The sequence below is a fragment of the Opisthorchis viverrini genome, assembly GCF_000715545.1.
Source record: "Opisthorchis viverrini unplaced genomic scaffold opera_v5_29, whole genome shotgun sequence".
NCBI classification, from domain to species: Eukaryota; Metazoa; Platyhelminthes; class Trematoda; order Opisthorchiida; family Opisthorchiidae; genus Opisthorchis; species Opisthorchis viverrini.
The window spans coordinates 877,552-949,640 of record NW_008751685.1 but is presented as its reverse complement, the minus strand read 5'-3'; the positions used below and the strand labels follow the sequence as shown (position 1 = coordinate 949,640).

The following is a 72,089-nucleotide window of genomic DNA, read 5'->3' as shown; positions in this document are numbered from 1 at the left end:
CTAATGGCGGTGGTATATCCTAGCCTTTCTTTCTTCCAAACGACAACCTTGAGTAAGTTCTTCACGCATATTCATCTTCCGAAACAAGCACCATCGGTGACCTCAACATACACAATTCTGAATAGCATACATTATTCTTTCACTTTGACCAGTCCGGTGGTGGAGCAGAGTCACTTTTAATCACTTTCACCGCCACTCGCACCCACTGCGATGACCATCCTGGATTTCTTCCATACCTCTCCATACTCCTTCAAATCAGCGCTTCTGAGCTCAGTTGAAATCCCGTCGAGGAAGTGAAGTCATCCTATTCCGGAAGCCAAGAAGCGCTGTACTGCTGCTTCATCTCCATTGGGGATCATCACTGGTGCGCTTCTCACCAGTCTCGATGGGCATTCGAATCCATGACCTACGTAGCAGCATTTGAAGAATAGACTATTCGGTCTCAAATGACTGTTCAGCAGTTTGATTGGTACTTTGATGTACTATACTTTGTTGATATGCTACTCACAAAGTTGCAGAAAACTGCGACAGTCCGTTACAAGCGTCGCACTTCTCGGGGCTTATCCCCGACAAGGTTCTCGAGGTTCCATTTACTTTATGTTCTACTTGAACACCAAACTGCACTCATTTGCAAAATTACGTAAATCTTAACGTGATACTCAAGCGAGTGTCTTTGTGAGTGTGTCTCGCCAGTTGCATACAATTTGGTGTTCGATTTATACGTAAGGTTGGTGAAAGCCCGGGGACTACGCCTACTTGGTGGGTTTCAAAGAGGGTGCCACCAGTAGTGTACTGTCTGAGGGCTTTCAGCAACTCCCTGAGTAGTGTTCTGTGTTGGGATAACGTACTTCAACAACCAAAATATCGTGCCAAATGATATGAGACAGAAGAATTTGAAGAATATCTTAAACCAGGGGTTCAGTTGAGTTTCCCCTTTAACGCCAACGTGATTTACGCATGACCATATTTCGTCAGTATAATGTGATACCACATTACATGGCCTGTATAGCTCTTATTAGAAACAAGACTGTCTCGCCATATTCTTGTTTACTTTTCGTTTTGCGGATCACAAACCAACCATATGTTTCTAGTTTCCACAGAGCCGTTTTGTTATTTCGTTTGTCGAAACCAAATTTATGATGAGACGATGTACTTATATCATTTTTGTTCTTTCACAATCCAGTTGGTTCCGTATCCTGCTACGGGGATCAGCACGAAACACTTGGCGTGGGCCGTGTTCTCCGCAAGTATTGGAGGCATGCTCATGCCAGTGTGTTTGCTCGGTGGCCCCATTCTCACGCGAGCGGCTCTCTATACCGGGGGGATCGTTGGAAGCCTGTCGGCGGTTGCTATATCTGCACCGTCCGATAAGTTTCTCAACTGGGGCGGACCTCTGGCTATTGGTTTGGGTGTGGTTGTCGTCTCTTCTCTGGGTAGGTGCCGTTGTTTCTGCCTACATGTTACCTCCTTGGTGACCTTTACCAGTCCTTGCTGTTGCGTCTAAATTATCATATTATTGGTTTTTATTCGTTGGATTCTTTTCCAGGATCAATGTTCCTGTCGCCAGCCAGTCGCTTGGGTTCGGGAATGGCTGCCATCAGTTTGTACGGTGGACTGCTTCTTTTCTCTGGCTTTTTGCTCTACGACACCCAGTTGGTCATTCGCCGTGCTGAGTTACATCCTGCTCCAGGGTACTATCCACCAGAACGTCTTTATGGTGGTTTGCCAGTCCAACAAGGACAGATAATTAAACCTTTCGATCCGATCAATAAGTGAGCAGTTTTTGGTTGTCCCACACAGTTTTGCATGCTGTCTTCGATTGTACGGGTTATACACTCCATATTGTGGAGTAATCTTCCCCAACCAAACGGTCCGTTCCGCAAGCTGACGAAGCGTATGAGAGACCACAACCCCCCTCGGTACATGGGAATTTGGCGAACGAAGTCATAGTCCATTCACCGTTTGTTTAACCCAGTATATGCCGTGAACTCATTTCCGTCAGTAAATACGTCTAACTATGTTCAAGATGTTTGCTGCAAGCTGTCCCTGTTTGAGAAAGAATGACCTTTGCTCATTCCTAACAGCCACACCTCAGGCACATATTCCAATGATATGTATTCGCTCGTTATGTTCGTGTACTTAGGCCGAATGGAACGTTCATCCTTTTGCGCGTGCGTCAGTGTGGCTCCGTATTAGGTTAAAGCGTGAACCCGCTGGCCGGGAGGCTAGTTGTTCGAACCTAACTCTAGCTCGATTGTCTGGACTTGGGCAGCTTGGTAGTATTTCGACTGCCGTGCTTCTTTAGAGTTGCACGGCAGCCATGCATCACGAGATGGCTGAAGTGGTTAGAGCGCGAATTTACTGACCGGAAGGTCCGTGGTTCGAACTCGACCTCTGCCTCTCGACTTCCCCTGCCTAGACTTGGGCAACCTGGCAGTATCCCAGTCCTCGTGCTTCGGGTAGCATGGCAGCTGGGGACCGAAAGGGTGTTACAGCTGAACGGTTTGTACATCGCAACTAAACAATTTTTCTAAAATGTCCATTTACACGACCATCCATTATCTGCAATGCCGATGAATAAATGAACAAAACTGTGGCAGCCAGGCACACCTCAAGTTATCTTATGATATAAACACTTACGCTCAACCACACAATTCCCTTTACACTTCTCGAACCACTCTTGGTTTTCTGAATGTAATGACCTTGAAGGAAGAGAGGAAGAAAACAGGTTATCTGGAAGCATGAAGTTTCGAACGGCTATGATTGCAGAATCACCTCGTCATTCTGGTCTTAAGACAGAAGGATCGGGGGCTGGCTGGTACGGTATGTTGTTACAAAGTCACCACCAGAAAGAACGAACGACCATCCACTACTGGTAGCTATACGGTTACGTATCAACAACAAAACTCGAGGCATCATGTTGACAAAGGCTTCTGTAGTACCCCTTTTTCTTGCCCGGGACGCTCAGGCGCATCTCACTCATGGTGCTCAAAATCATCCAATCTATCTTCCTTTCCATTTATCTTGTACATTTGGGAAATTAAAAGAGTCGATTTTTTTAAAAACGGTTCGGCTGTAACACCCTTTCGGTACCTAGCTGCCATGCCAAAGGAAGAAGGCACGAGGGCTGAGATACTGCCAGGTTGCCCAAGCCTAGGTAGAAGCAGTTGAGTTCAAACCTTGTGTCTTTCAGTCACCAATTTCGCTTCTTAACTACTGAGCTGTCTCGAGTAGTGTGTGCACATCTGACCACCAAGAAACCACCAACTACTTTCAGTTGAACCACGACTGTGTTCCTGAGCAGTTTTTGGCTACGTCGTTAAAATAGGCATTTCATGTTTTTACGTTCAAGTTCTGCCACTCGATTCGTCGAACCCAGCTTTATCAGTATTCACCAAATGAGCTAGCCGATAACCCCTGCACCTCTTTCTAAACCTACGGTATAGTTTGCCCTCAGCAAATACGATAGTACTACTCACCGGACTGAGCGGAATTTCGCGACCTAGCAGGATGCACCGAGTACCTACGTATCCACATGCGTTCTTTTAACCGTCACTAAGTCTTGCATGTGAGTTGCTCCGTTTTACGTAAGAAACCATGTGACAGTTTAGTTGGCATTAAAGGATAATGCAGCCTAATGCGTACAACAGGTAGTGTGATTTACAACTGTAGTTAAGACTATTCTTTGTTGGTTGTGTTGATCTGCTTAGTGAAAACATGCAGAAAAATAACTTGTAGCAAATCGCCCCACCTGTCAGGTCATTCCGCCACAAACAGGGACCATCGTTATACCGGAGGTAGCATTGGGCTGTAGAATTTACAATCAGTAGCTTCTGCCTTACCAGTGTCTTTTGTCTGGTCCGTAAATCCAAGTATCAGGGGGAGAGGGACGGGTTTTTTTGTAACACTGGTACAGTCACCCGAGGAGCAGTGCACCACGAATCCCACGTTTTTGACAGCTTCCAAGAGGATGACCATTTAAACCGGTTCTGAGCTCGTTTTCTCACAGAGATGTACTGTTGCACGACGTTAAAGCACTCTGTAATTCGTCCATCACATAGCAGTGCGATATCGCTTGTTCGAAGTATCGCAAACCGGGTGTTAGCCGGCTGGAAATGCCATCATGAAATATATCTCAAGATAGTATCCCCCTCTCCTCAGAGGGATACTTTTGAATGCATTGCTGTATACTACAAAGGGCCAAAAAATATAATGTAAGTGTGGACAAAATGTATTCAAAAACATTACATCCTCTCCTGTGTTAACAGATGAAATGTCGAGTAAGGGTTGACGTTCACATTAATGGTGTTCACGAAGTACTTTAATTTAGTTGTGAGCTCGAGCTGTTGCATCCTATGTTTATGCCGCTGTAGGTTGCTTCTGCCAGCGTCTGGGCAGCGTTAGTCAACATTATGGTAAGAGGTTATACTGCTGTGCATGGAGCTTGAACCACATAATCCGCTAAACTCTCAGTTCCTTGTGGAACCAACCCCTTGTCTACGTTACTGGAACCAAACCTTGGTTGTAATTGGGCCGTCGTACCGCGCCTCACCCATCTAACCTGTGGTTTTCAAGAGTTACACTGTCTTCTAGGACAGCCTAGAGTTTGCATAGGCCTTGTGCATCAATGTAAATGGTGTGCAAGAACCATTGCTCTTATTCCTAACATGGAATGGCTTGTCTTTTTGCGTTGGAGTCCCAAGCGCCCCGTCATCGCTTTCTAGTCTAAATGTTACATTGTCAGCGGTTGTGATGGCACTGGCTTTGGCAGGCTTGAATTGGCTCAACCGGGGGGAGTTGGTGGACATGTCATCAGATCACATCACGGTTTGACTGACTCCATTTGCAATTTGTAAATAAAATGTTAACGCTAGACCCAATCGTCTCCTAACGTTATCAGTAATCATGTGAGTCACATGCTCTGTACGTCTTATCTTGGCATATCTGACGAGAATGTTAGCAAGTACCTGACTCTTAACTTTGCCAGAACAAATCTAATCTTAGTTTTGGGGTATCGATTCCGTGACCACATGACCAAGTAAACTGTGGACGTGAATGTTATTTCGAGACTGAGGTCAAGTTGCCACAAAGATTCGTTTTTTTTAGGTTCTGCTGAGGGTTTAAGGAATGGAAGTTTGTGTTGGCGATCACGTGCACACGCCTCTTGTTTTTGTGGCACACGATAACGTAGAGCCATTCCTGTACGTTAGTTGCTGCAAATTTTTACGCATCTAAACAGATACGGTGAAATATTCGCGCATTTGGTCAGGTTTTTGTGGAAATTCAGAGACTGAAAACGTTCAGTGTATTATGAAATCCATGCGGTGCTTCGAGCGGTCCGATTACCATAATGTGTTCTCCTCGGTCACTCGGATTCTCTGTTTGATCGTGCGATAGAGAGGTTTTACTGAAGTGTTTTACCCTCCGTTCCACTGATGTGGTGTCAACAGGTTGTGACAACGTTGAACGTGAATAACAAAATAATTTTAGAACCATATCATCCGCTAGAGCTTGTGGTTAAACCCTTGGACTTCGGCCTTTCGTGTTTAACGGTTGGGTAAAGCTCTACAATTAAGCTGAGCGAGTAAAATCGCTTTTGACAACACGTTTGTGACATGAAAGTCTGCTACCAACTATCATACACCGACTTTCCTAAACTTGAAAGGGGTATTGTACCCCCTGTTTTTTTTAGTTTTTTTTTTTGGAATTTACTTGCTTTGTTTTAACATTTCTGTCTCATGAGGTTTTCGTACCACACCAGAACGCCCACTTCGTCACTTCCTATCCGAGATCGGTTATCGAACAAAAGTATTTTTGCTCAAAGGAACATCCATAAATTTTCTCCTTGATCCGTTTTAACAGTTCTGACAGTTCCGTGCCCTCTCTCCGTCAGATCTTGGTGCTGATTTGCGAAAGGCACAGCCGACTGCGGTCAAAGTTGACTGCAGTTGGCTCAGCGAAGACGAATCTAGTTAACAGCTACAAATTTCACATGCGGAACTATCCCAGGCACTGTACTTCTGTGAGCTGAATCGATGGTCTCAGAGCTAGTTCTAGCCACCTTTACAGGCGCTGAGCTCAATAATCTGATAGCACACTACACTAGCAAAGCCTCAGTTATCGCACCACAGGTTTGCAATCGCATACAGTTGATTGAAAAGACGTTGTTTTATCGTGTGAATGCATCATTCTGACGTGGATTGTGCATGACCCATTGACAGCCAAATACTTGGGTTTCACAAGTGCGTTGCTCCGCGCTGATGTCATCAGTTGATAAACAGTTGATATATAGTCCCCTATTTTTCGTGAGATTCATTTCCCTAACCCTCGGAGTTGTGCAACACGTGCTGGCAACGGCTTTAGAAGAGTAGATAGTCATGCACCCGAACGAAAGTGAAGGAACACAAATGTCATAGCTGCCACCTATAAACCCTACATACAACGATACCCGCTGTTGATTTTTTTTGTCGTAAGAACGCAATTTTGGTGGTGCTCTTATCTGTTTGTCTAGGTGTTCTCCGCTCCTTTTCGCGTTACAGGATCTCAATTTTCAACTGAGGGCATCTGTTCGCTGAATTTACCAGTAATTTTGATTCGATACACAGAAAACTCTAAAACGATCCTGTTACGTGCCCATAGTGAATCGCTTATAAGCCCACTTCCCCTATCCTATCGTTAATTGCCCCTAAGCTTCTACTAACCTGCGTGGTTCTCATGAGTTCAACTGTTACCACAATCGTTATCAAGCACAGCAGTGCACCAGTAGTGGAAACATGTGCTTAAATGCCACACAACCGTGGAGGAAGACCATAGTAAAAGGTGGAAAGAAAGGGAAGGTGTTGAGACTTATCACCTAAAGCTCTATGTCTCAAAAGAAAACCGTGCCCACCTCTTCCGAAAGCATTGATATAAGCTCATCTGAGAAAGATGCCCAACATTCCTTGCGGACCACACCCCCTTCCTGCAATGACATACAAGCGTTAGATAGTCAGCCCAGCTAAAGCATCACAACGACCTCATCATTGGTATCGGTTAAGCGCGATGTCCTGTGGTGATTCCAGTCCGTCGCAAGCACAATCACGTCGAGCCCATCTAGGAAAGCCGATAGCCTCTCAGAGCTTAGCATCACAGCAGCTGGTTTCGTTTCTTGTTGCCACGCCTTGTACCCTACGAGTCTTCTGCTGACCACCGCCTGAATTAGAGTTGGAAATGAGTGCAAATGCCGAAATCAGTCCAATTTGGGTTCAATTAGACTGCTTTCTTGGGTGTATAGTTGTCTAGCATACTGCACTGATGCCTCAACCGCCTTAACCTCAAGCTTGATTTACTGCTCGAGAGAATTCAACTCATTACCCAGTACTCGCTTACCTACCGTTTCATTAAGGGCGTGATACCGCCAGTTAATGCCTGTCGTAGTACGGAAACGTCGGTAACCTGCGGATGCTTGAGGTCTTCAGATCGTCTTCAGGCCATAAAGTAGAACTGCCCTCATGAGGTAAACGAACGTTTAATGACCCTGACAGATGTGGCTGAGAACTAACTAGTCACTAACTAACTAACAATCTACACCAACGCCGCTATAAACCGCTGCATCAGATTTAAAGTCACCTAAAGTCCATAGGCAGTAGCGTCTAGATATCGAAGATACCATAGGCTGGATTGGTGCATATGGATCTCGTATTCAAGCTTCGGGAAATATCTATCAGTGAGGTATCAAGAGTGCGCGCCAGAGAATCCCGTTGGCCGATTCGCTTCAGAGTTCGCACATTAGAATAAACGCACTTTAAATCAGGGGACAAAAGTCTAAGAAGAGGGGTGGTGGTGCGGGAGATGTAAGGGATGGCATACCATTTGTCACTTCTTTAGATGCAAGAATTTTGCCTGTGGCTGGAGGCAACAGCAAAACGGTCATTATATAAGACCGGCAGATAATAATTCAGAAAGATAAGAATCGGTAATAGCCCGTTTTCGTTTACCCTGCGTGCTGTGTGCATCAATTAAGGCAACCCGGCTGGTGACATCACGCGACGGCAAGGCAACCGGCTGGTGACACCACGCGACGGCAGATGTGGTATTCGTACAGTTCACGTTACCTCTCCGCGTTGAAGTTACAGCGTCATTTCTAGTGGGTAGCGCTCGCAGTCGACCTGGGTCACGTGGTACTCCAGTTCAACTGATGTTTGTGATCAATTCTGGTCATAGAAGTTATGCCTGCCTATAGAAACACCGGAGCAATCAAAGATGCATGGCAACGAACTGCGCTCTACCGGAATTCGCGTGAACAATATGCTGGCCAATATCTGTGTGTAGGGCACCAAGGAAACCAATGGTTTATAGCAAACTGTATACCGCAGTTGATGTGGCCCGTAAATAACCACGCAGCAAGTACTTCGTAGTCGTACAGTCTTTATTTAAGGTTTGGCGAGTGTTCTGAGGTCCCCGTCTCCAGAAACCTATGAAGGTGGGGAGGTTCTCTTGGTTTCACGTTGTGGAACCGAAGAAGAACGAAAAAACTGTTCAGTGACAATAAAAGGTACTACTTTGGCGATCTACATGGATGGGCTTGTTGTTGGCAAGGTTTGGAGATAGAAGGGAATTCAAAATGAGTCATCTTTTATAGTTTGGGTTTTCATTTCTGTCGTAGAGAAGCATTTGGCGACTAAGCTAGATGGATACAGTAGCAGCCAACTTAAAGGTCACCTGCCATGTTTTTGGGTAGCCTCAGATAACTCTCATATTTTCGTTCTCATTGTATTGCTTCTCTTCCATTCTGTGGCAGAGCTGTGTCGTGATTTGCACACCGCCCACTTTATAGCTAGCCTATGTCCAAGGACTACCACCCAGCTCCATAATTTTCGATCCACTCCCTTGCAGAGAGTTTGGCATGGCAGTTCGAGCGATATTTAAGTCCTTCCAGGTGTGCGGTCAAGTTTAACTCGGTGTTTCCGATCGTCCCACTAAAACTGCTGCACTTCAAGCCAGCTTCTGCTATGTCTGTGCATTTTATACTTGCATAGAGTCGTTAGTATGAGGCCCGCTTGCAATGTGTTCTGCATCAGAGGTAGGCTCTGTTTTTGGATTTCTGTCCTGCTAACCGTACTGTTGAGATGGTGAGATGGCTCAAGTGGTTAGAGCGCGAATTTACTGACCGGAAGGTCCGTGGTTCGAATCCGACCTCCGCCACTCGACTTCCCCTGTCTAGGCTTGGGCAACCTGACAGTATCCCAGCCCTCGTGCTTCCTTCGGGTGGCGTGGCAGCTAGGCACCGAAAGGGCGCTACAGCTGAACGATTATTATTATTATTAACCGTACTGTTATAGCGATAGAACTTGGTTCATCTATCTATCTGCAATCATACACGAATTCACCTGTATTTCCGGATGGGTTTGTCATCTTTCGTAGATTGTCGTATCGTCTCCTTGGCCCCTTCTCAATCAACTGATGTTCTCCTTCCCCCAAACTATTTCACTTGTGACAGATTTGAGTCGATTCTACGGGTTACTGTAATCTGCAATACAAACAAATTCGTTAGTCAATTCTGACAGATTGTTGTACAGTTTCTATCCAAGGGACACCCCAATGCATTGGTCCCTTCCAGGTTACCTGACTTGCGGACGCTGTGGATTAGCTGATTTCATCTATCAATTGTATTCGTATCGTGGTTGCCGACCGCTGTTCTCTCGCCCTAGTTCCAGGAGGAAAATAGATGTTTCTGGCCTAGAACTGAGCCGTTTTTATTGTACTACTCACCTCCTGAACAAAACCATTGTATTTGCTACAATCACTGTATTTTGACAGCACACTGAGCAAACTGGGCAGATTACGAATTATAGACACACTTGCTCAAATTATTGATCGAATAGAGCTTAGAGATAAAGCTCGTTGCGTCAGCTGACGACTGATGCAAGTGATTGTTTGGATTTACAGACACTCAAAAGAGCACAAGGGTCTCCACCAGGTCCACTTTTTTATTTAAAAAAATCGGATGACGTCGATAACGTCGCTTACAAAGAGGTCTATCTGTAATTTGCGATGAACACCCTGTGAAGGTTTCAGATGAAGAGCTGAGAAATTGGACCATATCAGCTCAGCTCAAATGTTCCACCGCCCTTCTCTTTTTGATCAATTGTCCATCATGGCAAGGGAACTCACAATGCTGTACTTTTCTCATTCTCTTTTCAGTTCCATCCGCATCCTCATGGATACGGTTAACATATTCGTCCGTATGGTGGCTATCCTTGCTGGAGGACAGCGGCGAAAATAGATGTCATGACAACCGATCGATTGGCAAAGTTTGCTCTCAAATTGGTGGTGCGCTAACTCTGCTACACAATATTTTAGCTGTTCCACTCCAAAGAGTGACAGGAATTTTGTTTTTTTCGGATGCCGCACTAAATAATTCGGGCTCTTTGCTGCTGGTTTATGTCTGTTGTAGTTTGAACTCTTGATTTGTGTTTTTGAACGACCAACTGACATCAATCGGTTTCATGTGTCTTTTCGTTCGACAGTTGGTTTTCATGGCACTGCAGTTCTGTGGGCGCCCGCAGTTCTGTGACATTATCGTTTAGCTTTCCAAGGAGATCCTAAGAAGTACTCGCACAGCTCATGGGTAAATTGCAACTTATCAAAGTTGCGTCTCGCAGCCTGCATCGGAGGAGCGGCGTCTCGAAGACTTTCGTGCTGGACTCATGGACTCTTGTCACGCTTACACAAGCATCTGCGTCTGTTGTGGACCACAGTCTTTTCAATGCCTTTATAATACCGTGAACCCAAGTTTGGATAGCTGTTTGATAGCCTGATGCGCTTAGCCAACCAGAAAAGTCAATGAGCGTGCGGGCTAGCTGATCTATTGATCACTGACGCGTACAAGCGTGTCGTGTGCAGCAGAAAATGGGCTGTTTATGAAGCTCATGCGGCAAGTTCTGGACGGGCTAAAAACAACCAGCTATATCTGTCTCAACGAAAACGGTTATTCCACTGGTAGTTGAAGCTGATAGTTACGTTCGGAGCTGGTTCTCCTAATAGCGTCAGTTTTTGTTTATCTCTAAACTGAAATTTAATCTAATCAACCAACATCCGACCCTAAGAGTGTGTCAGCCTCTCCAAGTTAATTTGTTTGATCGCTTACTGACGGAAAAAAACAGAACCACTCGGATTGTCTTTTTTTCAAATAGCTCTCCGCAAACTACAAAATATCTTCAACGCTACACGGTAACCGATCATAATTCAGTATCGAACACCCCTTCACCAGCCTGTTTCAGAACATCCAGTTCCACTCATTACTGATATCACCTAACACAGGTATTATGAGCAGTGTTCCTGACAGACTTCGATTTGGCTTATACCGGTATAACCCTAAAGCGCCTGAAGAACGTCACAAACAGGTGATTTACTTTAATCTGTGGGTCATTTGTTCGGCGTCCATTTGACTAGGTGGTGAATGGACCAAAAGAGCCGCATAGACGATACAGTTTTAACCGACTGTCCCAAAATCTTGAACAGCTCAAGGGTCGACTGACTGATGACCTGAGATCTCGGCGTCCTTTTCAACGCACTCATCACGGGTACCGAGTGAGGATTCCACCTTCCACCTACTGAGTTAAGCTTATTCAACCAGTCAATCCCGTAAGCCATTCGGTTTAATCACGCATTCAGTTCACCACCATAGTTCAAAGCTCTCGAGCCCCCTTGTACACGACCGGTAGCAGGGCGTTCGTGGTGGCTTTATCTCACTGTTAGGCAGGAATCCACGCGGATCCCACTATACCGCACGTCTTTAGGCGCTGCTACGGCCGAGAAGCCTGGCCCGCTCGAGGTTGGCCCAGAATCCGGGACGCTTGCCGGTCCAGCATCAAGACGAGATCTGATTGGTCAACAATCTGGACCCAACAGCCAATCATGACCCAGTATTGGCCAAATGCCGGTTGCCAATGGCGCATCCAGAACGCGCCCGAAATTCCAGAAAGTTAACCGCTTACGCTATATATACGAAGCGCTGTACAACTGTTCCTGATTTCGTTTTGGGCGTTAATAGACCTTGTGCACCTTTGGTGGTTGTTTTGACGTGAACGCTAGCTTGGGAGGCTCAGACCGAGAACTAAGCTGGGGAAAATACCGTCACTACACTCACCATTCGGTTTCTGGAGCCAGTGTGCACGAATCATTTAGCTATGCCCCACAGGTATCACTTTTCTGGTTCTCCTCAGTTTTGCCCTAACAGATTAAGACGGGGCGTCGAAACTGGGATAAAATATGATTCTTTAATATTAATCAAAAGGTGCCACAGAAGGAGACTCAGTTCTCACCACATGGCATCGGTTCGTTATACGCAGTTTGTTGTTAATTTGTGAAGCCTTATAGGATAAATTTTGAGTTCCACTAAAATCGTCTCATTCAGGCAGGTCGTTATGCTTTGGGAGATTGCTTTGTTTGGGATTGCTAAGATCACATTATCCATTGGTCGAGTCCGTACAGTAGTGCTTAACTGAATTAGAAGTGCGTCGGTGTTGAAAATTCCTTCCAGGAGACTACTCACCTCCTGCACCGAAACACAGGTCGAAACGTAATAAAGATTCTCCGGTACCGTCCCCATTGGAAGTCGCGATAGGTCGAGTAGCTGGAACATGGTGTGGGTTATTGGCGTAAAAAGTGGTCCATTATCAAACTGACGACTCATGACGTTGGACTTAGGTTTCCACGCCATCCATTTTTAGCCTAATGGGCACTCAGTAGTCGGTTGCTGCATCACATACACATGTGCTAACCAAGTGTAGATAATGATGTCGAAATTTTTGCAAGTAATGTGTTCCCGACAAGGTGTATCAGAATTAAATCCCAGTCGACTACAAGGTATGCTGACAGTATGTTGCTGAGAGGCAGGCACCCATATCAACTTCGTGCGGCTAAATCAGCCGCAGGTGGGTTGGTTGACCTTGCTGTTTGACCTGCCGCAGTAGAAGCCACTAGTGATTCGGTGCCTACTCTAGTTAATAACAATGGCTTGAATCATTCCCCGATATCTGGTAAGTCGCGCTCAGGTAGGCCACCCAAGTTTAGTACTAAGATGGGGTTTCCATCGTAGACGAAACGTTCAAAGAACCTGATGTAGTTTGGTTAGATGCTACATTATGACCGGACACGAGGATCTCCCTATTGAACTAGTCCAGTGTGTTTTTTGACCAGGCACGCACTAAAAATTTTCATTAGGTCAAAACCACAAGTCAAGGGCGATAAGATACAAGTGTAAATCACTCCAGGAGTGTTCACCTCAAGCAGTTCGTTAATCAAAAGGAGTCAGGTGAACATGCCTCACCTTCTTCGCAGTTTCTAGCCCGACCTAATTCTGAATTGTTGAGAGCATCAGCCAATCGGCGACTCTGCTTGGGGTCACTGGTGGACACGGCAGAACTCAACCAAACATATTTTGCTAGGTTCATGCGGTTTGTTGGCCGAGCGCACTACAACATCCGCGCGATTCTTACCTCGAAAAGTTGCGTCGGTTTCGGCAGCTTTTGACTGTTGCTGACTTTTTTGTGTAAGTGTTCTCGAGAGGGATCTGTATCGTTCTCTTGATGATGAGAATACTTTTGGCATTACTCAGGAGCGCGCTGATGAGAAGCAGCCTGATATAGCCTAGTCTGCCCTGAGGCTCTATAAAACCCGTCTTAAAAGGGAGCTGCCTCACTTCATAATGCTAGAACGGATTTCCGTTTGGTCGACAGAACAGTAGGTGGAACAATAAGTCAGCCTTAGCATGAATAACCTTGAAAAATAGACTGCTCCAGCTAACTACGGAAATGTGATTACCGGATCACCGGACGGAAGTGAATTTGTGGGGCAAATATATTTCAAGGAACGAAAATCCCTTGGTACCAAGTTGCATTGATAAATGCAGATGAGCTTAGAAGTGCTGGATGACGGTGATTGACTCCAAGCTCTGAAAAACACGGTATTCAAATAGGTGTTGGAAGGGGGTATATCCTGGGACCGGTAGCCATTCGATCCACAAGAGGAGAGTACCCAAAGTCCGAGCTGTTCTGCACTCAGCTACTCCATTTTGCATACACTAAGAGGTCATAGAAACAAGGACTGAGTGGCTTTGTATGGATTGCCCGAGTCCGTCTTACAAGAAAGCTACTTCTCCAACCAAGAGCAACTTGTCCTAGAAAAGACCTGTCTGTACATTTGGTCATTGTTTATGTGACAGACTGCTCTGATTAGGGTTGTTCCGTATTCGGAAGGCCAACGCGCGCCGTAATTGTATGTCCGATCGGTTGGGTGATATAATGACTACAATAGTTGTGAGCGCTCAGTACCTCATTTTGCATGTCTGTCCAACAGTCTGTAAGGTTGGCGGCACCCTAAACTACCCGAGGGTTGGAGAATCCTGATCTTTGTTCCCGGTACTCGAGTCTCTAGACAATACGATCGGGTTTCCCACATCAACTTGAATAGGTGGTAAGGTGTACGATGAGCCCGTCCTTTGGTATGCATTTTGCATTCCTGGACATGCAGTCACTAAGCACGCCACTTACTCGAAGTTGTGGAGCGTTTCGCCTATCTTGGAAATTGTATTGGTTCTGATTGTAGGGTAACAGATGAGGTCGATGCACGGATCTGCAAGGCTCGGACCACATTTTCTAATTTGAGACACCTATGGCGTCAGAGTGGCTTATCCCTTAATCTGAAGGGACGTGTGTATCAAGCTACAGTACGGGCTGTTTTGTTGTATGGCCCTGTGACTTGGCCTATTCGAGCAGCGGAANTCTTCAGGTGTTCGACAATCGTTGTCTCGGAACCATAGCTCGTGTGGGTGAATCCGTAACGAGGCAATTAGAAAACCAGTTTTCGGTTGTGTAACGGGTACTACCATTAAAGAATGTGTCCAGCACCAGAAGCTGCGTTGGTTATGACATGTGTTACGCATGCCGAACCATCGTTTGAGGAAGAGAGTGCTGTTTTGCATGCCCAACTCAGAGTGGCGTAAACAGAGAGGTGGCCAACCCTTGACTTGGCAGAGGAGTATGAAGGAGATCACGAAACGCTTGGGTGCTGTCGGTGCTACTCGCCTTCCAGGATGGGGACCGCGTGATCCTCACTGTGCCTGGTTGGAGACACTACAAGATATGGCTGCCAACCGATGTCAGTGGCGTTCTTGTTGTCAGTTTCTATCTAGATTGCCTGAGTGAATGTCTGGAAGTGTAGGCAACTCGGAATGATTGTAGTAAGGTTGTACTAAGTCCCTTCCCTATCCAACTTTATTCCTTTCTTCACAATGAAGCTTTTAAATAAATCATGGTTGTACGGCAGCGAGGTATCAGTGTTGAATACTGATGTCTTGCTGTTCAAAATGATTATCACACCGGGAACAAAGGACAAATCATTATCCCGAGACCGGAAGTTTGGAATTCCGATACTCAATTGAGATGCATAGTTAGGATGCGACGTGAGATTTTCTGAGTTCCTTCAAGCAATTGATTTCGGTGGGTGTGACGCACGTCTGACGACAGCACAGAATAAAAGCACAAAGCAGAGCCAGACGGTGAACAACAATTCTTACCGAAAACCAGCCTTGGAAAAATTCCACTCTTGAAACCCAGATACACTTGCCTGAGATAACTTCACCCATCCGAGTATGTTCAGTGTGCGAAAAATGTGACGTTCACTTCTCAGTAGACCGCCATTCAGGATTCTAAGCAGTCGCCTCAGAAAAACCCGAATATGGAAAGTATCAGGAAGATCAGATTCCTGAAAGTAACCTCAGAACGCCCGGAACCTACTGCTCCACCAAAATCTCGACAGGAAAGCCGGCAAGCATTCAGGGCAGTCAACTACTCAATCAATTCAACAAAAGCTGATGAGTCCTCAAGCACGCCACAGAAGCACGACCGAATGTGATCAGCGTTCAGGCATTTCTTAGAGGCACGATCGGTGTTGACGGGTGTTTACTAACGCCTATCAGACAGCCTGGACCAATGTCAGAAAGTCTCCTTTGAATAGAGTGGGGCCGCTGTAACTTTTGCACTCGCACGCACTCACGCTCTCGCACTCGCTTGTTCGGAATAGGGGGATTGTGTTCCTTTCTGTGAGTCTTTTTTCTCCGGCACTATGCACTGGAGCGGGTTAGCAGCAGATACCACAGGCCGGCGAAATCAGCAGATTAACAGAAAGCTTCAAGCTTGTCTCCCAAACGGGAGCAAACTTTGCTGGCCCCGACGGTGTACCCTTTTGGGAGTTAATACTGTGCAGGCGTTGCCTCACAACCGTTTGACCCACCGGATCGGTTTTTACCCACCCCAACGACTTCAAGGATAAGAATTAAAATTTTCAGTAGGCACAAGTTTGCACATTTTGTTCGTCTCAATTTGTGTGCATCTAGGTGTATATACACTTTGGGGCTCTTATACAGCAAAGCTAAAGCAAGAACCAGCGCATCAGAGCGTACATACGTCACGTGATTTTCACTCATCACATGGTCGTTAGCAGCTGAGGATTTTGGGTCATGAACAAACGCAACACAGCTGCGTCGAGTTGACAGTGGAAATAAGTACGGTGACTGTGGGAAAAAGAACGACTTGTCTGGTCTGTTCCAATGACAACCCAAGGGGTACTGGTCGATTTATACGGCATTTTTTAATTATAGGTCGGCCGGAATGTACAGGGACATTGCACTTTTGTGGTGACGGTGCTTGAATAGACTGACACACAGAGCTCCCTGAAAGTCTTGTCAAGACGGAAGAGGGGTGGTTAAACAAACATCGGCGAATGATGGACACAAAGAGTAGGCATTGTTTCAAAGATTCTCTAAAATAATGGTTGATAGATGGATAAAAACTAAGTAACTAACTCATAGTTAAGAGAACAACGTGCAACAGCGAGTGGTCCGGTGAACTTTGGCACACACCCACCCAAAAAAAGTATACGGAAGCGGGATAAATGTGAGGAAAAGTAAAATGTATGAGAGAAATGCATTGAGAAGTTTGCATTTAAATGATTAAAAAACATCAGAACATGAAGAAGCAAATAAGTTCTTTTCGAAACAACAGTAGAAAGGTTGATCACAAGAAGGGGACAAGACTTGGTGAATGAGATTACCTACCTATGGTGTGAGCGATCTTTTTCATATGAAGGATAGGGCGATGCATAGGATTTAGCGCATGTTGGCAAAGGCAATGCTGCCCATGCGCTGTTGCTGCGTGGCCTTCCGCCATTTTCGGGCATCCCAATTGGGATGGGATCCACATGAGAAGCCTGGGGTAACTTTTGTGGTGTAGACAACGAGAAACACGATCCACTTTGAACTACAGCCGGAAGGATGTGGTTGTCAACAGAATAGTTTGGCGGTTCCGCCAAAGATCGTGGCTGGCGGACGCGCAATGCCTCCGGAGGCCTGGGATGAAGGAACAAGGCTGCTGGTTGGCTCGGCAAATCTAGAGCCTGAGACGATGGGGAGCTAATAGATGGGAATTGTGCTGCGGACACAGCTGACCGATACTCAAGTGGGTGGTTCACACTCGGAACAGAAACAGCGGGACCAGTGGCATCGAATCGGTGCAAACCGGCGGATGGAGCACTGTAGACACTGACAAAACTGTCCGCGGGAGTTGGATTCAAGTAGCACCCGACTGAGAGCAGACGTTGTCTTCCAGAGTCCTTTCGTTGAACCAGACAAGAGTCACGCGACTGGATATCGAAATCTTGTTGTTGTTGTTGTTGTTCCAGCTCACCAGTCGATGCAACAAAGAGCAACCGAGGTGGCTGTATGGACGTGGCGTGACAACCTCCCAGCTGAGCGGAGTCTTTGAGTTCCCGTCTGATGGAATCGTCAAGGTCTAGTAACGAGACAGTCGATGTGACCACCATTTCTCTGCTGTTCGCGAAATCATCGCGCTTCTTTTGAGGAAGCTGGACAACACGATGAAGTGGATCAGGTGGAATTGCGGATGCGGGTGTGAGGGTGACGACAGGGAGCACTGTTGGTCCCAGGAACCATTCAGCCCGGCGGGATAAGTTTTCCATTTGTCTCCGACGGAGGGATCGATAGCGGCTTTGGTTTCTTCGAAGCGTAGGTACGCACTTCTCGACAATTATCTCTGGTCCTCGACTCGGCAAGTCTTTTTCTGTGTTCACGGTGCCATCCTGATTCAGGACGAAGAGAAGTTAAAGTTTTGGTTACTCATGAGTAGAGAAAATTCAATACCAAAATAGCAAGCTGACTTCCATACACAGGGGCTTCGGTTCCAAATATATACAGAACCACAACAAAAGTCCACCAGGTTTTTGGACAGAGGCAAAGCAGAACCGATTAACGCCGCCAACTGCTGGTCACCCAACACAGAAAAAAGGACCGTCGAAATAACAAAAGAAACGACTTGTTCGGTTGTTGATTATTTAAAGACCAGAGGATTTCGAGAAGCACAGGATTTATTCGGACGAATCGGAAGGAAACCGATACGCATTTATCCAATTTGAGTAGGAGTGGCACAACACCAGTAGTATAGTATATGATACCTGGTATGCAAGAGAAAAGAATGCAAGCGGCGCACAAAGCAAGTTTGCCAAAAAAGCAGTGACCTTGGCAACACAAGAGCTTAGCTCACGGTCGACAGTCAAGTCAGAGGTAGCTCAAGTCGTAAAGTGATCCACAAACTTCGAATCCTGCTGCGCGCAAGGCTGTCTGGGATTCTGTCTGGCGCGAGCTGGTGCACAAGGAAAGTTTTCTTCGAGTTGATACCCCCATGCATCAGCAGTCAGAAACTTTTCAGCTACGAATAACCCAAACATTCAAAGGCTAATTCAGCACCAGGAGGGATCAACCTCACCAGCTCATCCAGCGTTAGAAAAATGAGTTAATTGTGGCCTGAATAAAGACACCTGTGTGATCGATACAACGTGAGTTAACAAAGGGACTGGCAAGCAAAGGTCACTAACGTAGCTCTACGCGCCTATACACGAAGAAAACTGGCGAAATGGATGATAACTATTCCACACGCAACAGTAGATGTGAAAACGTGAACGGGACAGATTACAGAGCATTAAAAAGGCGTCGAGTGACAAAAAACGAAGCAAGCCCCGGCTTGAAAAATAAACGTTTTGGACTTCAAATCCTTAGAGTCGGTAAATTGGTCAACATTGCTGGGTTTGCTTCAAACAGACAATCCTCTATCATTTCCTGGGAGTAACGGGCTGAGGGAAAGACAACATAGTTGTGGGTTTTGCTTGGCTTAGTATGTACCTCGGAATTTGTTGACCACTCGTCAAACTTGTGCTCTGAATAGGGTCTGATAATTGCCAAGCTATGGACTGAACGTTTCTAATAGATGTTCATCATAAGGCAGAAGTGGGACTGTGTACTAGGTGTTTCGACCTGACTGGAACTCACGCGGCAGGATTCCATCATCTGATGTTCAGTACCGCTATATTCACCTGATGAGTTCCACTCAGGACGGAACATGTAACGCAATGACTTCCCGGGAATCATAATCAGTTGCAAGGATAGAAAGCTTGGTGATCACCGGCCCTTCCTAGAGAGTCGTAAAAAAGCTAGGGGCAATCATCTGACTACTTGACCATTCGTAGATGGATTCCCAACAAATCAAGATGTATAGGATGCATTTGAATTCGTCCAGACTGCGTGCATAGCTGAGGACGGCGTGACAGCTCAATGATGTTGGGGTTTAAACTGTGGACTTCGACCGAACCCAGCTACATGATCCGAACGAAACCCGCATCAACCTGTTCTTCAAAGACCGGACATCCCTGAACAACAACGTGCTTCTCAAGGGAGCTGTAAACGCTGGTCGTGTCGACATGTGATCATGTTTACTGGAACAACATTAGTACGAAAGTACGGATGGATGTGACCTCGAAAATTCATGCAGTACCCAGTTCTATGCAGGGCAGGAAGTATTCTTTCGAATCTGTCTATTAATCTATGCGATTAAAAAGAAACTTCCCCATTACCGTTGATCTTCTGAAGGATCTCCGCGCTCTTGTCAACTCTAAGAGCACACTCAACACCGGATTTTTCAAAAAACGATGCAGCTAGTTGGAAAGATAGTCGGTACAGCAGCCTTGCCGGACCTATCGGAGAAAATGGGCTGTCTCACGAATTCGGTGTGAAGTTCTATTGGATGGGTGTAGAAGTTGACGGGATTCAACTTCTCAGAGTCGGATGAGAACAGATAATCAAACTGACCAGCGCGCCGTTCTAACGTTAGGTAAAAAAAAAAAACTGAACCAATGGAGTTACCGTAGGCGCATAGGTCAAAAAATTTCCCAAGCAATTTCACCGTTATTCGGCGACTGAATCGTCGTTTTTTGTTCCGTACTGTTTGTATCCATGATGAGTCCATATCGCGCCGCTCAGCGCATCACCAATATCTTTGTTTAAACAGTTGGCATTATCAGTTCAGCTGTGTCGCTTCGTCCGCCCACAACCAACAAGCTTCGACACGCGCGTTACCATGGGTAACAATTGAATAGCGGTCAAATTGCAGAGAACTGAGGATACCAATTGGGATAGTGCGTGCGAGAAGTGATTGGTTTTAGTCTCCGTCAGTGACCCTCGTAACTACTAGTCTTGACTACCGAATCGTCGAACCAATAGACTCGCTAGGTGGCTCGCACCGCTCCCATTGTAAGTCTGTGGGATATCTTAACGTAGCATGGGTGTTACCACATGTGTGATCGTACGTACAAGCCCTTGGGTGTTGGCGACTGGCTGACAGTCAGACTGTGGCACGGAAGTTAACCGATGTTTTGTCTGGAAGAACAAAAGTCGTATAGGCCAACACGACGGACAGCATCAGCTGTAAAAATAAAGACAGGAAAGAGGATTGTACGCACGACTGCGTGGCCTCCCAAAAACGAGGACAACATCAACATCAATAGAATGACTGGGTTTTCACAAGAACTAATCAATTGTCTCTTGCAGAACGCTTAGCCGAGGGTAGTAAAGCGGAACCCTTGAGCTTGTTTCCTAAACCGGCTACAATAAACCATACATACTAGTATTAAGTAGCCTGGAAATGATAACAAGTCTTGTTGCTACGTCACTCAATCACGGACGTGATCGCACAACTGAGGTTTGCTTAATATTCGTTCAGTTGTAACACCCTTCCGGTGCCTAGCTGCTATGCCACCCGGAGGAAGCACGAGGGCTGAGATACTGCCAGGTCGCCCAGGCCTAGACAGGGGAAGTCGAGTGGCAGAGGTAGGATTCGAACCACGGACCTTCCGGTCAGCAAATTCGCGCTCTAACCACTTGGGTCATCTCACCTTAATCTACTCGTATCTCACTCTCTACGGGTCAGTATCGTTCGTAGAAAATATCTGTATTATGTCAAGATGTCCTGATATTTTCCACCACGTGCTTCAGGTGACCCAACAGGAACTCTGAACTATTTCGACCAAGATCTAACCAGGTCTCGATATCGATTCCGAAGTCGTGGAAGAACCTTCACATTTCTATCGAGGCACGTCAAGCTTCTCATCCAACCATCCACCATCGAAACATCGAACGTTGTCTAAATGAAGATGATGATGTAGTCTAGTGGATAGATTTGTTTTGCTTCTATCTTAAACATGAGGGACGAAAGCAAAAAAACGGTGAAAATTCTACCGAAAAGACCGGTCGGATTTAAGTCAACAACTGTTCAGCAACCGATAGAAGATAGGAAGTGAGCGAAGGCAGTTCGAAAGGTTGTCGGAAAGATGACCATACGTATTTAGAGACCAAATACCATTGTCACTCCGTGCAGTGTGATGCTCGAGATGGCTCAGGGGTTACGACACAAACTTGTAGACTGGATGGTCCATGGTTGGAGTTTAACACCGGCACCTTGACCGCTCCTATCTCGACTTGCACTTACATCGGGTGGTATGGCAACTAGACACCAAAAGGATGTTACAGCCGAACGACTGTTTATTGTTGGTGTAGTTTATCTGCCAAGCAGGAAGGCACCTCGGAAGCACTAATGCATGCAGACTGTGTTCTTCGTGGTCATCCTCGTTTTGACCCCACTACTTATCGATTGCACAAACGTATAATTTGTTTTTCGCCTTCTACTTTCGACGGTTAGGCCAAAGAGATTCATAGTGCTGGATGTTGAATAAAGAGATAGCGGGGAATATCAATGCAAGCGGCGAGACTAGAACGGGGACTAATCGACTGAACATGTGTGCATGCACGCACATGTGGTTGTCCTCAGAAATCCGGGTCAAACAGCGGTACACACACACGCCGCGCTATTCACACTTCAATAAACAAGAAACATTGATTGCGAACGAACCACCTCTTAGTGGCAGTGAAACAAACAGCAACCTCAGGTGGTGATTGAAAGGTGTTGTGACATTTGCCGGACGGTAGGTAATCAGGTTGACCGGACGTGAGAAGGGGTGGGTGGGATCAAATAACACTACAAACACAAGTTACTAATGAGCAAGCTCAACAACAACGACAACATAAAGGAGGCAAAACGGAAGTAAACAAAACAGCGAGCAAACAAACTACACATGCCAGAAAGCCACCATCACACTCGGTGGAGAGAGCAGTCCACACGCTCGTAATTAATTAGCTAATCAGCCACCAGCTTTGTTCCTCGGTATGTGAGGCCAATCACGGAACTGAACTCGTGAAGTTCGGTCGAACAATACCATCTGAGTGTGAGTTCACTGATTTCCAACAACAGGGTTACCCCCATTCACGTTAAATCCACTCAAATTTCCGATGATCAAGAGTCCCCGATTGGACCACCTTGTGACCACGTCAAGACAAGCGGTGTGCGATGTGGCATGTGATGCGAACAGGAATGTAGCGGGATTTGTCCACGAGCGTTGTGCTACATGGAGAGGCGTGACCAGCTAGAATCAGGCGCAATTAAAATGCACCATAAGATGCGCAAAAAGCTGACGCCACGGAGCACTTGAGTAGTGGTGTCAGTGACTTGCATCTACATTGAGTAATGATGGGAAGGACGAGTTTCCAAGGTAAAAGGGCGACTGAAGGCAAGTCCCCACTGGTCAAGATCCAATAATTTCCAATCGTGTGCACAACTGCGTGAAGGCGGAACACACAAGTGAAAAAAACGCTGTCACAAATACCCGGCATATTTGGTGAATTCACCGATTAGCTGATTTTGATGTAACTCGAGGATCTGGCATCCGTTTTGATTATGTGCTTGCGAAGATATGCTAGTACGGAAAAACGAGGATCTATCTGCACTGGAATGGGAAAGTGGATGTAACTTACGATGAACAGCTGTGATAATTGTACAGCTGGCTATTGCTGTTCTTTTCGCCGAGCTTGCAAAATGAATTGAAAACGTTTCGTCACCATACGAGGAGACCCCGTCAGACCCCGTCTTATTTGACCTAGTCGAATCAGGAGGAATAGTCTCCCATGCAGAAAAAAAACATCCGATCTCACACGCCTACGCCTACCTACTTTGGAGTAGGTTGGTTCTGATTTCGATAGCCTACGTACTTTAGTTCTGTGACGCAACTCAAAATGATTTTCGACAAACTTTGAGGTACAGTTGATATAGTTATCGAGATAGCCTGCTTTTGTCCAATTACGTAGGACTTTCCAAATTAGGACCAACTAATCCTGAAGCCGTATCATGTACGATTTTGACGAACGGCACTGTCCACTTTGATCTGAACTATGCTCACTGCACTAAGTCGGATACAGACTATCTGAGGCGGACATCATTGCTAAACCACTAGCTTGAGTTCACAAGTTAGTTAGTTGGTTAGACGCCACTTGTCAGTCAGTTGCCTCAATGTTCTTCGACAGATTGAATAATTCGCTTGTGTGTACGTCAACGGTGAATGTGTACGCAGTTTGTGAGGTGAGAGATCTTGTACTGGTATTTGGTGAAACCGCTCTGCTCTGACAAAACCGGTCGCTCCACAAAAGAGTGCAAGTTATGGGTAGTGTTGAGGCCTGGTGTTGGTCGTAAAACTAACCTTTATCCTTTCACTTTTAATAGGAAAAGCTAACCATTTCTTTCCAGTAATTATCATCAAAAACTGAGACCAGGAAGACCGAGAGTTTAAAGGACTAGCCAAAAGGTGGGCTACTATAGAGGAGTAACTCTGTTAGGGGGTTTAACTCCAATTTGGAGTTATATCATATGAAGTATACGGCACTTGACTATTTTCTGCGCAGATATTGGTTACATGTGTTGCCTTCCGTACTAGACTCCGCTTCATGAAGTTTCTTTTCTGGTAAACAAACAAACAAACAAAGCTCTTCAACAGGTTAGCTCTGCACGGACTGTGACCTCATTATATTCCCGAAAAAAAACTAATTATCATGCCGCCGCCGCCTCCGAGATCATTTGTTTGCCTTGACAACCGTTTAGAAAGGGCGACCGGTAGGGACTGAATTTTAGAAACACCGGTGTTTATACACCAGACGTTGTGGTTATCCCGAAAGGAGAAAAAAACTTCCGTCCTGCAGACGACCAATCGTGCACCTGTCTTAACTCCAGGCTGGCGATGGCGACACCGTTTTTCTCCCAATTGTTTTCTCTTAGACAACCTCGTTGGCGTTCGACAAGTGGCAACAAACCTGCTTGTGAATCGCGATAGAAGTCGGGGTTGCAATCTATGACGTTCAGACACCAATGCATAGATAACGAGGTCAGAAGAAGAGAGTGACTCACTTGACGCGTTCCGCAGCAGAACCGCCAGTGTGAATCACTCTGCGCTGGTGTTCGGACAGCGTTGCATGCATTTCGAAGCGAGCGGATAACGTGCACAAACATGCATGTATGCGGGTGGTCGGTCGAACGGACTGCACGAAAGCCATTAGTGTGAGTTATGTGACTGACCAAACGCAAAGAAGCAGCTGCGGTCTGCCGTTCCGCAGCGCATTACAGAAGATTCGTAATCCGCCTACGATTGTGGTGCCTCCCAACCCGTACAAGGATATTACACGACTGGAAGAGAACGCTTACTACTTGTGCGAATTTCGCCAGATTCCAGCATGCTGAAGACATAATTGTGAACTCGCCCGACATCGATCTGAGTGGGGAGACCTCAGAGCATTTGTGATACGAATGAATCAAATATTCGTGTTCCGCTTCATTTTGAAACTTGCCACAGAGGACCCGATTGATTGTCCCAATCCAGCATTCTCTACTCACATCGACTGGTTACGACTTACTGTTACGTCGTACTCAGATACTTAGCCATATCACTACACCCTGCGCGCAGGAGCTCGACCTGAGACATGCATCGAGAGCCTGAAACACAAATAGGTCATACATGACAGGCCGATGGCTGCGTGCTTTTCAACAAACGTTCAAGTGGCACTCGAGCTCTATCGACCCAATTCAGTAGGGGGACTATCCAAATTAGCAAGATATCCGAACTTGACTCCTGCGGTTGCTTGGAGTATCAATGAATATGGTGTTCGCGCTCGGTAGCTCGCTCACCTGGGTACATTTTGTTTTATAGCCTTGGAGTGTCTTTCTGCCACGAAACGTCAACTGAAAAAGTTAAGACGGGTGGCACAAACGGAACTTGTATGATAACCCGCGTTGGAACGATCAATTGGACAATACCCCGAGGTCTGGTGTGGCAACAGAACCTCGGTTAAGCAGTAGACCAAAGTAAACGACTGGATATATGTCCCAATATCCGTGGAAACGTATAACCCACTTTCATGGGGAACAGTGTAATAGCTACGGTTCTATCTATAAGGGATGCATCAACCCACTGACCCCAAGTGGTCTTTGCTGTTCTCGCAGGCTGAAGCTTTGAACGCCTCGGTGGCACAGCTTAGCGGTGTCTTCTTTTAGCGACGTTGCTGCACTCTTTAGGTTTGGGTATAATGAGTTGAGTAAATCAACTAGGATATGCGAACTGAGTATGGGAATAGAAGTTGAATAGTCATATGCCAGCTAAGAGGGAAAAGTAATCAACAAGCTCTGTCATTAGTGCAAAATGCAGGATTCACGGAATCCAAATACATTTCAAAGAACAGTTGAGTTCGCAAACTCCCGAGTAACCTGGTAACCAAACCATTCGGACCGCTTCGGGTCGGTACCAGTTCCTTTTCCCACTACCGACGAGGAAATGCGAAAAAGGAAAACGTCACTAAATACCGTGAAAACACGGGCATTGCGCCGTCTAATAGATGTAGCGATTGAGATGATGGTGTCTGCTAAGACCGAAGTCTAATTACCACATCCACATGTAAAAAAAGTTACACGCTACTTTAGTTCCGACAAAACTAGTAACAGGTGGGGGTGGGGCGGGGAATTACAAACTTCAGCAAAGCAGACTTTTCTTGGCAGAACAAACTACTTACAGGGTTAGTGAAAATTTATCTAGCTGTTTTTGGCAACCTTGTTCCATAAAAAAATACGTTGTGATATCCCGAATTTTGCATCAGCTGAAAGATGAAGCGATCTTTGTGCGGTACATTCTGTCGAAGGATAGTATAAGCGAGAGATTTAGCCGGGATTCAGTTGAATCTTCCGTGAACACTAATTCGATTTCCAACTGAGTATATTTTGGTAATAGTGGAAAGGCATTGCTGCCTTCATTACGGTTCTCTTTCATTGAGACAGTTCATTCAGTCTGTATTTGGAGACTTGAGCAAGGAACAAGATTATTTCTACTCATAAGGTTGCTGAAAATTCTTCGACAGCCCACGACCGGTTTCGCCCTTCTTGAGGCTCAGGAGGTAGGCGCAGTCCCCGAGTTTCCGTCAACTGAAACGTTAGGCGGCCTGGTACAGCACATCCAGTGGCCTAGAAACATTACAAACGAGGTATTCAGCTGGGTTCAAGATGAGTCTTCGGAAAAAAAAACAAATTAGTTTGCAAATGAGTGCATTTCGCTCATTTCGTGCAATCTGGTTGACGGACGCTCTGGGATTGCGCCAACCTGATGAGCCCCGGAAGTGCGAAACCAGTTGTGGGCTGTCGACGGATTTTCAGCAACATTATTAGTAGTGCATTACGAATGAACATGTATCGCGATACCTCGAAAATCGTAGCGATTGAAACATGAGGCGGCCTGGATCAGCACATTCAGTTTCCTGAAAAACATCACAAACAAAAAATCAACTGGGTTCCAAGTGAGTCTCTTGTAAAACCAATTTGTTTGCAGCGGACATATCGAAGATAGTCTTTGTATAGGAACGCAAGTAAAGCACAAAGTGGAACAACAGATTTCAACACGCAAACAGAAGTTCTAGGGAGCAAACCGAAATATCAGAAAAAAGTGGAGGTCAAGCCAAATCAGCATGTGGACCCGCGTGGTGAACAGGTGGTTCGCCCATGAGGAATTCGACAAATCCCGAGACAGATTCCAAGTGAAGTGATCGCCCCTGAGCTACTGTGCAACATGGGCATATCAACTTAGATTGGACAAACACATGGTTTTACAGTCGGGGGGGGATGTCGATTCTACAACCTTGAGGGAGCTTTGGGTGTGGGCAAAGTAGTGCTGACAGTGGGTTTTCACATGTGCAGACCTCGATGACGTCTCGAATATCAGCTCGTGTGTTAGGAAGGCAATGGTTCTTGAAGGACCGGGAGGTATGATTGCGTTTTACGCTCGATGTAAACCAGAGGACGCACTAACAACATGTTCCCACGCAGGGGAAAACAAGTGTAAGATGGAATAATATGTATTGATCTTTCACACGAGAACCATCTAACCTAGGGTGCAACGTCATCAGAGTACCCCGCAGGGCTATACTGAAGCTTGGACGAAAGGAACTTGGTGGGCGTGAACCGGCAGCAATTGATGGAAACCTTAAATTTCTTTGCAGGGATGTATCAAAGAAATTAATTTCGCCTTGACATACCAGCCGACAATTTCCCGTGACCAGGTGTACAAGGAAAACTGGCAGTCTTTTAACCTGTGAAGGGGCAAAGATACTGTATGTTCGTGGGTGGCTAGGAGTAATGCGATTCTACCCAACACTTACCTAAAAAACAGGTGAACCTAGGAAAAATACAACACCGACCATTGTAAGCACGATCGATCGACCGATACAAAACGTCACTGACACGAACGGTTCAGAAAAACGCTATTTCGGGAAGTAAAATACTCAAAGTAGGGAGCCGAACAAGTATTAGTTTGGGTGTGCTGTCGCGAAGGGACGTCAAGATACGACTTCACCTTGCTGGTCAAAAAACAAGAAATGTAGAGAATACACACGCGCCATAATATGGTGTTTTGGTGAATAGCAGTACCCAACTATCACGACCAATCAGAATGTGGCATCAAAGGGAAGCTAACACGCTACTATGTTGACTGAAGTTCTAAGGATACAAAAAGTAATTTGTTTGTTAACCGTGTGATCTGGTTTGTCGGATATTGTCCTCGTTCCATCAAAGCTTTCTTTCCCTCCAACTTGGTTCCCAATTTTTGATGATGTAAACGAGGCTTCTTTCATCACTTTTGGTGATATGCGCCCTACGCCACCTATTAATCGAATTTGCGTACTACGATTAGGATAAATAGCCTAATTTAAGCGATACACATGTATTTATTGCGAAATGAAGAGTTTTCAGCAACCCCATGAGTAGTGTATTGTGTCTATTCAATGATTACTACTGAGTTTTTCCCAACGTGGCTACATTGCCTGGTCCGACCGTGTATGCCCGATAAAAGGATATTCTTCAGCTAACATCCGAAGACAACACTTTACTATAGTCACGCTACCTGATGATGCTGGCTTCTTGAGTAGTGGCTTCGCAAGAGATCCAGGTAACTCGTGGGATTCCCGCTATTCACGAACAAAAAAGTTCAAACCTGAGTTCTGCCATGAAAGCTAAACGAACCTACGTTGAGAAGCTGAGAATGACTGTCGTTGGGCACATCACAAGAAGACATGGGGACCGGTAAATTCAGGAATTCGCCTGCGGGAGGCTGATCATCTGTGTGACCAGCTTGCACTTGGGATGAGTGTCAAAGTAGTTGTACTGCTTAGCAGCTAACCGCAGGTTGTTCGAAACGCCCAGCGGATTCGTGAAATGTGTACTGTCAACAACCTTCAACAGGAATGAACGATTTTTTGCGAACGAAAGATCAGTGCCTCGAGATTGATGGAAATCCAGCTATAGCATACAAAAGGTCACGTCGGATATATGACCAAAACGTGGGCTTGTCTCATCGATCGACCAGCATCAAAATGGTCTACTTCGGTTTCATCAAACTGAATCGGAGAAATCTCGATATAAATGCGCGGTATCCAACACCCTGTGCAAAAGTTTCGAACATGTGCGTCTACAGCCGACCACAGTCTGCCTACATACGTCAGTCACTCACTCATCTGGCCATATGTAGATCGTCCGAAAAAAAACTTCCAGGACAGATAACCAACCGGCAGCTAAACCGTACAAACTGAGTTTGCTGGCAAGTGCACAAACGGGTGCAAAATTCGAAATGGACATGTGCAAAACACACAAGCAGAAAAACGCAAAAGGCTAATTAATATCAAGGTCAGGCAAACGCACACACCGCATACACAGACGGCCCCGAAGCAGACGAATATGGTCGGAGCCGCGAACATGCAGTGCGGACAGGACTGACACTACATACACAAACAGGGATAGTGGGTCTGCGCGTCAAGACAAACTCGGTCGGTAACCTGACCGTCAATTTGGTGGTGGGGGGGGGGGGGCGGTAGCGGTGGTATTTAACGGGAAACCAGCAAAACAGTTGATTTATTGTGCATAGTGATGGCTGACGAAACCATGTAGACTGAACAAATGGGGGCAGCAGAGTGGAAAAGGGTAAATAGTGATAAATCGCCAGAAGAACAAGGAAACGCGTTGTTTGATGGGGAGGCAAGGTTGATTGCACAGGGGCAAAAAAGCAACAGAAACAAAACCGTTGCGAGTTTGCGGAACTTGACAGAAACAAATCAACGGTAGATAAGTGATCTTCGTGACGCAGTCACCTCGTGCCATCTGGAAACACCGGAGCATGACTGCATAAAGAAACATGGGTCAATTTTGGCCTTCTCTTATTGTATTCCAAACATCATTCCTTATGACCAATGTCCTGAGTACAAGGTGAACTCCGTTCGACGCGGAAATTACACTAAACCCTGACTGACCGAGAACGCTGTTCTGTGTACTTTCCATAGGGGGTAGACATTTCTCGGGGTATCCCTGTTGAGGGGTGTGTGTGACTTATGCTGTTTCACGCCACTCTGTGAGCCAGTGTCTTCTGGTTTAACTGCCCACAAAACGTAAGCAAACTGAAGAGAGAAATGGGCTCAAAAATAATTGGGAACCACTATCCTAAACCAAAGAGAAGTGACACTATATTATGTTTGACCGACAAAGCAATAAGAACTTGCACAAAAAGTAACCGCCCACTGTGAAGAAGTGTTCGGATATACAACGAGAAACAAGAAAAACAACAAGAGAATAAGGTCAATCAGAACGGCTGCCCGGTGCGCTTTTTACATAGAACCGCAGGGTCGGTAACAATGCGACCAGAACGTTGTCAGTTAAGGATAAATCTGATATTCTCTAATTCAAACGTAACTCCGTAGTAAAACTGATACTAGGGACCCCCGAACGGGTACCAAAGTGACCCGCTGAACAGCAAGTTTACCAATAAAATTAAAACCTTCTGATGCGATCTACAACTAGATTGTGTGTGGCCATTCGAACGACTTTTAAAGACGTCATATGCTAACCGTACAACGAAAAACGGTGAACATCATTACCAGGTTTCACCGACTTGGGAATTCATAAACTCATAACTCGATCAGGGCCTCTGATCATTTTTAATTACACTGTCCTGCTAACGGAGGTGTTTTGCAGTCAGGCAATCAATGTGTAGTCGAATTCGACTGCCTTACGTTTCCGAGATGACATTTATTCGACCGTTCGAAGCTACCCTGTTGTATGAAAACAATTCGTACAGAGCAAACATGAACCAGCCCCAATTATGCAATGGTTGACAGCGAATTTTGTGTTCTTCCAACCTGATTTGGATGGGGATTGTGCAACCGACTGTCAAACGTTGTACTTTTTCCCCACTTGTTAACCTTTATCCACCTTTGCAATGTCCCACGCATTTCATCTTACGGGGCATTTCCGAACGACCATCGTCGAAAGTCTAGTGACAGCTATGGACGTTCCACTGAAACAGACAGGGATAAGACCGGAAAACACTCCTCAGAGACACAACACCGGAATTCTGAATTGGTTTCACCTTATATCTGACTCGCGAACATGTTCGGCTTGGTCACGCACCGGTACAATAGCATGTTTCGATAACAAATTATGCAGACAAAACATTGGGTCGGACAGTCACATCAGAAATTGTTTCATTAGCTGAGCCGAAATAGAAAATCACTGTTTGCGTGAGTACAAATTACATGTGCGAACAGGAAATATCTAGCGAGATTCTGTCTCAAACATCTAATTTGTCGCGAGGAGAGCACCAGAACGAGGTTAAGTCCATTCCACATGGGAAACTAACTACACCAGCCAGGTGTTTTTGGTAAATACCGAGCTGTAGCGGTCTTAATTATCGCTCATCAGTAACACTTTCGGTGCACAGCTGTCATGTGCCTTGAAGGAAACACCAGAGTCCTTAATGGCACGCCTGACAAAATTTTACAAACGCTTTCTGAGTCCATTCTTATAGGAATTGTTAAAAATGTTGCAGGAGCTTGATACAGAAGTGCACTTGCAATCCGTGATTCAGACCGTGGTCACGTGGGAATTTGTTGCAATCGTCGACTGTAAGGGTATTTTTTGGGAAATTTTGGGAAAATTCCGATCACTGACTGTCGAAAACGGTCACGTGTGCTATTCTGTTTGGACAATGTTTTGGGAAAAAGTTAGATACCAGGCACAAGATAGAAGAGGGCGATGTTGGACATTTGTACAAAGGGTGTTGCTGGCAAATTTCAAACAATAAGGCGTATTTGTAAACGAGATTTTGTCCTGCCAGGGAATGCTCAAAAAAAGGGGAAAGCACTGACACGAAATTCCACAACGTGTCGAATCCGCTACATCCTGACTAATAGTTAAGGACTAAACTGTTTGACCACGAGCGTCTGATTAATTCGCACTTAGACAAAGCCACCCATTCACCGCATGTTGACAGACTCCTCAAGTGACAACTTCTCCGATGAAAGTTTCACTCATTGAGTTGATCAACTGTTCGTAGCCAGACGGTTGAGTGTCCAACTATTAGTTTCGAGGTCGGCGGTTCAATGCTACCTGAAGTTTTGCGTGGTGTGCACTGCTGACAATTCTCAGCAGGGATGAAACAGCTATACAGTGCTTCTTTCACCATGGAGTGGCTTCAACCGCAGGACGAAATCTCAACAAATGTTGTGACGCAGTGACCACAGAGCCAAGCTTTCAACAGATGCGCGTTGCTGACGTTGTGTTTTGTCGTCGCTGTGATAATAAAACGATTAATTAAAACACTATGGTGGAAAAAACAAAAACAACACTACTCCCACCCGAAGTTGGTGGCTAGTTCTCAAGACTATCCAACCATGGGTGGCACTTGGGAACGCTTTGGCCGTCTATGCCCAGTAAACACGAGGAAATCCCACACTACTACTTCAGATTAAAGTGGTCAGAAGTGATCGCAGCTAGTCGCAACAATATCATTCTGTTCGGCATGTTGTTGAGCTTGCAGACCACAGGGGAAAGAGAAACTTTGTATACCTGTTGCAAGTTTGTGACAGAGAGCATGTACGATGAGAGTGATGTGTACTGAAGCAATCAATTTATTAGAGCATCCGAAACCCAATAGGGCCCATCGATGCTTGTTGAGGTCATGAACAAGACCGTAGTGACAGAACGAAGCATCGCCATTCATCACTTGGCCAGTCACTGTGTAAGCGGAGGACTGAGAGAAATGGAGAGAGAAAAACGATCTTCCAGATGTCTTTCGGTGTCTAGGGACCATGCAATCTGCTCAGAGTTATACAAGAGCAGTCGAAATGCGGGGGTTGGGGTCGAACCATGGACTTTCCGGTGGATAACTTCAAGCCTTAATTACTAAGCTATTTGGAGAGAAATAGAACTCGTAAAGAGAACAAGTTCCTCTTCGGTACAAGACATGCCGAAGGAGCAATGCGTTACCAGATCTTATGGAGGTTGTACGCTGACTGAGGAGAGTATGGAACAAAAACCAGAGCCATTGGGGATGAAAACACTCAGTATGGTCGGAGTGCAGATCTGCCAATAGCAAATCCGCTCGGTTGGAAAATGGCCAAACCTAGTGTCGGACAATCTACTGCATGCCGCGAACGCCATCCATGAGTGAGAGTTACGTCCTAGCATGGGTAAAACGAACCGGTTAAACCGAGGAGGATCGATAGCAGCAACTGACGGGGTGGAATTCAATCTGTTAGCCGTGGCGAGCAACGAGTAATTCGAATTCGCCGCAGCCAACGCAAAGAACACTGGCTTATCTCTTCACCGAAAAGTCCACAATTGCTAACAAAGTCCCGAATATGGTGGGCCTATAATTGAGTCTAGAAAAGAGGCAACGTCTGGGCGGTCAAATCCGCCAGTGTTTGCTGCGTTTCAAGCCTTAAATTAAGGCTAAATTAACCAAGGTCGTAGGGGCGTTCGCTAATAGGTACAACAAATTTGAGGGTTTTCCCGTTCGATAACTTGCGCTTCAGTGCATTCCATGGGAGATAATCGAACTGAATAAATTGTTGTGCGTTTGATACACTGTATGACGCGCGATATACTGGTCAAAAAAGTACATTATCATTATTATTATTTATACAGATGATGCATCAGGAAGACCACTACGTCACTAGATGAAAATGGAACCTGGAGTAGGCAACAAACAATCCATTGCTTGGAACGACGATTAATCACATTGGAAAAAGACAACGTTTGTGGTCATTAGGCTTGCATCCACTGGTCATCCGTTCAGCCTCGTACTCACCGCAAAGTGCTCAGGTCAAGGTTTTTGCTTTCTCGTTAGGTGTAGCTATCAATGGAGGAGGTCTGTGAGATCAGAAACGTGACGAGTTTGCGCACACAAGAGAATATTCCGGAAACTCCAAAACAAATCGGCTAATTCATTCCTCAGTAGAAAAAAAACATACCAAAGGTGTGTTCGCCTGACGCACTATTTTATCTAGGCAACTTCTACCGGAGGACATCCATAGGGTTAAATTTGGAGAAGCACACAATAGGCGAGCAGTTCTGTTTTGATGCGGCGGTTACAACGGCAAGACAGCGCCAAGCTGCAGTTCTGAACGCTGAGTCCTTTGGCATTACAATTACACGTCATTCATCTCGAGGGAGCTTGAGATAGCCAATAGCTTAGGGCATAAACTATGAGCCCAAAATTGTTTTTTTCGGTTGACTTCACTTCGCGACACATGATGTCGCGCAAGATACACACACTAAATCATCGAATCCCGCTATCTGTATCTATTTTGCCTCACCGCAACTGCTCGATTTGCATGCGATCAAGCAGCCCAAACAGGTAGAGCAAAGTGGGAGTGTCAAGACAATTAGTCGATATTCCCATACTACTTATAGGGGCCGAGAGATAGCTTTACACCAAGGTTCGCCCAATCATAATCTTGGCATCGGAGATTTGCTTCCCCGTCGACAGAGTCCACCGTCGCAGTGGGTACTGGAGTACGAAACAGAGGACCGCGTAGTGGTAAGTTTGCATTCCCGACAACTTAATTCACCGCATGACTGAGAGGCAACGGCCAGGTGTGTGAAAAGGTAGTTTATTTTTCGAATTCCACCAATAAAAACCAGTTGAACGGGTTTAAAACCTCCGTGATATGGAGGTTTTGTCTACACCGGTCGATTTCACCGGGACTCCTGTTTGATAAGCGTTCCAGGTGTCAGTTGACATCGTCAAGGAGAACCGGGACTGGATGAATCGAATCCATGCGTGTCCTCAAAGATGGGGGATCATTATGGAGCCCAGTATACACGTGTCTCACGTGCTAGCTCACTATGGTAACCTGACAAGGACATCTGACATGAGAAGTATGTGATGTTCTGTACAATATCACAAGCAATTTCTAGATCCCGTGAGTCAAGCCGTTCCTGTGTTCCCTTCTACATGTGCCTCAATGGAATCGGCCCGCACCCCTAATGCTTACATCCAACAGATAAAAAAACCTGTGAAAGTGTGAAAGTTCTCGAAATTATTGTTTACAGGTGCCATTTCATTGTTGTGGATAACTTTGCACCGTTCGAAACAGGATGTTGTTTTTCTCGCTATTTTGTTCGTTTTATGGCAGGTGCGTATAAAAATGTTTGTATATCGTGTTTTCCGAGAAATTTCGTGGGAATTAATTACATGGTTCAATGGTGGACTCACTCATCGTTTTTTTATTCTATCATCCTGGCGAAGGAGAAACAACTTTATGTTACCTCGGTTGACACGGCGGACCAATAACACATCATCATCATCATCATCAATGTCAGCTGTAATAACTGCGTACATGTCGTACAGTGGTTGTAGCTGCCACAATTTCGTTTACCGATTAGTTGGGTGTAGGTAGCTGCGCATTGGAGGTGGGAGCTGATAAATTGGTGCTCAAATACAGTAATGTCAGTGGACTGCTAAGTGCGGGAATTGGGAAGAGAGCCCTGCATTGGAGGCGATAGCTTGGATGCACGAGCACCATTGAGGACGCGACTGAACCACGCCTGACAATGTCTCTAACCATTGATGTGGCTCGTCTCTGTCATCTCTGTCACATAGACATAAATAAATATTGCTGTTTTCATGGTGAACAGAACCTTCTTTTTCTGGTTGTTTCGAAGCATCTGGGTTAGCTGCTCTCCTCAATACCAAGCCGCAAACTGCAACGAACGAGCTGGCAGAGGACCCTCTTCAAACATACGGTGGAATAAACTTCCTTTTTGAAGGGTCACCAGTTCAACAGCTTCCGTTGGTGTGTTTAAACTGGCCGCCGAGCTGAGATACTTGCACCTTTCAAGCTGTACTGACTTCAAGGTGTTTTCACCTTAAATCAAGAGACAAACAACCTAGTCTAACTTTCTATCCATTTGTGACATCTTCTGGTACTAGCTTATCCGAGGAGTTGAGTTCGAAATTTTGAAATGAATCTAATTCGTAGGAGAGTGCATCAACCGATAGTGAGTTATTCATTTTCCTTGTCTCCAGGATCCAGAACATTTACCACTCATCGAGAGGTGACGAACGCTGAGCAAGTGATTCTTTGCTGACTAAGCAACAGCAACCCTAGAGATTTTTCAACTTTATACGACGAGCTTTCTCAGGCCAGACCAAACGATCTGGACAGGCATTTAGAGGTCACATTCGCCCAACCTGAAACGCCCAAGCGAATTCACTATTCTACAAGGAGCAAGCCCGTCTTGTTTAATATGATGAACCGTGTTTTGTCCATTACCATTCTCTTAACGAGCACCATTTTGCGTGCCCAGTGGGTGCCCAGACAGTGAACGTGAAAAAGGCCACATTGTCGAAGTGAACCAATATGACGATTGAGAGGCCCCATGTACGTCGTTCGGGCAATCACGAACTCGACTGTATCTACTCAAGTCCCTATGCGCAGATGGGTGCATCTAATGAGAGCACGCCGATATGGAAAGGCACAGAAAACCAATGGTCAGTAGGCCAATGAAAAAATCGTGTCAAACTTCACAGTCAAAATAGTGTTTTTTATTCAACTTGGTCCAGAATCAGATGAATCCAAAAGGACATTCACTGAGGGGCTGTTGGAAGGGTGGAAACACAGTAACCTCTTCCAGAATATGACATGTGACGGCCTTAGGTAGGAATGTCGACTTGGAAGGTCACGGAAATACTTAGAAACCCGCGAGACCAATTTCTGCGCACGGATGTGTTATAAGCTACTCGTCAAACCCAGTCATATCGTGTGAGCGTACTGATACGCGTTCTGATCCGTAGGTCAGATTCGTCAACTTGACAAACGTCATCTGCACGAGGCGTTTTTAGCTTTGTGGTAACAAATCGCAAAATACCGAGAGCCGAGTAGATGAACGTCACACACCATCGAACAAACTGACTTAATGCTACCTCAATTAAAGCAATAAAAAACTGCAACTTACCGACGCTTTTCAAATTGGCCGAAACTGGCACGCAATGGCCTCCTTGTGACCCAAGTTGCTATCTTCAGGGCAAGAAAATGTCAACCGACCCTAACCGAGAGCAAATTGTTCGGGCATCGCTGCGGATATGTGCTCGCCCAAGTGTATCAAGCTATTTTTAGTCACATGGACCGGTCGTTGTCCGAAAACCCACAAAATACCACCCGTTCGCTGGCGCTAAACAACCGGTAGTTTGGTTTGCCGATGGTGGCATTCGCCAGCGGAATGATTGATGAGCATCCCTGTGGCGATCGGTATCGACAGTTTTGACAGAGTGAAGGATACACTACAGGGTGAGAAGTGAGTAGGCAGAGCTTCCAGGAAAGAACCGATCGAGTGAATGGTAGGCGCCATGTGAAATTTCAGAACATGGACGGCGCGCCACATCAGACTGGGTTGGGCTGTGGCACGCATCACCGTAATCCTCACATATAGCGGATGACCAACGAAGGCGGCTTCCAGCTTAGACTATTATCCTGTTCCCTGATGAAATTCTCTGCTTTGTCTCATCCAGTGCGGATACGGAAGTTTCATGAGGTTAATACAGCGAATAGAGTAGGTGTGTGATTGTGCAACAGTCAATCAGTGCCTCAGTATTGGCGACCGATAACGCGGCTGAATTATGTCAAAAAAGGTGTACAATAAGTCACCGGATTCACCATAAGTTGCGCGTTACGTTAAACCGTGGGTATTGTTAAAGGAATCCGAGTGAGGGCATTATGGACCAAGCCAAGCAGATCGTTCTATACTTCCTTAGCTATTTCACTTGTAACGGTCACAAGATATGAGCGTATGAGCGAAATGGGAATACACAATCCTACCCACTTGTACGAAAGCCTGGACAGAACAGGGAAAACTATTGTGCGCCTTCAGCCATTGGTGTTGGTACATCTGCGTACATCTGTGATCCATGTTTCGCGTCGGTACTGCTAACGCTTGTAGAAGGAATCTTGATGAGAGGTCCAAATTCTTCAGTTAGGTCGTGTTACAAACGCCCAACGAAGGTGTACCTCAATGGATCTTAAATGTCCTGAGGAATTGGTAGTGTTTGCACGTCCTGGCACAGCAGGCTTCACTCCAGTGGCGCACGCCAGGGTAAGGGACCAAACACTGATCTGGCAAGGCATTGATACTAAGGATTAAAAAGGTTTGTGTTTCTACTATCTAAATGTGCCTTGTCTGTATCATGATACCCTTTCTGTTCGTGTAAGAACCGGTAGGTCTCAGAAGTGGCTGAGCCAACCCAAGCAACCGCACACACATCAGGGATCTAGTGCAAAACTAAACTTGAGTGAATAACAGTGGATGATCCACCTTCGTCATAAGATTATGGCGTCGGGGTAAGTAAGCATCCGAACACAAGGTGGTCTAACTAAAATCGTTTATAATGTTTTAAGCGAAGAAGCTGGAGCCTCGCAGAGAGATCCGTCTGTATTTCAGCTGCAACCCGGTCGACATGGAAGTCCGGACATACTTTGTATTTCAAGTTATGAACAAGTCTGGTCATCGGAAATGGCATCCACTAGATGGGCTATGGAAGCCTTGGAAGAGAGGATAGAGCTGCATCACAGCATGCCTTGGGAAACTTCTGAAAACCTCACTCAGGTTGCCTCTTCGGAACATTCATCTGAAAATTAACCCAAGCAGTACAACAGCTGAGCAGTTCAGGCGCACCGTCCTCAAAATGAGCTAAAGCACAAGTAACTGATCGATACTGGGATTAGGTTTTCCGGCCTAGCGTAGTTGATTTTTTAGATCTAGCCCAGGAATCGAGGCCGCTTTGACTGGATCAGTTGAACTACACCAGTGACCGGCACCAAAACCCATGGACGCGTTTCGCTACAGCAACTGGTCGAAGAATGTGCCCTTCACCAATTGCGGCAACGTGTCAAGGTCGTACCCAGCTAACCTACCAAGCTAAACAGTGTTCTGACAGCCTGATAGGCTTCCATAAATACAAGTTATGGGATTCACACCATCAGATCTAAGCAAAAGGGTGAGGTAAAACTGAATGCCTCTATTCAAGCAACCACTATACTTGAAACCAATTAAGTTGCCGGGACCCGTGATTTTCACCCATAAAAATCAGCTGGTTGCAGGTTCTTATGTAACAGCGACGGAATTTTCAACCGGTAGCCCAAAAACCGTACCGGATTGATCTTCAGGTCAACACGAACCAGTCAAGACGCTTCGCTTCAGCCAATAACATTTTCAGTCTAATCCTTTACTACAGTTTTGTGAGTTTGATTCCCTTCGAACTAACTTTAGTCAAGTAGAACATAAGGTTGATGGAAACTCGGGAACTGCGCCTACCTGATGAGCCCCAAGAAGGGCGAAACCGGTCGTGGGCTGTCGAGGAGTTTTCAGCAACCTTGTGAGTAGTTTCCTTCATGAAAATAACTTCAGTCAACTTTGCCGTGGATTCTAATCAAACAGTTGTTCATTATAAGAGTTCCAAAGACGTTCATCGGATACTTCCTGTTCTTAGAGGTCTTTTCATCATTGCACGCTATCACGTAGTTGACAAGATTCTATGTTTGCTTGAATCATTCTCCCTCCCTCAAGAGAGCCAGCTGTATATGGGAGGTTACTAACAAAAAGTTAACTACTATCATTTGGAAACGAATGAAAAACACATTGTCCTGAAGTTGAGACAACTTCAGTTGAAAAGGATTCCAAAACTGCTGTATATATTGGGTTTCCGTGTGGTTAAGTTGTCCTCATATGCCGTTCAGGTACTTTCACCCCGTTGACAGAAAAAAAACCGACAAACTGAACCAAAGAGATCGTTAACGGCAATGCAGCAGCTGATTGACATGCTGATTACGGAACCCACGACAGAAACACGCTGGGATAAAGTGCACTGGAAACATGTGACCACCAATGTGAATAGATTTGGCTGGAACACTTCGGTAGCATCAAAAGGGCACGAAAATTGAGAAAGTCGAAAACCCACCCGTCAAGTCAAGTTATCCGGCGACTGTCGCTTATTAGTGAGATAAGAGCGGATATCATTTTCTGTATCTATCTAGAACCAGAATCAGATTACAGACCCGGTAAATCCATTAGGATGGGGAAGGACAAGAACAGTTGTGCGTGGGAGACCCTGTGCCTCAGAAGACTGTGAAGCCTACGCTTAAATCCCCGTGGTATGCCCACAGCGCTTGACTCAGCGGTTGCACAACACAGGCGTCCCCCTGTTCACCTTATACAACTGGCCGTTTACTAGTCCCTTTGGATAAAAAGCACGAAATGAGAAGTACACATGTGTGCCATTTGGTCCCTAAGACCTAATCATCCCAGCTGACTCAGGCTTATGACCCACGTATAAAGACTTGACAGACTGAAGCGGTTCGCACTACGTAAACAACGATGGGCTCCCCGTTGTAACAGGCTCGAATGATGTTCAAATGTTTGCAATCAACTTTCAAAGCTCGATGAACAAAGCTCATTGGTATCCCAATGCGCAATTAGGGGAATCCACGAAACTTTTGATATTTTGTACTGAGGACATGTTGGAAGAACACACAGTTCGCCTTGGAAAACATTTCTATTCCGTTTATTTCACGAGGACAGTCCTCCTTGACAGCACCTCAAAGTTACCGACTAAATGTCGCACAGAAACGGTCGATACGACATCCTGGTATCCCAGATGATGATGATGATTCCCATTTGGGAGGAAGGGGAACAGATTTCTTCCAAGTCAGACAATCTCCTGGATCTGTGTAGCGAATGTGAACGTGTTCGTTCAAAAAGACAGTGGAAGAAGAACAAGTCGGAAGAACCTGCGAGCGAAATGATTAAAAATTTGGCTATTGGAATCCAGGGAAGACCAGCCAAAATTTGAGTGGTTCTGAACGACAGTCCGAGAGCCGAAATGTCAACAAAGGCCCTATTCACGATAAGGGATATTCATCTGAAACGGTTAAAGCCTACTGGCATCATTAAACGACGGCGTTATCCAGTCCAGCGTACAACTTACTCCAATAACCACAGAATACGACATTCGCGTCTTACATATTGCGACACACCCTGTCAAGACATATTCATCCGAGAAGATTCGATAACAATGTTCTTCGAGATGTCCTTCCCCAGAAGGAAGTAGACGCACCTTTAGTTGTGATGGTCCTCAAATGACAAAAACGTCGTTTGACGTTTCGGCGAAATGAGACGTTTGGAAAGTGGACCTGATCCGACGCACCTCGGAGACCGTAACTAAGAGCATCAGGGTATGGGAACGAAAAACTGTGACATGCCTTCAGTGAATTGGTCGACTAAGATGTATAATTCCACAATAGTTCAAAGACTCACAAAAATGTGCAAACCATTAGTCTTTTCCTATAAGCGCTTGAGCAGGACATGCAGTTCGCTGGAGAATATCGCAGACCAACAACTTCAATGATTATTGATCGGCTGCTATTTTGTGTCTGTCCTATTTACTGATTACTCCAGACAATGATACAAACGATTGTTTTACCGCTATCTATCATGTGACAGGCGGCACCTTATTCTCCTGACTGGTTTGCAACAGCTCCACCTTTTCGTGTCTCCGGCAGTCAGAAACAAAGAATTAATGGATATATGGTTTTCGCTAGCCAATAATTGCTTTTTTATTACGGCTCCAGTGAAACTAAGAGGGAAGAGTAATCGGCCTAAGTAGAGTTGGCGACAGCTTCGATAAAAGATAGTTCCGTTTGACAATAGACTACTTTTCACTAAAAAAACCAAGCAACTATACAATGTGCCATTGGTGTAGATTACACGTTGCGCGGGTTTTCTCTATCTCAGCCCGGGCTTCAAAATTTGGGGATCTTGATTGGCGTCCAATCTATTTCAATGGGGATCACATCCTGCAAGTGACGTACTGACAAAAACAGGGAGCATTCTGCAGCTGTCTTATCTTTGTTGGAAATTATAAAAAAAACAAGCATCTCATGAATCATCAGCGGGATTCAAACTCTCAACCTTCCAGCTGGTGACTAAATCCTGTACTATTCAGTCATTGGTAATTGATTGAATGTAGGCAATCAGGCAATTCACACCACATAGTTATGTGTTACATAGACCTTCGAGTGAAGACTTCTCAGATGGGAAATGGAGGCGACTTGGTGCGGCGTCATCCTCAATAAGAAAAGCAATCGTGGCATGCTGAATATGGCAAGATTTTGAGATTTTCTATCTAACTGCGATTCAATCGCAGTTTTAATAAGCTAATGACGGGTGGATGGTATGAAGCTTAGTCATCGAAATGAAAGTGGTGGGCTAGAATCCTGCGACCAGGATTAAGATGCTGTACAATGATAAAAACCCGACCAAACTTTCAAAATGTCCTGATACTGCAAACAAGCACCACAGGGTGCATGTTCGATGAATACTCTCATTTGCACACGAATTTGCTTTTGACAGAAGACTCGGTCGAATCGCTCGTTTATAATCGTCTCCTTAGGAGTAGTATGCTACTAGGCGCATATTAGTGGTTTGCTTAAAAACGAACCTGGTAACACTAGAAGGTGGGTTGCAAACTCGGCACTAAACCACAGTGTGAATATACCAGATCATGATACAAAGGTTTTTTTTTATGTACCATGAGCTTATGTCGCGTCGCGACGGAGAGTTCAGCTACTGTCAGGAAAAAACTGCCGTGAATAATCTGAGGATTCATATAACATTGGTTCCAATGCTCTCGGGTGCAACTTGAGAAAACCAAGTGAGACACTCTAGAGAAGTCAGTTTAGACCCTCAAACCCATTATCTGCTCATAAATTCTAGCTCCTCCTCTGGTAATCGCAAAAACATGAACGGATAAAAAGAAACACCTTTGTAGATTCCAAAACGTCTGTAGAAAAGAAATGTAGAAAAAAACATCGTTGAAGCTTGGTGGGACCTATGACCGTTTAGTGTTTTTCCGGCAGGCCAGATTTCTATGTTCACAGTGGAAATTAAAGGCCGTCAATATTTCAAACATTTCCCTGGGAAACTATTCAAGCAAATGCACATCCAGCTCACTTCAGTCAAGGGGTAATTATGAAATTCATTTGTTTTACGCACTCTAATCTCACTGGGCAGACCACTTTTGTTCGAAAAAATGTCTTGGAGTGAGGTAATTAGCAACATGTGGTTTACACAGCTCCCACAAATTTTTGCGTCATACGGACAGTGCTAAAATCAAGTCTGAAACACATGCAGAAACGGGTTATTAGTGACTTCAATTAGGCATGACCACAATCAGGTGCTGCATGCACCTGGTATCGGAAGAACCTTGCTCCGGTTGAACAGGTCATAAACAATTCAACGTAAGCAATTCCTGGAAAATCGGTTAGTTAATCGTACAAGCGACGATACCTGGAGATGCAATTCTTGTCCATCGATGCTATTATGCGCCTATAAGAAAATCACCTGTGTTCTTCAATGACTAGAGGAGATCGGAGGCATATCATACATTTTTTGAATGTCCTTCACGTGAAGACATAATGGGATGATATCCAAAGTGAGGATTAGCTGGTACTCTTCAGAATAATCGTAAATCAAACAACTGTATGTCGCCCACATGCCAGTCCAGGCAAACTGCTGAGATGGAAACAATATTTCAAAAGGCTTTGAATCACTGCAGCTGTAGTGCCAAAAATGAGGTCGATGCACACTGAAAATTTACTGTAGAGTTTATCCATCCGTTACGTACAAAAATTGGTCAGCTCTTAAAATCACTATAACGTTTCCTTCTCATGAAAATAAGCAGAAGTATCGTTATAACGACGGTGCACTGCTGCAGAGCAGAAGTCCGTCCGTAAATAGAGTCGTGAAGAGTTAACTTGGGCTAAACGAGAAGTGCGAGATGGCCCAAGTGGTTAGAACGCCAATTTACCGACCGGAAGGTCCGTGGTTCGAATCCGACCTCCGGCACTCGACTTCCCCTGTCTAGGCTTGGACAAACTGGTAGTATCCCAGCCCTCGTGCTTCCTCCGGATGGCATGGCAGCTAGGCACCGAAAGGGTGTTACAGCAGAACGATTTATTTATAAACAAGAAGTGCGAGATAGCTTAGGGGTGAACCGAAAAGTATGTGGTTCGAACCCAATTCCGTCAACCACTGCTGTCTCAGCTTGGGCAACCTGGCAGTATTTCAGCCTTCGCCCTTCTTTTGGGGTGCTTGATGGCTCAAAACCGAAGGGATTATTATGAAGTCATTTTTAAAAATAAGTGAAAACAAAAGTGAACCGTTATTGCCCGGGGTGCACTAGATCGTTTACTATAAGCCGAGGTAAGTACAGTCCAACAGATTTGAAGGTAGATGACTTAAAGTTGGGAGCATCTTCTCGACACCTCACTCTGTCTAACCCTACGGATTAGTGATTATAAAACTCCTGAAATGATCCGACGGAAATCTTAAAGTGTTGTGACAGAAATTTCGGGACAGCTAGACACCATATTGAGCTGTTCTTAGGCATGCTCAACTGTCCTCCAATCAAAGTCGAGTTAGCCTTACATTCTCACCGAGAGACTTTTGGAGGATTTTAACGAAATATTTCGACTTTCTGACATGCAAATGATTGTTTCACTTTCGAGGCTCGATACATTTCACAAACTCAGATAATATCGCTCTTGTGTATTTTATTCCCCAGACATACACACACACACATCTGCCATTGTCTTTCTCTTTGAACGCGAAACAAAAGCGCGTTCCACACCACTGTGGACTATTGTGCTCGATCACGTGATCCAACGACGCATAATACAGGAAGATGAGCAGCTCACGCAGCTGTCTCCCGAATAATTTGTGGTGGTTCGTCAATCCCAAACAACACCGGGGGAAGAATAATGTCGTGTTCTTATTCAAACAACAACGGTGATGAGTCTGGGTGCGTTGTCTGATGAATATCAGACACAAACAATGGAATTTTGCAAACTGCGTGATCTGTAACGAACTCCAGGACATTCAACCTTCTTCTCCTTTCCATTTCAATGCATGGCAGTCGGTAAAAGTCAGATAAGTAGAAGCGTGTCAGAGCGAATCAGTAATAATCCGAAAAATGAGAGCAGGGGCGCCCGATGCGATTGCTTGTCGCCATCAGCATAGAATTCGGACAGTGTCAACATGACGCCTGGTATTAAGGGCAGTCGATGATGTTACGGTGTTTCGGCTGAAAGAAACTCGTGACCCCATTCAAAGCTATTCCACTAATGGGTTTCACTTGTGGCATGCTCTAAACGTCCCCAAGCTCAACCGCGTCCAACCGAAACAAGCAGCAAAAATAGTGTTAAGAAGGGGAGCGACCTCAAAGTGCTGAGCCAATTGAGCTAAGGTCTATGATACGTTCTGACACAAACGTTACCTTAACTGCCTCGGATTTTATGGAGCTGACAGTGGGCGAAAAAAACGTTCCTCACCGATTACGGGAGATGAAATCAACCGTCAATTTCTGTCCATCCCCGAAAAGATGCCAACGAGGTGGAAGAAATTCGGGTAGCAATGAGAGGCAAGAGTATCTGGAGCAAAGGATGCATGTGACCAACATATTTTAGAATGTAACCATGTAAAATAACCTCGGGATGACCAAGTTGTACTATTTCCGCGCACGTGAGTAACTTATGGCAAACGAAGGATAGGCTGCCGAGTTCCAAAAATAACCTCGGTAAGTTTGACTGCACGGCAAAAAAAAGCTAGCAGTAAAGCAACCAAAAGTCAACAGGCACGGAAAGGGAAGGTGCAACGGACTTCCACACTCAGTTTTATAAATCAGTGTCAATTGAACCAGGTCAAAATATAAGTAGTGTACGAACAACCAGGATTTCTAGTAGGTGCCACTGGGATTATACCGGGTGTCTCATCATGGTTGGAGTGGGCGTTGGGGGATCCAAATGGCTAAGCCCGACCGAATATTCTTCCCGAAAAATCTTAGAAAACCACCTATTTAGGTGGTATAGTCTGGTAAAATGTTCGGTTTTATTGTTGTAGATGGAGTTTCCATCGATGTGAGAGACGGGGCTGTGTCTGTCGGATACGCATACTACCGATTGTCTTTCTAGAGATGTTGGCCAAACACACCAGAAAGGTAGTTTCCGAAATGACATAAAGGATTGCATAAGTAGGGAGCAGCTTCTCTGGCGACGATACAACCCAACCATTCTTCTTAGAAGAACGAGTCCACTGTGTATTTGTCAGATTAGTATTTTCCTATAGGTGAGAATACTAGCTCAGTTTGTTCGGAAATTGGGTAGGCGATGGCTTTGATGTACGAGCGTTTGCTAACTTGAGACACCTATGGCGTCAGAATGGTTTATCCCTTAATCTGAAGGGACGTGTGTATCAGGCTACAGTACGGGCTGTTTTGTTGTATGGCCGTGTGACTTGGCCTATTCGAGCAGCGGAACTGAGACGCCTTCAGGTGCTTGACAATCGTTGTCTCAGAACCATAGCTTGGGTGAGTTGGTGCCAGCGAATCCGTACAATTAGAAACGAGTCTTCGGCTGTGCAACAGGTACTTCCATTAAAATGTATCCAGCACCAGAAGCTGCGTTGGTTGGGACATGTGTTACGTATGCCGAACCATCGTTTGCCGAAGAGAGTGCTGTTTTCCATGCCCAACTCAGAGTGGCGTAAACAGAGGGGTGGCCAACCCATGACCTGGCAGAGGAGTATGAAGGAGATCACGAAACGTTTGGGTGCTGTCGGTGCTACTCACCTTCCAGGGTGGGAACCGCGTGATCCTCACTGTGCCTGGTTGGAGACACTACAAGATGTGGCTGCCAACCGATGTCAGTGGCGTTCTTGTTGTCAGTTTCTACGCAGATCGCCTGAGTGAGTGTCTGGAGGTATAGGCACCTCGGAATGATTGTGTTAAGCTAGCACTAAGTCCCTTCCCCGTCCACCTTTACTCTTTTCTTTACAATAAGGCTTTCAAATAAATCATGGTTGTACGGCAGTGAAGCATCAGTGTTGAACACTGATGTCATGCTTTCGATGGTGATGATGATGACGAGCGCCACTGACTGCGCGATTGGGTTGTTCCCGCCAATGTCAATAACCACTGGTGATTTAAGTCCCTGGGTCCCCATCTTGGGATGCGGCAGTTGCCCACGTTTGGCTTTCGCTGTTTATGGAGCATTTCGCGGTTTTTTTTACGGTAACATGTAAGCAATTCAGAAGTGCGGTGTCACATCCTACCTGACGGTAAAGACTAGAAAGTATGTCATGAGATTCATGTTAACAGGTTTCGATAGATCATTACGTCCTGAGAGGAAAACTGCACCGACTAGTTAGACGAGTACCGTGTGGTTGGCCCAAATGTAACTGAAAGTGACGTCGATCAGCCTGTCTTCAGTTGTATGCACTGTACTCCCTGCCTAGGCTAAAAAAAAGGTATTAAGCGGTAGCAGTAGTAAGCACTGCAGTTGTCCATATCACTTGCTGTCATACTTCCTACGCCATGTGTGCAGTATAGCGGGATTCGACTGAGTGTTAGTATCGGTTCTTCGTTGCCTTTAATGGACATGAACGACAGTTAGTATCCATCATCTAGTGTTTGACCTTGGAACTCGATCAGGTCTAGGTCAACAATAGTTCTTTCTTTCAGCTGTAGCACCCTTTCGACGCCTAACTGCCATGCCACCAGAAGAAAGCATGAGGATTGGGATACTGCCAGGTTACCCAAGCCTAGACACAAGAAGTTGAGAGACAGAGGTCAGGTTCGAACCACGGACCTTTCGGTCAGCAAATTCGCGCCCTAACCACCTGCTCGTCTCGCCCCCATCAAGAGCAGTACAACTCAGGAGATATGCCAATATATAGAGAGCTGTTACTAACTCCCTGGAACAAACCATACTGACTCGATCAAACAGAACCTACATTATTCACTACACTTCACCATTCACACCAGAGTGGACAGCAGATTTTTACCAAACTTCGAACATACAACTGGTTCCATGCCTCATTTGACTGATTCACTGGAGGGTTCCACTGAAGACACATTCTTCCAAGTCACAGGTTTTGAAACATGCAGGAGCCTGACCATTCTATACCCCAACCAACTGTTCTAAACTAGGTTGCTGGTGTGGGGTAGCTGCAACTTACCATTTCTAAGGATATATAGCAGCGACATTGGCGAGCGTGAAAGCCGTACTATTTGATTATCCGTGCGAACGTTTGTAGTGCTGCTCAGCTGAGCCGTTGGAGCGTTGAGTGCACGAGCTATGTTACTGTCATAATTGACAAGCCGATGTCTAAGCATGGTTCAGTGAACGAGTGCTCACACTATGCAACCTGAAAAGGTAATGGTTGAGACTAGGTCTAATTGAGTACCGTAGTTGGGCTCCATCGACTGACTGACCTAGCTGTCACGGCTGAGCAATGCTGGGAAATCAGCGTCTAGTGCTCTCACATGTAATCACGTAGACGAATACACCTTGCCTTTATCCGTTTGGCGTTTTGCAAATACATGAACTCAAATGGATAGGTTCAAGCAAGAGTCGCGAAGAGGAAGCATTCAACAAACCGGTTTGGTACGATCGATTAAAACACGTGACGAGTATGCTTTTGCAATGGTGCAAGTTATGTAAAAACAAAAACGGCTCAGACGGTGAAGTAAATGGACGGGCATATGTTCATATCCGTCCAACCAATGGTGAACAGCCCCCTACACATTTTGGGGAATAATCGTATTCCCTAAATCTTTGGCAAAATAACGCGTTTCATTCTGATTCGGATCTGGACAAGTGTCGAATAGTGAACGAGCCAACTCTATGTGTACCATGTATCGGCTGGACTGGGCTAGTTGGACAAACTTGACACGTACATGCAAACCTAGTGGTCTTCCTCTAGGAACGACATGATCTGGAATGTTACCAGAAAAAGAACAGTTCAAGTCACAGGGGGATTGCTTCTAGCTGGTTTTCGGTGGGAAACGGCAATACCCTAAATTCTGAGCTTTCTAATGCTAAAAAGGTCATGACAAATTGCGGATTCAATGATTCCGGTAGCTGGGCAAATCATTCACATCATTCTGATTCACAGAAATGTGGGAGATCTGGCAACATTTGCATTTCCTTCGTAACTGTAACACCAAGGGATGCTGACGACTGCCGTAAGCGTCAGTCTTAGGGGATATAGATAACCCGCGGAACAAGGAACGCCCGGATACATGCACGCCCTGTGAAAGGATGCGAAAAGCAAAATTGAGTACACAGAAAATTTGGTACCAGACTGCAATTCGAAGGTCGACAAGACCGGACCGTGACGGAATAACAACCGGTTGACGACCTAGGAGAAGCACATCCTATTCAACAACGGTACACTCAAACAGATTTTCAGGGTCAAGCGAACTCTTTTTATTTCTTCAGAAAGTACCCCCATTCTCGGAGAAAAGTTGTTACTCAATGTACAGGACCGACCAGCATAGTGTTCCAACAGTCAAACTGTTTTATTCCTATGTGGCTATTCTCGACTTGGAAACTCAGAGAACCAGATACTCTGCACTTCGAAGGATGTGGGCTTTCCGTTTCGTTAGACCAAATGCGCGGCTTCATCTGAGGTAGCAATGCATCAAAAACGTGCTCAGAAGAGCAAAACGATCAATGGTCTGCATCCAACTCTAATTCACGCCTTTGCCGCTATTCTAACTTTGAAGAACTGATTAAAAATGAGCACAGCTTGGTATGCAAGTTAAATTCCTTTTGCTGAAGGGCGGTCAACGGCCAAACCGTACCTAGAGCAAATACTGGAAGCTCAAGGGTTCCCAGTTGTCCGGTCAGATAACGGCACATACGTATTCCAGTGAGATGCCTTTGAATGTTCAGCAACGTGCCTTGAGCCGGCGGCTTTGTGAAGCTGAAAATCGTGATCCGTATCAGAAACAGACAATCTAGGACCTAAATCTGCGAGACCAAAGATTACATACGGAGGTCGTTGCTGAAATCAGAATTGTGTCTCATTTAGTCGCATTCGCGACGAAATCCTGTCTGTTAATACCTACAGATGAAAACAAACGCGAGAGGTTAACTGTACTGTCTGAAGACAAAAACACGTCTGCACTGATGCCGGTGTGCATTGAGCGAACCTACGCATCAGGAGAGTCAAGCAGGTTGGTTGTGGCCCCACAACTGCCACAGCTGGTGCGAATTCCCCGTGTCATGCTCGGCACTCGAGGACAACAACAGCAACAACAAAATGCATGAACGCAACGAAGACAGACTCACAGTTTGCGGTGCTTTCTCGTCCGCCGCTCTAGCCGAGGGGTCGGTGTTGTCAGTCGGATGGACTGAAGCGTTGACAGGAGACGTCATATCTGACGACACGGTTGTCATGAGAGATACACGTTCGGTTGAACTACAGCTTGTGGAGGACTGAGGCTTGGATGAGAAAGGCGCACAACGGAGCCGTGGCAAAAGATTGGATGACTTAGCAGGTGGCAGACACGTGGAAGGCGATAGGGGATTTTTCTGCTGAGGACTGGTTCGCCAACCACTCAGGCAAAACAGTCGGCTTGCAACGTGGATAAGGTTGAGAGGACACTGACGAATTCCACCCTTGTCATCCGAATGGTGTCCAAAGTGACCCGTGTGACCTGTGTGGGAAAACAATTGAAAACGATACGCAAGGTGAGGTCTGAAGTTGGTGCAGAAAGAAGTCGAAAAGAATGGCGGGTGCGTTTGTTTGCTTGTTCGAAACTTCCCCAATGCCAAAATAAATCAGTGGGTCTATTGTCTTTTCAAAAAACCAAGTTGTGAGAAAAGAAGAGCGATCGAAACTCTCGAAATACTAATCCGCAGTTTGCAGAATCCGAGCATTCCGTAGTGCTATTCTCAACAGTGATTGCTTCACTCTCCAAGGGCAACCTTTCGACGGGACTGGGAAAGACGAAACAACTTCACCTAAACATTTAATAACTGTGAAGTGCGAAATGCATCTGTATTGAAGAACAAACCAAAGCTGATAGGGACGGTTGTAAACTCTGTTCATCTGATGGGTGCAGCAGCTAGACATCTGGTCGATTGGGGATAGTGAAAAAAATCACCCATTCCACACTTATCAGCTACTCACAAGAACCATTTCAGCGCCCTCACGGTCAGTGGGAACTGGACAACTTATATCCGAGGAATGCCAGAGGACGGATAAAGGGAGGGTTGCAGATGGAAGAGCCACAATCTCAATATCAAGTGCTGAACCATTCGATGATGTGATGCCTCACCAGACTTTTGCAATCCAGTGAACAAGTCACATTCCGAAAAACACGGTTAACCTCTGCTCCGTACAATAGCCTAAACCAATGGGGTTGACAACAATGTACAGATTTCATTTACTGTGTTGGCTTTGTAAGCCTTGATAGCCGAGATTCCGGACTCCACGGCGCATCCACAATAGCGTGTTGGATTAGGAATCTGACACATGTTGAGCCTAACTAGAGGACAGCACACTACCTTTATGTCAGCTATTGTCATGGGAACAGGGGAATGAACCAGATTGTTTTCACATTACGAGTCACTAGGCACGACAGCTTGCGTATGACCGGGGGATGCTGGTATTCAAAGCGAAGCAAACTCTACTGCTGGCTGTACTTGACTTGGTAATTGATAATTGACTTGCAAACGTTCCGTCACCATACGAGGGGACACCATCAGTGCGCAGTGATCAACAACCAATAAACTCACCCGAGCTACCAATATTTAGACACATTACCAAAGTCTACGAACACACTATCGTGAGGGACATTAAAGTGAGCTGCTTACATCGTTTTGTGTTACTGTGGTCGGAATGCCACGCAGAGGTGGGAAGGCTCGATACTTCGGGCATCAGTTTCCCTCTCTAGATGAATCATACAGTCGCGTAGGCGAGATTGCTTGTGGTTGATGTCTTATAAAAGTGACCGTTTCTTGTTCTTTACGGTGGAGTACCCAGATGGAGGAACAATGGTTCTACAAAGAGTTTGGGGAAACATTCCAAAGTGAGCTCTGTGTCCACGTTATTCTTTCCTCTTGTGGTTGTCGTTACCCATCTGGGCGCTTCACTGAAATGTCGAGAATTCAGCAACACCTAGTAGAAGTTGTCTGGAATTGGAACTACGTCCCACTGGTCTTATGTGAATGAACCCTAGATTAATAGTAGCAAACAGAATTCCACATGCGTTTCAGATAATACTGTGAACTCCAGTGTGAAGTTACCCAGGTGGACGGCACAAGTTCGGACACACGCAGGAGAACCTGATTCACATCCGGAAACATCTTTTGGAATGAAGGTCAGTCAGTGACTAGAGGGTTACAGCACAGCCGTGATCATGAAGCGCATTCACTAGACTGTTCATTAGCGACCTGAACTTGCCCTGGTCAAAGAGGTATTACTCGTAAACCGGCAAGAATTTCGAAATCCTGAGCTGGGATTCTGTCGTCCAAGTGAAGTCAGTCGATTTTCCGAAGAGGCACAACAATGTATCATGCGTTTCGGTCCTCTTGAGAACCAATACAGTCGAGCATTTAAAACAAACACTGCGGACCCACAACGTGCAATTAAGCTACAGTTGTGTGTGACCGGCGAATTAAACAACCGAAAAGCACAATACTATCCACAAAATCCAATGCAAACGGTCAATTGTCATTGCGGACGTTTTTGTTCCACCTCACATATTATGAATTACTTTTTTGTTGATGCCAACGCTCTACCCTGGACGACGATAGTTTGTATACTCCCCACTGAACGTTGTGTGTGAAAACGTAATCAACGTAGACAGAGTAACACAACCCTCTGCCAACTCACAGCAGCTCAGTTGGCCAACATGGCCCGTTTGTTGGACATTTTCGGCTGAGCTAACAACCTGTATTGATTGCCTGAATTAGCCTGGATGTCATCCAAAGTCGATAATATGGCTAACAAAAATAAACAAACCTTTTTTGGGGAACGCAAACGAGATTGCGATGATGATGATGGCGGTAGTGATCACGATGCTATCAGTCAGGAACCGACTGACAGAAGCGGAGATTGTAGATTCCAAGGGCTAACTTGAATGACTGGCAGAGAGTGGAAAGGGGTCTAGTCCATACCGAAAGGAGGAATTCAAGCAAAGCGACATGACGAACGACAGCAAATTCCGTATTTTCGGGCGTGTTACGAACGAGTACATGAGGAAACCAACCAACCACGCTTCCCACTGGTGCAGCTTAACCGATGGTTGCCGATTTCACAAGTTCCCGACCAGATGTGGTTAGGGGAAGTTAACATATGGACATGTGTTGACTTGAAACATCCTCAAGGCTGGTAGGTATGTGGGAAGGGGAATGATGGCGATCGGATCATTTCTACGAAAATGATGCGCCAACAAGCCGTTTGGAACGTGGTTTTTCTCGATAACTCCGACAACCAGACCTCAACATTTCAGATTTGGATAATCTGTTGTCAGGTGAAGTTCCAGGTGGGAGCACGATTTACAGATCGAATTTCTTAAATCCGGATAAGAAAAGAAGGTTATCCGATCATAGTCTACACCACCTGAAAAATAACCCCTGACAGAGCCTATTTTGATGGATCTATGTCGGAAAGTGATAGCGGCGGTAGTGAGCAGCCAATTTGGTCCTCTGTCTACTCGAAGGTGGTCGTCTTGTGAGAACAGCAAAATGCGCATCGATTCGAACCCGCTAATACCTCAAGAGAGGCGCCTCACAAACGAGGCAGTGGACCATTACCCGGCAATTCCCACCTACCATATGATCCAGACTGAAGACCCAGTAACTACCTGGCAGCTCAAAGTCCACCTTTAGTGCTGCATATTTGTTTCCTAGGGGTACTATTCATCACATGGCGGACAAATAAGTATCTTTTCCAAGATTTATACTCAGTTTTCACATAGGACACCTGAAACATGAAAGCTGCCACCGTCAAAAGAAATTCAAGGCCTCGATGCGTCCCAGAATCATCTTGAGGCCTTAAACTCACGGACATAAATCCAGAACAGGTTGCAAGTTGCCAAAACACCTCCCCGACATTATCCAACGTTGGCCTATTCCAATTCATTCAGCAACATCGAACAGCAAAGGACAGTTGCATTCATGCGCCGACTACTGAAGCACTACCAAGATCACTAAAGTCAGTCATTTTTGTTTCAGCTCGAGGGATTACGGTGCTTCGCAGAAGTGGATGTTTCGCTCACTTCGAGCAATTTCTGTGGTTCTCTAGGTTCTAAATCAAAGTTGTGGCAGACATGGAAGAGCCTTTTCTAGCAAGCTGTACAGAAATCCTTGTTCGAAGATGAGACAGCACGTGAAAAGAGGGCTAGGCTGGTGTTCCCTAGGTTCGACTGCCTTAGAGAGAGTAGTGTGCCAAGTGCAGCCTGGCTCCAGTGTACTTTACATCTGATCGAAGTATGTCCATCAAACAGTTATAGTGACATACATAATGATCTAAACCACATCCATCATCGACAATTTACGTCAACTGTACTGACTTTGACGCCGTAATGGGTGATGAGGTCCATTCGCTTGCAGGCCTTTTAAAGTAGACTTAAGCGCCCCCCCCCCGCCCAAAAAACAGCCTTGGTCAGTTTTAACCACACAGATAATTTGGGAGGCTTCGGGCAGTTTGAGTTTTGGATGGAAAAGACGAACGATACAGAAATCGTTATTCACAGTTGAGAACTTCCCAAGTAAGATTACTACGGAATACAATGATCACCTTCAGCGATTTTTCGGATTCATCCTCTTACCATTCGCAGAGGCAACACAAGTATTTTATGATAGTCATAAGGATGCCTCTCTTCAGAAAGCAAGTGTTACTATGGATACTCCAGGTGGGCAGCCTTTCTCAGAAGAAATAATTGTGACACCAGCGCCGCTCCCACATTATCTGGTTCATACAGAAACACAACTGGATCAAGTATCAAGTATGCCTGACTGCTACAACCCAACTGCCACAACTTCAGCTCTTATTGCGTCGAATGGGATGAGTCCTGGGAGGACCGTATGACATTTTCTTCCTTCGAACCTTGATGAAATGGTGGTACCAGGGATGAGATCAAACATATTCTGCTAAAGTCACACGATACTACTTATAAGTGCGCGATATCCTGAATATGGTGTTCAATGAAACACGAAATGGTCTTTGCTTGAAGAACATCACAAATAAGAGACTCAGCTGAGATTCGGTTGAGTCTCACGTTGATACCATTTTGAGTTGATAACAAGACCAGATAATATTTTCAAAAAAAGATGTCTAAAAGTTGGCAGGAAGTTTCTTTTACAGGAATATTTCTGGAGGGGGTGGAAGACAAAGCTCAGGTGCTCGTGATTTGAACACGTTTCGGAAAATAAACGGATTCACTTCTGATAGCAATTACGGCACGTGTTTTCTCCGGTCATAACTGGTTCAACCATCAGGTGTATATGGTAAACAGAATGGGGCTCCCAATCGCGTCATTGAAGTGCGTGAGTTGAGCTGAATTCCAATAAACCACGAGTATCTGGCCGGTACCTGCACGTCAGCTGAAATCTCGTGATTCGTTACCGCATACAACCTTCAAGTCACGAACCTCCCGCTAAGATTTGATCGAACAGTATATTTCTAGGGCCACCAGTTTTCACCAGAATACACAACCGATTCCGGTAAAACAAGGGCTGTGGTTCGGCCTGTTTATCCCGTATTTTTGAGTTTTTTTGGAATTAGCCCTAAAATAGCTAGACCGTATTCGTTCGGTGTAGAACAAGCACCTACGCAGCCCATGCTACTAGCTAGGAACATGAGCGCATAATGAATGTCATTATCCCCATCCTTCGTCCCAGACAGTAGTTGCATGTGACGATAGCGTGACATCACACTTAGTTTTACACGTCCTCATAACCTGACTGACGTGTACTGGATTCGAGTAAAACAAGCTAGTCTGAACAATCATTATGTGCTCCGTGTTTGCCCAACTTGTGCAATCTCACAAGCATAGTTTCCGAGTTGAACGAAAACCTTGCTCGCTGTTGCCCTCCGTTTGACTCAGTCAAAACACAACAGCTGTAGGCAGAGTGCAGTACGTATTCACTGCCATGTTTACAGTGACAGAGGCCACATGTCAGTTGCGAACAAGGTGACGATTCTCAGTTCGGAAATGGAGACCAATTTGTTTGCTACACGTGGTCTGTGGGTCAGCAAAGTCGTACCATGTGGGCACACAGTACCAAAAGACCGCAACGAGCCTGAAACCATATTCACCACTTTGCTGATCGCGGATGGATAAGATCTAATGTCGTGATTAGCCAACCAGAACCAAGGGACAAACAGACCGACCACTTTTGACACAGCAATATAGAACTTTACTAGCGATACAGATTGGGGTCCTGCAGACTGATCCTAACTTCACACAGCTTTACAGGTTATGAGTGAGTCAAACCGCATGTACAGTGATATTCCCGTTGAGGGTAGGGTGGCCACCATCGAAACCGGTCGAGAGGGAGGGCTGAACGCAGCAGACGATAGCTCTGATAATTCTATAAACATCCAAGTCATTCTTCAAAGTCAGGGCAAGAACAATGTGGCTGTTGATGTGGGTACAATCTTGTCCAAAAAGATGGTATTCGAAGGTACCAGCCAAAAGCGGTCACGAAAAGTGGATGATCACAGCAAGGGCTGTTTGTGATAATGTGGACGGAGGGCTTTGGTGAAAAGCGCACTTAACGCCATGTTAGTTGGACTGGAATTTGTGTTCAGTATAGGATTGGCAGAATCCAATAATATGTGAAAGAAAGTGAAAATGGCGCAGAATGTCACCAAAAGAAGGGAGCTTACCAGTTTCGGGACACAGTACACAAAACGATCGACTCGCCACCGGTCGGCCAGAGTCTGTCGTCAAGGTTTTTCGAGGAGGCAAACGGTTGGCGACCGCCTCCACGAAGAAGCGAGTCACTGAGTCACCCATTGCCGGAAAGAATAGGACGAGAGTTCGAAGAACCTGCATGGTACGTAGGAAAGACGGAATCGTTAACCGAAAGTTGCCTTCCAAAAGATCATCCGCGGAAGACAATACGCGTGCCGAAACCAGGGTATGAATGATACCTGACGTTCGAAAGCTGTTTCCACACCGTCTATCTGATGCGACTTTTTATTAATCGAAATCTAGAGTATCCTAGTTAGGAGTTGAAAGCAGACCTCAAGCCCCCAAACGAGACCACGGGCATTGATTGATCAAGAGAAAACAAAGCCCCAGGAGACACGAACATACGTCGGACTGGATTGAGCAGAACAGAACATCCACCGTACAAATGGAAATGTGTGAATGTTTAAAAGGTTCACGTAAGACACTATCATGATCAGAAGCCAAGACATTAGAACTGAAAGGTGCTTGATTGCCGAAGCGTCATGTTTATCTAACTACGCTAAAAATCCTTAAAGCGGAAATCAGAGAAGGATAGGTGAGGAAGGGGACCTCGTGCTAGCCTATTGCGAGTATTCTTAGGTGCCTACATGTCCGAACTCTCAATCGAACAATCCGGGTAGAAAATGACAAAGCGAATGTGACACTGATTTGACTAGCCGCCCACGTTTGGATTTTGTTCGAAATGCATCAAAGAAGGAAGGAAACTAATAGAAATGGCAAAACTCCCTCCAAGCGTTTTAGGGCGCGGCGTGCAGTTATCGGGAGAATGTTGAGTGACATGAACAAGTTGGAATAAAGAGAACAAAAAGGAGCGTAACGCCTCCGACGTGTTGGTTGCCAAGACATCTTAGTTGTACATCTCCGCAACTGTGGTTTTGCGGTGTATATCCGAACAGAGAACATGGTTTAAAAAAAGAGACTCATTGAGGACTCGTTCGAATCCATTATATATAACCAGTTCAGTAAGCAATTGTACTGGTTTATGCTCAACTAAGAACTGTAGGTTGGAATTTAGAGCAGACGCTTCCACTTACTAAATGCTAAAACATAACAAAACCGTAGGCGGGTCCTCGGTGGATTTGGGTTGATTACATTGTAATCCAAGCACATAAAATGTTGCTCCATTCGAGCCTCCGTTCCGTTAGACTATCAGCAACTGATGTACAGAGATTCCGGGTGTTGATCGAAAGGCTCGAACCATATAACTACCGACCGAGACACAACTAGAATGAAAGGGAATCAGCATCACCATCATTGTCAGTTGTAATAACCGCGTACCCGCCGTACAGTGGTTGTAGCTGCCGCAATTTCGTTCACCGATGATTTATGGGGGCGGGGGGGTAGGTAGCTGCGCATTTCAGGCGGGAGATAATAAATTGGTGCTTAAATCCAGGAATGAAAGGGAGAAACTGGGCTGTCTGTGAATTTCCATCCGTTTTCCCACATTACCTATGGGAAATATGTTTAAATTGAAATCTTACTCATGTTTTCGACCCTGCTTCACCCATCTTACAACGAGAAAATAGATCCAGCTGCCGATGAAGTATTTTATTTCGCCAAAGTGTATGCAATATCAATCATCCCATAACTTCTTGGTTCGAGCTCACCACAAGTATATGAGATCCATAGCACACAAAACGGCTGTTTCGCTGACGGTGGCTGGTCAACACTCAATGGAAAAAAGGCTAGAAACCATTGAATTCTAGGAGAGAAACCTGCTGTAATTTGAAATTCTCATAGCGGGTAACTCGTTTCATATCCACCTCATACACTAAGACCTTCAGCTAAGTTATTGCCACTGAAACTCCATGAAAACCCATTGAAAACGGCGGCTTCACATCTCGACTGAAAAGAAACTGAACGAGCTATTCTCTAGGAATTTTGCCACATTAGCCCCGTTTTAGTTTATTCTTCTGTTTAGCCCCGCAGTTGAAAGACGTCAGTGTGATGCGACATAGGTATATTATTTTTGACAGAACATACTACTCACAGGGTTGCTGAAAAACAAAGGACAGCTCATTGCTGGTTCATCATTTGGGTTCATCGGATAGGCGTAATCTCCACGTTTTCAGTAACCTTATGTTAAATTTGAACGCTGAATCGTACGAAAGTGCGGAAATATGATCACATGTAAATTGAAACTCGGATAACGCGGAGACTTGCTTAGCCCCAAAAAGGACGAAACCAACCAAATAGTTTTCAGCGACCATGTGAGTAGCTTCTTCAAGTGGTAGTGGAAATAAATAAGCACCTGGTAACCACACTGCATATGGAAGTGCCTAGTAAACTGCATTTTATGTGGGAAGGTTTAATCGATCCTGTAGCTGCATAGATAGGACTACAGAAACAGTCGTACCAATCTGCAAGAACGGCAGCCGTACCAATTGTTGCAGGTATCATGGAAACTCTCCACAAACGCTGCAGCTAAAACCTTGATACCCATAATATTTTGCAGGCAAAATTCGGAAGATGAGTCGGATATTCGTAGATAACAGACAAACTTCTGCGAGAGCAAAGACTGCATTGCGGAAGAGGAGGAGCGTTACGCCTATCGGAAATAAACTTTTCAGAGTTTCCTTGTGGTTTTGACAGAAGAACAATCCGGTTGGAAACGCGATATGGTTTAAGTCTGTATCAATGCTGAAAACGCTTTGTTCGTAAACTTATTTATATCCAGATTTTGCACGACACCCTAAAAAGCTTTGGGTGACACAGACAGCCGAGCCGGGTGGCCTTTTACGAGTCGTCGAAACGGGGCTAAACCAAGAACGCTTTCTGAATCGGTACACAAACATTCATGTTATGATGTTTTGTCAACTCTGTCAACTACATTCTGTTTTCACACAGTTGAATATCGCGCATTCTGGCACATAGCCCACTCACCGTGTACGACGCCCAGGTGAGCTATATATATGCCATTTGCCAATGCTGTCATCTGAGGTCATACACACAGACATCTGGGATCGTGAACCCTACCTGACTTACATAGAGCAAAACTCGGAGGGTCGGTAGCATGAGTAAAAAATCCGTAATGATAATAAATAACTGTACGGCTATAGGTATCCGTTCGATGCGCAGCTGCCATGCCAATCAAACGAAACACGAGGGCTGAAACAGTGCTAGGTTAACCAAGTCTAGACATGGGCAGCCGAGATACTGAGGTTGGGTTCGAACCACGAACCTTCCGGTCAGTAAGTTCGAGTATTTGCCACTGTGCTATCTTTTGCTGATCCGTAAATCAAACAAACCGCATGGAAATACTGTGATCTATCTATCTGACCAATCCGTTTTACCCTCTTCACAAGGGCCAGTGGAAGAAGGAGAGGCTAGAAAATAGGTGACTTTCGGAGGTGAATTTGTACTCTGGGAGTATACAAGGTATTACAATCCCGCGACTTTTTACTTGTCTTATAGTACATTTTGGCGGGGTGCAAATACAGCAGGACCACCGGTTAAGTATGGTTCATAGTTTGACTCTGTTTTGACCGGGAGTGCCACCATTATTAGTGTTAATACTACTGATACTGATTAGTAGTAGTAATAATAACCACCCAGTGCCAACCCCTGAAGTTTACCACCACTCCATCGAGTAAGAACGAAGTAGTTTGCGAGACCTAATCATATGGCTGTTCAGTCATTCGTGGACGAACGATAAAGCGTTCACTGGCGGGTTTGAGCTTTGTCAGATGTGCACAGCTGATAATTAAAATAGGGAGGAAACAGTTGTACAATGCTTCTCATCTTTCCAGTAGAGATAGGCTCCACTGATAGTACGAAATCTCAGTTGGGAACCCCTTCACAATGCCGTCAAAATAGCTTGTAATAATACGGTTTCCATTCTCTGGCTCCGAGTGGAGGGCTGTCTGCAGCTGTTTTCGACTCTCGATCTTCTCAAAGCTGCATTCTCAGTTTCAACTCTCAGTCAGATCGGGTGGACCAAATACGATTCAGTCAACTGATAATAATCGTTCAGCTGTAACACCCCTTCGGTACCTATCTGCCATGTTATCCGAAGGAAGTACGAAGGCTGGGATACTGTCAGGTTACCCAAGCTTAGGCAGTGGAAGTCGGGATGCAGAGGTCGGGTTAGAACCACGGATCTTTCGGTCAGCAAATTTGCGCTCAAACTACTGAGCCATCTCGCCCCCTTAAAATAAACCTCATGCTTAAAGACGTCAGCTGTAGCACCTATTTGGTGCCCAACTGCCATGCCATCCAAAGAAAGCACGAGGGCTGGGATATTGCCAGGTTGCCCAAGTCTAGACAGGGAAATGCGAGAGGCAGAGGTCAGGTCTGAACCACGGACCTTCCGGCCAGCAAATTCGCGCTCAAACCACTGAGCCATCTCGCGCCTATGGTGCAATAAAACAGATCCCTATGAGACCACCTAGACTGTGTTCACCGCATGCGGCTGGCAACCGGTAGTGACACTCCAAAATACAAGCCATACTTCTTGAACTGCACAACTGATTGGTAATCAAACACCATCCAAGCTAGCTTGGAAGGGAATGACAAGGATAAAAAATGTCCAAACCCTCGCACTGAAGTATCTGCTGTTATTTTTACACAAATAGATAAAGATGAGGACCTTATGAAAGTTCAAAGCCGAGAAAAGCGTATACTAGGAGGGAGGGGGATATTTGCTGTTCACAGCACGACTCCAGAGTTTTCAATATTACCATCTATAATCCATCTGCTTGAAATCTCAAAAAAGGAAAAATTGAATCACGTCGAATGCGCAGACCGTAAGCCCCTACACCAGCCGATGGGACAGAGAAAACGAGAGTCATGAACGTAAGATTCGGTTGGATAGATTTGTTTCATTCTCTGCCAAATTCCAACATGGCGCAGTTGATGAGACAGGTGTAATCTTGCGTGTGTCCCTTGTGTTTAGTTGTTGCACCACTGAATGGACGCCACCGGTTGGATGATGTACCGGCCTTTCGAAAATTCTCCTATTCCCTACAGTGTCTCCAGCTAACCCACCCACAAGCCAACGCTGGAAATGCTGACTACTGTGAAGCCACACCCATATTATCCGCATGAATTAATATTACCAGACATGGTCTGGCTGGAGCGGTAAAACGTTGGTCAGTTCATTTCTGGCAGCCTATGAGAAATACCAAGACTTGATGAAAGTCGACTGAATTTGCACAACACAAAAAACAGACATAGGCGGGCGTGTTGTGCCGGAACAAAGGGCGTGATAAGTAACCCCACGGTTGTTGTGATAATTGTTCACAAACAAAACAACCGGTGACAACTACAACCAACGCAGCCACAAATTGTCTGCCGTTCTAAGAAGGAAGAGAGGAGGTGAATCGATCGGTTAGAAAGCGAATCTTTGGGAAGCGGTCAAATAACGTTACGCGACAAGAGCGAATGGTCAAGAATGTACCCAGCCTAGCTAGCCCCCTCCAGAACGATTACTACATCTTACTGACGGGAGGCTCCCTGGTTGATAAATTTACTTAGCGTGAAGCCAGAACATCGATGCCCAATCGCACTTTTTCCCTACATCGCCAGGTAAAATAAACTGTATCCAAAACCGCTTTATGAAGAAATGAGTCTTCCATTGCAATCTTCAAAGAAATCAGGAATAAACTTCGTGGCAAGCCGTTGGAACGTTAGTTTTCGGGATTTTCACCACCGAACAGATCAACGGCCATCTGATCAACAATCGATAAGTCTCAAACACACCGGAGTTATCGTTCACCATTCGAGTGCGCAAAAAATAACTCCAACGTAGTACGAACAAAGTAGCAGAAATTCTTCGAAAAAAGCACAAATTTGTCTAAAGGTTGGCGTGAACCAGCATGGGCCGTTTGACACCCTAGGTTTATTAAATATATTAGATAACGGGTCGTTCCGTTGGTAGAGACACGCTTTGCATCTATGGGAACTACATGGTTGATTACAAAGAACATGGGAACGGCTAAAACTACCGGTCGTTCACTAGGTCCACCTAAAGATATATTTTCGAAGCATATTCCCACTTGTGCGACTCCAAACTTATTATTGCTACCTGCGTTTGCTTCGGAACCTATTCCACAGCATTGGTGCTGATGGATGGATGGGTGGATTATTGAGACTCGGATGAGTAACACAGTGAGCGAACAGCTCATCACATGGTTACGGTAATAAAACAGCAGCTGCTTTATCAGACCGACAGCTTATGAGTCGGACTATCTCTATGTGCTTTATGCCCCCCTCCCCATTAAGGCCAACATAGCTCTCACCGTAACCCAGTAGTACAGTAACAATATTCGCGAAAATCTATTGAATCGAGAAGACCAGGGATCTAGCCAATTACTGTCTTGACTTTACTGAAGTGGACAGTGTTGAAAAAAGCGCTAATAGCGGAGGATTTGCAGACTTGTTGGTTTGGGGGGAGGTGGCTTCAAAGCCAAGGCAGCAGCAACGTCCCAGGTATTTCGGTAGCTTTAGTGACGATCCTCAGATTTCAAAGAAGCATTCGGATGTATATGTGAACTACTCCGTCACCATACCAACTGATCAATGGCTTCTAGCTCAATTTCGAGGACCTAGAAAGGCCTGTTCTTCCTGAGCACTCAGTGAGCTGAGGATCCGAAGAGATACGAATGTTTTAAATGTGAGTTTACACTGTCCTTCTAAGATCTGGAGTTGTTGACATGGCTGAGGAAGAACCTATTAGAATATATATTGTTTTAACAGAGATGGTCGTTGTACTTGGAAGAGTACGCGTTTCTCCCGTCCCATAAGTGGAATAAAAAACTACATGAGAAAAACACGGTCACGTTAAAAACAACCGCAGCTTGTCCTGTTTACATTCACCGACCGTTGGAAGAAATATGAGCATCGAGGGAGCGTGAAGTGTGAACAATCGTTCAGGTAATTAGTTTAGGATACAAACCAGGAAGTAATGACAAAGACTAATGAGATGAAATTACCTGCGCCGCTTGTTCAACCAAATGGATCGATGAACAGCATGTGTGGAATAACGCCCCGGCGACAGATTTCACAACACCTTCAGCTAGAACAAGCAAGGGAACTTCTGCAACCGCCAACCCAACATCTTTCGCATCTTCTCGTTTGGGTAAAAGCGTTCCGGACGATCTGGAGAGGTCGACCAGAGAGGAAAGACTGCAGCTGGCAGCGCTAGAAGTGGCGTTCATCACGAGTTGGTGTAGCAGACCAAACACGAGAATGGAGAACTGCCGGTGTGAAGAGGGCAGACTCTCCAAAACCCTGAGGCAAAATAAATGGAAACAAGAAATATATCTTTTAGGGGGAAAACTCTACTGATTATTACTTCAACCGAGGGAGAACTTAACAAATTCATGGGAGTGTCTGATGAAGTGTGCTCCACAAACCCACATTGCCATCCGAAACTTGCTCGCCTGCTTCAGGATGGTTAATTTAGGACGAGTCGGCTTTGGGTTTGTCACGAATTATAATTCACCACAGGTAACAATGAACGGTTCAGTCCGCCGGATGCTAAACGTATGAACTTCCTGTGACTACCGTCATACAGATCAAAACGATTGCTAGCCAACAGGTACATCCTTGGAGTGGTACACGCCACCGCAGCACACATGATGAATTTCATCCGTTTACTGGCCCCCAAAGACCTGTAAACTGTGGCTCATCCGTTCGGCATGCTGGCGGTTTTCAAACTGTCCAGCGGTCCATCTTCCGGATTTGTTTTCTCCACTTTACACCAAGTAAGGGGCGTTCGGCTAGTTGTACCCATGGCAAGGCACTTACCAGGTGTGCCATCATCTGTACCGAGTTCGTCGATTTAGTTCAATGGGGCTGGCGAATTCCGGAACGAATGCCAGTCCACAATGAAGGGAGTCCTTTGGTGACAATAAAACTACCCCCAAGTTCGTGTCTATCTTGATGTCAAATGATAAACATAACAACCAGGAATGCACTGCGGAGGTTGATTTTTCTTTAGGCAGCGAAACAATCACACGCGTGAGAAGAAGACCAGTCTCAAACAAGTAACATAGCTCGCAACTGATTTTCGCAGCACAGAGCACACAAATTAGAGCACAAAATCATGCTGAGCACGAGGGTGCATTAGACAGGGGGTCGTTGTGAAGAATACTATGCCGCAAAAAGAGTGCTTCGTTCAACGAGCCGTGTGGTATTTCAGCCGAAAGAGTCCACAGTATCACAAACCAACTTGGGAAAAGGTTACGTCTCAAAAAGTAAATTACACTGAACCTACCTACAGGTGGCGTGAACACCATTCATGTAATGCAGATAAACTCAACGAAGCTTTGTAGCGGTCACTCACTAGATCACGTGCCACAAACACTCAAATCACGTGACAATTCCGACAACATGTACACTGCAATTTCCTAGCCATTTTTGTTTACGCGGCTACCAACTGCGTCACGCGCCAGGCTTGCGAACCAAAACAGGTCCAGCTGTATTCATCAAACACGAATGGACATATTACTCTTCACACTGCGCACATAAAATAGGCATGCAACTCGACCTGAACACGTACACACAGCACAGGAAGTCAACCTGGCTCCACAAGTCTTCATGGGCAACTACGGAACACGTGTAACAGATAGGCTGCAGAGAAGACAGGTCCCGCGTCCGGAAATTCACTCAGGAACTCTCAACAGTTCTCCTCAAACGATAGGTCACTTGTTGGCTTATTCCCTTCTTTCATTGTATTTAATTTTTTATCAAGTGCACATAACTTGTGTAATCATCATCCTTCTGGGGGCGAGATGGAAAGTGGTTGGAGCGCGAATTTACTGACCGGAAGGTCGGGTTCGAACCCGACCTCTGCCTCTCGACTTCCCCTGTCTAGGCTTGGGCGACCTGGCAGTATCCCAGCCCTCGTGTGACATATCAGCTAGGCACCGAAAGGGTGCTACGGCTGTACGATTTTCATTTTTCATTTCTGGAGAAACAGACATTTGTTAGTGCTTGTCACCTTCTGATAATCAACCCAATTACGTTAGAACCAGATCACTAACGATTGAAGTGTCACGTGATTTGAATGTTTAGTGACGCATGATCTGGTGAGTGACCGCTACAGCTCCATGCCCAACACAAATATTCGTGGAACATTCGTAAGAAAACCCAGCATACGTTTGTACGAGGAATATGTGACGCACTTCCGTTAAGACAAGTGTAATCCTCGTCAGCGCTTTGCACACGTTTATGAGAGCATTTTCTTTCTATCTGTTACAATGTAGATTGACTGCCAAGCGGAAATTCCGCAGGCAATCGCCTTTCCCCAGTTTTTTTTAGGATTGGCAGGCGACCAAGATCATTGAGGTTCAAGCACCCGAAAGAAATAAGCATCCATGCAACTACTGCAAATTGGAAACAAACAGTAGAAGTTAATTTGCGAAAAAAGTGGTGACCAATTGCGTACCTGAGAAACACAGCAATCCGTCGTTCGGCCACCTCGGAGAGTTGAGTAAGTTGTATAACGGAACCTCGAGGCAGTCTGCTAGAAACGGACCCGAGTGGATTTAGATCATCTGCAAAGGTGACGGTTTTTTGGTCGCCAGGGGGAAACAGCCGGGAGCAGTGTGATTCCGCAACGACGGATCTGGAAGAGAGCACGGGATCCAATAGCTCGTCGACTTCGGTGGAACAGGAACTTCCGGAAGCAGTGGAGAGGAGCAGAGCTTCACCACGTACACCAAACAGTCCATCGGGAATGGATAAAAGTAATTTCTTGGCCACATTAGCGACAGTGTACACGTTGTAGTCGCTCCAGTTGACTGGATTGCCAGAAGTAAATTCCTGCAGTATTTGCTGTAACAGTTCAAGCATGCGTATGAAGTATTCAGTTTAATAATAATTCAGGGGGGACGAAATCTGGCTCCTTTTGCAAGGGCAAGTGAGTATACACTGTAACATTGAGAAGCACTTCACATGCGTCCCGCTCTTGTTTGGCATCAGCGGTGTGGTACGTTGGAAGGATTCTCTGGTAGATTCGAACACACAACTTTCACCAAAGGCATACGCCCTATCTTGGAACCACTGGTACGGTTGAAATGCTCATTTATAGGACACCGCATTTCTCATGCCCAACAACCTGGTGTCATCAACCTCAGGCGGCACTGTCGGAGAATAGTCTAAACGAGAGATTCAGTCGAAAGTCAGTTGGGTCCTCTCTCAGTTGAAAATGAGTGTGTCACAATGCATGTACAGTACCGGGTTCATGTGGAAGACAAGACTAAGGGGAATCCCGTGGACTCAGCCTACCTGATAAAACCGAATAATGGTTAAACTTGTAATGGGCTGTTGAACTATTTTCACCAGCCTTATGTCAAGAAAACAGTTCTGGGTCTGCTTATTGGCACAGCATGGTTTGTATAAAATACATTGTATTTCGATTACAAAAGGTAGCATCACACGGGATAGACGAAATACACTACCCAAAAGGTTGCTGAAAACGCTTCGACAGCTTACGATCGGTTTTGCCCTTTTTGGTGCTCATCAAGTCCCCCGAGTCTCCGTCGAACTTAGTATGTTCTAATTGAACCCAAATTGCACGAAATTAGCGGAATACACTCATCTGCATGCCTGGAAGCCCGTTAAACCTCTCGTTTATGATTAATGTGCTACGCCCGGCCAACACAAACAGTTATTTTAGGGTCCATAATGTATGACTGATTATGGTCTGAACCCAAATGCACGAAATTAGCGGAATACACTCATCTGCATGCCTGGAAGCCCGTTAAACCTCTCGTTTATGATTAATGTGCTACGCCCGGCCAACACAAACAGTTATTTTAGGGTCCATAATGTATGACTGATTATGGTCATTTGACGTTGGTCGCGTTACTTTCCGTTCACCCAAGGGAATATCGGGTTCATTAGCCTAGTCTTTAGAATGGTTTGTTTCTCCCAACCGTCGATGCATCTGGTCGGATTATCATCCTGTCTGGAAGGACTTTCAAGAAGTCGCACAGAAAACCGCGGCATTAGCCGAAACCCAACGGAATCATACCTGCAGAGAGGCCATCTCGTGAATCTCTCAATTTGTTTCCAGCACAGTGAACCCAAACTGTAAGTGAATCATGGTCTACTCAGGGGCAACCGAAATTAGATCCATATACTTCGAGTACATAAGGATTGGAGTGTATTCCACGGTGTGAGTTCGACGTGTCGCCGCTAAATACAAACCTTTCCAAATCAAGTATGACAGGAACAGCTTTACCAAATGGATTTGACCGTCCCCCCTCCTAGAAATACTTACGATAGGTCGCACGTGCGAGATTAGCCGCCATCAACCCAGTGAACCTACAGAATGCTTCCAGCCCGGTACTAACAAACCTTTCAATGTGAATTACAAGTATCCGACCCCGGAACTGTCCAACTATGTAGGGTGACGCTTATGGATGGGCTGTACTTATATCCTTCACAAATACGGCTGTACATACTGCACACAGAGAGGAATGATGCCGAGTAGACGACTCCCGTCTATAGAGTTCACGTCCTTCCCTAGAGCAATTAGTCTACCGAGTTCGCACTAATCGCACCAGGACAGGAGAACGAGAGCTATGTGAAGTGTACGAATTCCGTAACCACTAACAACTGGATGGTCACGTCGTGAAAAGCTGAACATATCAAACGATGGACTTTGATTAGATTGAACCAGAAGCGAATTCCCTTTTAGTGTTCAGCTATCAATCAATGAGCATTGAGCAATCGCATCCTGTAACATCATCAGATAAGTCGATAAAAGGTCTGATGGAAGTATGGAAAGAGAACAAACAGAAAACTATATCATGATTGAAAGGATAAGGAACCTTTTCGAAATGCGTGCTGTTGCTACCGTAAAGGTGAAACAATAGTGAGAGGAACAATGCGCGCTGTCAGCGCCGGTTTTTATTTATTCCTATCAGTTATCAAATGGTTGATAGTCACACTAACACTCAAATGTCCAAACAACCACTTGGAATGTTTTTAATTCCAAAATGTTCACATAGTTCTCCCCGCGAAGTGCTGCTGTTCCGTGGATTTTCATGTTTAAAGGATACGAGCGTTTGTTCCAGGTTTGTTTTGAACCGTTCAGGCGGCAAATAAGACAGTCTTTTTCGCCTTTAGCCAGGCAGTCAGACTGTTTTTGGTGACCTGCAGTGGCCGCACTAATCGCTGTTGTCGCGATGGCGGGTAGCACATGCCGCGCACCCAGTATGGCGCGGAGCTAGATGCAATTACGTACGTACGTGAGATCAACATGTAGTTCTTCCCTGTAGTGTACACTAAAACGTTCCACCTCCCATTGCAGTGACGCCTGTAGGGATCTGCCCTACAGTTAGTAACTCACAACAGAATGGTGCGTATTTAAGCCGTCCAATCCCAATAGTTGTAACCCGAATAGCGATCGAAACAAATCGAACTTAAGACATGCAACTAGTTCGTCTGATGAACTGCATTTCTGAGAGTGTTTATGGTCCTGGAAGGTAGACGAAGCTAGTCCACGGCACGGGTCATGCATTGATAGGTATTCGTCAATGATCCAGCATCTTGCTTTGGACTACAACGGACTCGATGTGCTCAGCAACACACAGCTACTCGGTGGGCCGTTTGAGGAGTGAATTACCCGGATCGTTACGTGTTGTATAGACACATTGATGCAAAAACGCTTCCGGTTAATCCACCAACCCTTCGGTCTTCACGTGGAAACAAACATGTACGTGGTACTCCAGATGCGACCATCAGAAGTGTGCGTCCGGGGGCCTTACTGCGTCCACTCGATAGTTATACAATCCCATTTGTCGCTGAGCAGTCAACAAGCATTAATAATCCAGTAACGCATCATTTCAGTTGCAAGCCACATAACCCTGAGAGATATCAAGCCCGTTTTGTGACGAAACTGGATACACGCACCCAAGGGTTGGAGCATGCTGACGGATAAGGTTAGTAGTAGTAGTAGTAGTAGTAGTCTGCACAACAGCGCTGACGGTCGCGGTTTACGAGAGTTGGTCACTTCGCCTCTGTCGAATCGATGGCTCGTTTTCCCAGAACGAGTGTTTCCACGGATATTTATCCGGGGTATCCAGCTCCGATGCAACCTGCTTAGGACGAGAGTTAGAAGCGCTCGGCATGGTCATGGTGGCCAGACGATCTTATGTCGTGGAAACTGTGGCCAACCGGAGAGTTTGGTACATATTTTGCAATCCTGCTGGATCACGCATGATGCCAGATGTGCTCGTCATAATCGGGTTGCAAGGGAACTTGCAAAACGTCTCCGTCGACTGGGATACACCGTCTTCGAGGAGTTGAGAGCCCCTACTTCTACGTCGNCCCCGAGCGAATAAAAGTTGACGGCAAACTAATTTCTCTGGAGTAGGCTAAAAGTGAACACAGAGAACAAAGAAGGTCTGAATCTGACGAGGTGAAAACACAGAAGAACGAAAGACAAACGAAATTCTAAAGTGGACAGCAGTCCCTAAATATTACACTTTGTGTGTTAAAATAAAAGCTGACGAAGCCCTATCAAGTTCCATTCGGAAATATTCCGAAGACATTATAGTAGTAGTAGTAGTAGTAGTATAAGTGATAGGTTCTTTGCAAATTCAAGTTTCCCCGATGAACCTAGTATGAAATCCACCATCAGCAGAATAACAGTAACCGTAGGCTAAAGATTTACAGAACGAGGACAGAGTTGAAATATGCGTTTACTATGGTCCTCTTGAATGCAAGGCTGGGCTATCAAAAAAGTGCTAAGTACAAACGAATGGAGCGCACGCCCAAACGGCACCAAGTGTCTGACACGATTCAGATAAAGAATATCAACACGGTCACAAAATACGCAGATGCAACAGTCGGTCTGGGCTGTTACATTTATGCTCCTAGCAGTCAGTGAGAAAAAGACGCCAAAACTAAGATCGGTAAAAGTAAGCATGGCCAACCAAAGAAGTTCGAAATCTTATGCTGTGTATCTAATTGTGGGGCTGTAATCGACGAAGCACGCACGAAAATACGTGTGGATGAGTACTCAAACCACTGAAAACTCGTTTACGGTGTCTTGGAAGTATCATCATTCCGTACTTTACTACTCTCGGTGCTTCAATGAAATGTACTGTCGAGAGAACATCGCTAAAAGTCTACAGTTTGAAAAGGTAAGCAAACTGTTATTCATCGGGAACCTTAAATTTAGCTCATCTTCCGAGAGAGAGAGAGGTGCTGAATGTAGGATCGGAGATAGTTTCTGATGCACATCAGCTCGAGATGGCACCGAGGCCAATGGTGCCTGTCAAATCAGAAGAACAGGCAGAATGAGTGTGTAGCTAGGCTGTGGCATGGTAATGGTAGAAAAACTACGCGCATTTAGAGTTAACCGATCAGCATGGCAATACAAAGTCAGATTCATACAAGCAACAAAGACCCACACAGATGTGACCGGATCCCGTCACCTGGGCTACTGCCTTCCGAAAAACACACCGAGAAACACAATTCTTTCTTTCACTCCTAACGAGGAAACGTCCTAGTGGAAATTAGCTGGAGAATCGATCTAGAGTTTTGGCTGAACAATTCTTTCACCCTATCCTAACGAGGAAACGTCCTAGTGGAAATTAGCTGGAGAATCGATCTAGAGTTTTGGCTGACTGTCAGGTGAAGAGGATGATGTGACAGGCAGTGCCGGTGAATTTTACCGCCGCACATGCACGCAATCAATGAGAGGAACAGCTCGGATAGGAAGTTCATTTCGTTGTTGTCAGGATAAGTCTTTGTGACTAGGTACATTTTTGTGGTTCTACTGGAGTTTCGCTAGGGATACGAAAAGTATTCGGTCCCAAAGACGTACTAGCAAAGGCTACTGAACATTGCTCAGACCAATAACGTTTCAGTAGTATATAACGCGTTCACAGGTATCTATAATTATCGGTCTAGAAATAACACGGACTCATGGAAGTAGTCCATGCCGCTTAGGCACCACTATAATCACAGTAATCCTGTGCTAAACGCGTGCGTCGCTAGTCAACCCGTGCATGTGACATTCCCCGTTAGTTGTTCCCTAGAGCAAGAAGTGCCGTACCAAAAATAAGTACACCCGCGGGGACCACCTAATTGCATACTATTGAGAAATTAGCAGACACCGAGTTGTCAACCGCCATATCATCCTATTCCACACTTTTATCATCTTCAAACAATAGTACGAC

At 45.5% G+C, this 72,089-nt stretch overlaps 7 protein-coding genes across 7 annotated transcripts in view; 5 read left to right on the top strand and 2 right to left on the bottom strand.

Moving 5' to 3' along the window:
- T265_12997 (hypothetical protein) overlaps positions 1–10,264 on the top strand; it is a gene marked incomplete at both ends in the record, with an annotated part of 35,154 nt that extends 24,890 nt beyond the window's left edge. Inside the window, 3 exons of the mRNA XM_009166671.1 lie at positions 1,184–1,433; positions 1,547–1,772; positions 10,183–10,264. Coding sequence (XP_009164935.1) covers positions 1,184–1,433; positions 1,547–1,772; positions 10,183–10,264 — 558 coding nt within the window. The remainder of the gene's footprint in view (positions 1–1,183; positions 1,434–1,546; positions 1,773–10,182) is intronic.
- Positions 10,265–16,336: 6,072 nt separating this feature from the next.
- T265_12996 (hypothetical protein) lies at positions 16,337–50,673 on the bottom strand (the record flags this gene model as incomplete). Its single annotated transcript, XM_009166670.1, has 2 exons — positions 16,337–18,138; positions 50,306–50,673. Coding segments are annotated over 2 exons (1,410 nt in total), but the record flags the coding sequence as incomplete, so codon positions are not given.
- T265_02392 (hypothetical protein) lies at positions 24,780–25,001 on the top strand (the record flags this gene model as incomplete). The annotated part of the gene is made up of 1 exon (XM_009166625.1): positions 24,780–25,001. The coding sequence occupies one exon, from the start codon at positions 24,780–24,782 to the stop codon at positions 24,999–25,001; it is 222 nt and encodes a 73-aa protein (XP_009164889.1).
- Positions 29,036–29,380, top strand: T265_02391 (hypothetical protein; the record flags this gene model as incomplete). Its single annotated transcript, XM_009166624.1, has 1 exon — positions 29,036–29,380. The coding sequence occupies one exon, from the start codon at positions 29,036–29,038 to the stop codon at positions 29,378–29,380; it is 345 nt and encodes a 114-aa protein (XP_009164888.1).
- On the top strand, positions 33,304–36,183 carry T265_02390 (hypothetical protein; the record flags this gene model as incomplete). Its single annotated transcript, XM_009166623.1, has 3 exons — positions 33,304–33,392; positions 34,533–34,659; positions 36,151–36,183. 3 exons carry the CDS (start codon positions 33,304–33,306, stop codon positions 36,181–36,183), a joined length of 249 nt encoding a protein of 82 aa, XP_009164887.1.
- On the top strand, positions 38,133–44,296 carry T265_02389 (hypothetical protein; the record flags this gene model as incomplete). The annotated part of the gene is made up of 2 exons (XM_009166622.1): positions 38,133–38,213; positions 43,991–44,296. 2 exons carry the CDS (start codon positions 38,133–38,135, stop codon positions 44,294–44,296), a joined length of 387 nt encoding a protein of 128 aa, XP_009164886.1.
- Positions 50,674–56,754: 6,081 nt separating the features above from the next.
- The window catches only part of T265_02388 (hypothetical protein), a gene marked incomplete at both ends in the record, with an annotated part of 23,441 nt that continues 8,106 nt past the window's right edge, over positions 56,755–72,089 (bottom strand). Inside the window, 3 exons of the mRNA XM_009166621.1 lie at positions 56,755–57,021; positions 63,879–64,176; positions 66,338–66,726. Of these exons, the coding sequence (XP_009164885.1) occupies positions 56,755–57,021; positions 63,879–64,176; positions 66,338–66,726 (954 nt within the window). The remainder of the gene's footprint in view (positions 57,022–63,878; positions 64,177–66,337; positions 66,727–72,089) is intronic.